The following is a 69,624-nucleotide window of genomic DNA, read 5'->3' on the forward strand; positions in this document are numbered from 1 at the left end:
CATAGAGAAAATAAACGAACAGATCAAAGAAAACAGCAAAGCCAACAAATTCTCAACACAAAACATTCAGAAAATATGGGACACAATAAAAAAACCAAACTTAAGAATAATAGGAATAGAAGAAGGAGAAGAGTCACAGCTCAAAGGCCCAGAAAATATTTTCAACAAAATTATGGAAGAAAACTTTCCCAACTTAAAGAAAGATATTCATTTAAATATTCAAGAAGCATACAGAACACCAAACAGACTGGATCAAAGAAAAACATCTCCTCGCCATATAATAATCAAAACACAAAATATACAGGTTAAAGAAAGAATATTAAGAGCTGCAAAGGAAAAAGGGCAAGTAACTTATAAAGGTAAACCGATCAGACTTACACCTGATTTCTCTATGGAAACTATGAAAGCCAGAAGGTCCTGGATAGATGTACTGCAGAAGCTAAGAGACCATGGATGCAAGCCCAAACTACTATACCCAGCCAAGCTATCGTTCATTATCAATGGAGAAAACAAGACATTCCAGGATAAGAATAAATTTAAACAATACGTAGCCACAAATCCAGCCCTACAGAAAGTAATAAAAGGAAAATCGCAACCCAAGGAATCCAACACTGCCAACACTGCCTACAATAACCCAGGCATCTAGTGACCCTTCACCAGCACATCTCAAAGAAGGGAGACACACAATCTCTACTACCAAAAGCAATAAGAATAACCGGAGTAAACCACTGGTCATTAATATAACTTAATATTAATGGGCTCAATTCACCTATAAAAAGGCACAGGCTAAAAGATTGGATACAAAAACAGGATCCAACATTCTGCTGTTTGCAAGAAACACATCTCAACCACAAAGACAGGCACCTACTCAGAGTAAAGGGTTGGGAAAAGGTGTTTCAAGCAAATGGTCCTAAGAAAAAAGCAGGTGTGGCCATACTAATTTCTAACAAAACTGACTTCAAACTAAAATCAATCAGAAGAGACCGAGATGGTCACTTTATACTCATAACAGGAACAATTCGTCAGGATGACGTCTCAATCCTGAATATCTACGCCCCCAATATAAAAGCACCTACTTATGTAAAAGAAATATTACTAGAACTCAAGGCAGACATCAAACCACACACACTAGTAGTAGGAGACTTCAACACACCTCTCTCTCCAAGAGACAGGTCAATCAGACAGAAACCTAATAGAGAATTAAGAGAATTATTGGAGGTAATGAAGCAAATGGACTTAACAGACATCTATAGAACATTCCACCCAAATAGGAAAGAATATACCTTCTTCTCTGCAGCTCATGGAACCTTCTCAAAAATTGACCACATACTTGGAAACAAAGGAAACCTACACAGATACAAAAAATATCAGTGTCCACCTGTGTCCTATCTGATCACCACGGATTGAAGTTAGAAGGCAACAACAATGCTACCCACAGAAAGCCGACAAACTCATGGAAACTGAACAGTCAACTACTGAACCACACCTCGGTCAAGGAAGAAATTAAGAAAGAAATTAAAGTCTTCCTTGAATTTAATGAAAATAAAGAGACAACATACTCAAACCTATGGAACACAATGAAAGCAGTGCTAAGAGGAAAGTTCATAGCACTAAGTGCCCACTTAAAGAAAACGGAGAATGCATACATTGGGGACTTAACAACACACCTGAAAGCTCTAGAAAAAAAAGAAGCAGACGCGCCCAGGAGAAGTAGAAGACTGGAAATAATAAAATTGAGGGCTGAAATCAACAAAATAGAATCACAGAAAACAGTCCAAAGAATCAATGAAACAAAAAGCTGGTTCTTGGAGAAAATCAACAAGATCGACAAACCCCTATCCAAACTAATTAAACGACAGAGAGAGAACACGCAAATAAATAAGATCAGAAATGAAAAGGGGGACATAACCACAGACACAGAGGAAATTCAGAGAATCATTAGATCTTACTACAAAAGCCTGTATAACACAAAATTGGAAAATATAAAAGAAATGGACACTTTTTTAGATAAATACCATATACCAAAGTTAAACCAGGACCAGGTGAACAATCTAAACAGACCTGTTGGTCGCGAAGAATTAGAAGAGGTTATCAAAAACCTCCCTACCAAAAAAAGCCCAGGGCCAGATGGTTTCAATGCGGAATTCTACCAGAACTTCCAAGAAGAGCTAATACCTATACTCCTTAATGTATTCCACAATATAGAAACAGAAGGGTCATTACCAAATTCCTTTTATGAAGCTACAGTTACTCTGATACCAAAACCACACAAAGACTCAACCAGGAAAGAGAATTACAGGCCAATCTCACTCATGAACATCGACGCAAAAATCCTCAACAAAATACTGGCAAACCGAATCCAAGAACACATTAGAAAAATTATCCATTATGATCAAGTAGGCTTCATCCCAGAGATGCAGGGCTGGTTCAACATACGCAAATCTATCAATGTAATCCACCATATAAATAAACTGAAAGAAAAAACCATATGATCATTTCATTAGATGCTGAAAAAGCATTCGACAAAATTCAACACCCCTTTATGATAAAGGTCTTGGAGAGAATAGGGATACAAGGATCCTACCTAAATATAATAAAAGCTATTTACAGCAAGCCAACAGCTAACATTAAATTGAACGGAGAAAAACTCAAAGCCATCCCACAAAAATCAGGAACAGGACAAGGATGTCCACTCTCTCCATACCTCTTCAATATAGTGCTTGAAGTTCTAGCAATAGCAATAAGACAACATAAGGAGATCAAGGGGATTCGTATTGGAAAGGAAGAAGTTAAGCTTTCGTTATTTGCAGACGATATGATAGTATACATAAGTGACCCCAAAATTTCTACCAAAGAACTCCTACAGCTGATAAACACCTTTAGTAATGTGGCAGGATACAAGATCAACTCCAAAAAATCAGTTGCCTTCCTTTACACTAAGGATAAGGAAGCAGAGAGGGAAATCAGAGAAGCATCACCTTTCACGATAGCCACAAATAGCATAAAATATCTTGGGGTAACCCTGACCAAGGAAGTGAAAGATCTATTTGACAAGAACTATAAGTCTTTGAAGAAAGAAATTGAAGAAGACACTAGAAAATGGAAGGACCTCCCTTGGCCTTGGATTGGGAGGATCAACATAGTAAAAATGGCAATTCTACCAAAAGCAATCTATACATTCAATGCAATCCCCATCAAAATCCCATCAAAATTCTTCACAGATCTGGAGAAGACAATAATCAACTTTATATGGAAGAACAAAAAACCCAGGATAGCCAGAACAATCTTATACAATAAAGGATTGTCTGGAGGCATTACCATCCCTGACTTCAAACTCTATTACAGAGCTACAGTATTGAAAACAGCTTGGTATTGGCATAAAAACAGAGAAGTCGACCAATGGAATCGAATAGAAGACCCTGACTTTAACCCACAAACCTATGAGCACCTGATTTTCGATAAAGGAGCTAAAAGTATACAATGGAAAAAAGACAGCATCTTCAACAAATTGTGCTGGCAAAACTGGATGTCAATCTGTAGAAGAATGAAAATAGATCCATATCTATCACCATGCACAAAACTCGAGTCCAAATGGATTAAAGACCTCAATATCAGTCCGAACACACTGAACCTGATAGAAGAGGAAGTGAGAAGTACTCTACAGCACATGGGCACAGGAGACCACTTCCTACGCATAACCCCAGCAGCACAGACACTAAGGACATCATTGAATAAATGGGACCTCCTGAGGCTGAGAAGCTTCTGTAAAGCAAAGGACACTAAGACAAAAAGGCAGCCCACTTACTGGGAGAAGATTTTCACCAACCCCGCAACTGACAAAGGTCTGATCTCCAAAATATATAAAGAAATCAAGAAACTAGACCGTAAAAGGCTAATCAATCCAATTATAAAATGGGGCACTGAGCTGAACAGAGAATTCTCAACAGAAGAACTTCAAATGGCCAAAAGACACTTAAGGTCATGCTCAACTTCCCTAGCAATCAGGGAAATGCAAATCAAGACAACTTTAAGATACCATCTTACACCTGTCAGAATGGCTAAAATAAAAAACACCAATGATAGCCTTTGCTGGAGAGGTTTTGGAGAAAGGGGTACACTCACCCATTGCTGGTGGGAATGCAAACTTGTGCAACCACTCTGGAAAGCAGTGTTTCGGTTTCTCAGGAAATTCGGAATCAACCTACCCCTGGATCCAGCAATACCACTCTTGGGAATATACCCAAGAGAGGCCCTATCATACAACAAAAGTATATGCTCAACTATGTTCATGGCAGCATTGTTTGTAATAGCCAGAACCTGGAAACAACCTAGATGCCCTTCAACGGAAGAATGGATGAAGAAAGTATGGAATATATACATATTAGAGTATTACTCAGCAGTAAAAAACAAGGACTTCTTGAATTTTGCATACAAATGGATGGAAATAGAAAACACTATCCTGAGTGAAGTAAGCCAGACCCAAAAAGAGGAACATGGGATGTACTCACTCATATTTGTTTTCTAGACATAAATAAAGGACATTGAGCTTATAATGCATGTTCCGAGAGAAGCTAAATAAGAAAGTGAACCCAAAGACAAACACATAGGCATCCTCATGAATATTAACCTTCATCAGGCGATGAAAGGAGACAGAGACAGAGGAGCACGGGACAGAAATCTCAAGGTCCAAATCAGGAGCAGAAGGAGACGGAGCACAAGCAAGGAACTCAGGACCGCGAGGGGTGCACCCACACACTGAGACAATGGGGATGTTCTATCGGGAATTCACCAAGGCCAGCTGGCCTGGGTCTGAAAAAGCATGGGATAAATCCGGACTAGCTGAACACAGCGGACAATGAGGAATACTGAGAACTCAAGAACAATTGCAGTGGGTTTTTGATCCTACTGCACGTACTGGCTTTGGGGGAGCCTAGGCAGTTTGGCTGCTCACCTTAGGAGACCTGGATAGAGGTGGGTGGTCCTTGGGCTTCCCACAGGTCAGGGATCTCTGATTGCTCTTTGAGCAGATGAGGGAGGGGGACTTAATGGGGGAGGGGGAGGGAAATGGGAGGCGGTTGCGGGGAGGAGGCAGAAATCCTTAATAAATAAATAAATTAAATAAAAAAAATAAGATCATTAATTCTTGAAGAAAGAAATAGAAGGAGACACCAGAAAATGGAAAGAACTCCCATGCTCTTGGGTAGGTAGAATTAACCTAGTAACAATGGCAATGTTATAAAAAGCAATCTATAGATTCAATGCAATTCACATCAATATCCCAGCAAAATTCTTCACAGACCTCAAAAGAACAAGGCTCAACTTCATACGGAAAAGCAAAAAATACAGGCTATCCAAAACAATCTTGTACAATAAAGGAACTTGTGAAGGCATTACAATCTCTGACTTCAAGCTCTACTGCAGAGCTACAGTACTGAAAACAGCCTGGTATTGGCATAAGAACAGGAGGACCATTGAAATGAATTGAAGACATGGATATTAATCCACACAGCAACAAACACCTTATTTTGACAAAGAAGTAAAAAAATATAAAATGAAAAAGGAAGCATATTCGACAAACGGTCCTGGCATAACTGAATATCAATATGTAGAAGAATGAAATGCACAAAACTCAAGTCCAAATAGATCAAAGACCTTAACATAAAGCTAACATTACTGAACCTCATAGAAAAAGAAAGTGGGAAGTACACTTAAATACATTGGCAAAGAAGACCACTTCCTAAATATAACCCCAAGCACAGACACTGAGAGCAACAATTAATAAATGGGACCTCCTGAAACAGAGAAGCTTCTATAAAGCAAAGGACACGGTCAACAAGACAAAATGACAGACTACAGAATGGAAAAAGGCCTTCACCAACTCCACATTGGACAGGGGGCTAATTTCCAAAGTAGACATAGAATCCAAGAAACATAACATCAAAACAAGAAACAATCCAATAATTAGTACAGACCTAAACAAAGCACTCTCAACAGACAAATCTCAAATGACTGAAAGATACCCAAGGAAATGCTTAGTATTCTTAGCCATCAGAGAAATACAAATCAAAACAACTCTGAGATTCCATTTATATATGTCAGAATTGCCAAGATAAAAACACTAATGACAGCTTCTGTTGGATAGGATGTGGGGTTAGTGGAACACTCTTCTGTTCCTGGTGGGAGTGCAAATTTGTAAGCCGCTTTAGAAATCAGTATGGCCCCTATCATACAAAAAAAGTATATGCTCAACTATGTTCATAGCAGCATTGTTTGTAATAGCCAGAACCTGGAAACAACTTAGATGCCCTTCCATGGAAGAATGGATGAAGAAAGTATGGAATATATACATATTAGAATATTACTCACCAGTAAAAACAAGGACTTCTTGAATTTTGCATACAAATGGATGGAAATAGAAAACACTATCCTGAGTGAGGTAATCCAGACCCAAAAAGAGGAACATGGGATGTACTCACTCATATTTGGTTTCTAGCCATAAATAAAGGACATTGAGCTTATAATTCGCGATCCTAGAGAAGCTAAATAAGAAGGTGAATCCAAAGACAAACACATAGGCATCCTCCTGAATATTAACCTTCATCGGGCGATGAAAGGAGACAGAGACAGAGACCCACATTGGAGCACCGGACATAAATCTCAAGGTCCAAATCAGGAGCAGAAGGAGAGGGAGCACGAGCAAGGAACTCAGGACCAGAGGGGTACACCCACACACTGAGACAATGGGGATGTTCTATCGGGAATTCACCAAGGCCAGCTGACCTGGGTCTGAAAAAGCATGGGATAAAATCGGACTTGCTGAACATAGCGGACAATGAGGACTACTGAGAACTCAAGAACAATGGCAATGGGTTTTTGATCCTACTGCACGTACTGGCTTTGGGGGAGCCTAGGCAGTTTGGATGCTCACCTTACTAAACCTGGATGGAGGTGGGCGGTCCTTGGACCTCCCACAGGTCGGGGAACCCTGTTTGCTCTTTGAGCTGATGAGGGAGAGGGACTTGATCAGGGGAGGGGGAGGTAAATGGAGGCGGTGGCGGGGAGGAGGCAGAAATCCTTAATAAATAAATAAATTTAAAAAAATAGAAATCAGTATGGGAAGTTCTCAGAAGGCAGTTCTAAGAGGCAAGTTCATAGAACTAAGTGCCTAAATAAAAACTTGGAGAGATATTAGCAGCACATCTCTGAGCTCTATAATAAAAAGAAGAAATCACATAACAAAACATCAAGAAATAATCAAGTTCAAAAACTTGGGTTCAAGTCCCAGCTCCCACATGTTGTCTCACAGCTCACAACCTTCTGGTAGCTCTAGGTCTAGGGGCCTGACTCACTCTTCTGACCTCCAGGGGAAAAAGGCACACAAGGGCTTCACGGACATCCCTCAGGAAACATGCAATGCACATTCTTTTTAAGTTATTAGGAGAAAAATATGGGATAATTATGAATTCTTTTAAACTATTTAATATCCTTACATATATAAAACATGAGTTAAACGTATTTACAAATTTGAATAAGCAAAATACCTAAAAAATATATAGAAAAAGTATTAGGAAATCAATTATTTCTGTGTTATATTTGTCTTACTTATGAATAGGCCTATTTTCTTGAAAGTAAGTACTTATAACACATGTGTCTGGTGCCTTCAGAGGTCAGAAGATGACATAACACTGGGACTGAGTTATGAATGGCTATGAATGGTTGTTTCCCACCACGTGGATGCTGGGGCATAAAGTCAGGTCCTCTACAGGAGCAGTAAGTGCCATTCATTGAGAGACATCTTTACAGATCCTAGAATAATATAACATATACAAACATACATATATATGACATATGATCATTTTCTACAAATGTACAAAAGACCAAACTTATATAAAATTGAAATAATTACTGAAGAAATCATAATATTTTTGAGACCAGCTATCAAATATAGGGATGCTAGGAAAACTGGGGGAAACAAGAAAGCAATAATAAAGCAATAATCCCAGCTGTGAACTTATTTTATTTTATTTTGACAGTGAGACAAATATGAGGCTGACTTTTCTTTGTTTGAAATGGGATCTAAAGGACAGCAGGCTATACTTCATAGTACTAATCCCTGAAAGTCACTGATGATCTTTCTGTTGCCATAAGACATGAGTTGGTTTCAGGTATCCCCATGGGAGAGAGGAGCAGCCAGGGAAGAGGGCTGTCAGCACATTCAGCAGGACCTGCAGACACATGGAGTCGGTGACTAACTGAGACACAGTGAATGAAGAACCGATTTACTGTACTCAGATGAAGTCAAAACGAGAGGCTGGAGCATTTTCCCTGACTAAAGGAAGCCAAAACTGCAAGCTCAATATTTCATAACATCTTTGAATGATTTAGGTGTTAGCTCCCTGCGGGTAAAGCCGTGCCCTTCCCACTATACAAGCTCACCTTCGGGACCGAGCCCAGCACATCCACACTATATATAAGCAGCTGCCCAGAGCCCATCACGCTCATTCGCTCAGCTCTGCCCTGTCCCTCTCCACTTCTCAGACTTCTAACTCCAGGAACCATGTCTACCAAAACCACCATCAGAAGTCAAACCAGCCACCGTGGCTTCAGTGCCGGCTCAGCCAGAGTGCCTGGGCTGAACCGCTCTGGCTTCAGCAGTGTGTCTGTGTGCCGCTCCCGGGGTAGCGGTGGCTCTGGGGCAGTGTGTGGAGGAGCTGGCTTTGGCAGCAGAAGCCTCTATGGTGTGGGGAGCTCTAAGAGGATCTCCATCGGAGGGGGCAGCTGTGGCATTGGTGGAGGCTATGGCAGCCGAGTTGGAGGAGGCTTTGGCTTTGGAGGAGGAGCCGGCAGTGGCTTTGGCTTTGCTGGTGGAGCTGGTAGTGGTTTTGGCTTCGGTGGTGGAGCTGGCTTTGGTGGTGGCTATGGGGGTTCTGGTTTCCCCGTGTGCCCCCCTGGAGGCATCCAAGAGGTCACCATCAACCAGAGCCTCCTCACCCCTCTCAACCTACAAGTCGACCCCACCATCCAGCGGGTGAGGACTGAGGAGCGCGAGCAGATCAAGACCCTCAACAACAAGTTTGCCTCCTTCATCGACAAGGTGAGACGTGGTTGTGTCCAGGGCAGATAAGTGGGTGTAAAATCCGGAGTGAATGCCAAGGATTGCGGTGGAGGGAAGAAGCTCTAGGCTTTGCTCAATCACTGCCATTGTCTCTAGGTGACTCTGTCCTGACGTAGTCCCCTCTGTAGTTGCAGCTGGCAATTATGGTCAGAGTTCCTCTCCTAAATGGTGGCCCCATCAGGGTATCTGATGCCAGTGCACTGAGATAAGCTCAGGCCTCACATCACAGAGGACTGAACTGAGGCAGGAGTCTCTACAGGGCAGTTTGGAGCCATCACAGCTGCACTAAACTTCGCCACACTCCAGCATGTCACTGCTAGGATGCCTGTGCCCTGTCTGAGAACCCTGCCTTCCTCATAGGGATGGTGTTGGGAGCTCTGCTCAGGATTGTGCCTGTAGGCCAAGGGCCAGGGACTAAACTGAATGGGGTGAGGCAGACAGCATGAGACAGGAGTCACATTGTGAAGGGATCACAGCAGAATGAAATTCAAACTTCTCTCATTTGATGCCTCCAGGTGCGCTTCCTGGAGCAGCAGAACAAGGTCCTGGACACCAAGTGGGCCCTGCTGCAGGAGCAGGGCACCAAGACCGTGCAGCAGAACTTGGAGCCTTTGTTTGAGGAGTACATTCGCAACCTCAGAAGGCGGCTGGACAGCATCGCTAGGGAGAGGGGCCGCATGAATGCAGAGCTGAGGAGCATGCAGGAGACAGTGGAGGACTACAAGAACAAGTGAGTTAAAAAAGGAACGTAGTTTGCCAAGTTCATGGTAATGAAGACCCAAAACTAGACATGGACTCCAGGAATTAAAATAGTGAAATGAGAAAGTTTAGTCAAACAGCCGTAGACAAACACCATGGATGGCAATAGAAACCTAGGGAGAAAAAAAACAGGAGTAAAACATTCAATCACACAAAATTTTCATCAGTGGTGTGATTTGGTTATATTGCCATTATAGAAACGGGGGCTGGGTCACAGATTACATTTGAGGCCATCTACCTGCTGACTACAATGTGCAGAACCCTCCCTCTTGTAGATATGAAGACGAAATCAACAAGCGCACAGCAGCAGAGAATGAATTTGTGACCCTGAAGAAGGTGAGCTGACTGAGTTTCTCTGCTGATGGAGAGGAATGGCTTTGCATGTCTGGTTTAGTGGAGAGCATGGTTGCCAGGGAGGCAGAGCAGACATTGCTGTGCAAGAGAAATAACCCAATTCCATGTTGTTGACTCTTTTGTCAGGATGTAGATGCTGCCTACATGAATAAGGTTGAACTGCAAGCTAAGACAGACAGTCTGACAGATGAGATCAACTTCCTGAGAGTTCTCTATGATGCAGTAAGTCACCTCTCTCTCTTTCTCAGTCTGTCTATCTCTTTGTCCTCCAGCTTCCAATCTGCCCCATTCACTTTATTTCCCCTGTGCACAGCGAGAGTGTGGTGTTGGTAACATCTGTAATCCTTATATCCAAAGCTGATGTTGCCTCTCTCTTCTGTAGGAACTGTCTCAGATGCAAACTCACATCTCAGACACATCTGTGGTCCTCTCCATGGACAACAACCGCAGCCTGGATCTGGACAGCATCATTGCTGAGGTCAAGGCCCAATATGAGGAGATTGCTCAGAGGAGCCGTGCTGAAGCAGAGTCTTGGTACCAGACCAAAGTGAGTATTTAGGGGAAGACTGATGAAGAAAAACCGGGACCCAATGAATTCCATAAAATGCTAATTTCCTTGGAGGTTAGAGGTCTATTAAGTAGAAACTGGGATCTCATAAGAGCAAAAGGACCTTGCACTTGCGTTGTACAGTGAAGCCGTAGTCTACCGTCCAAAAGAACCCAGAAGAAGAGGGAAAGTTGCCATAAATGGGGTCTATAGTCCCTGAGCTTGAGCTCTTCTGGGAATATAGGACCTCATGAGGTCTCACAGAACATTTTCAGTTCCCAAGAGAAGTATGTAGTCCATGCTCTCCCACAGCTTCTCCTGAGGAAAAGTCATTGCACTAAGGGTAGCACAGTCCAGTTAGAAGTGAAATACATTTTTCTTGTAAAAACTCACATAAATTTTCTATTTTCCATTGATCTTCAGTACGAGGAGCTGCAGGTCACAGCAGGCAGACACGGAGACGACCTGCGCAACACCAAGCAGGAGATCGCTGAGATCAACCGCATGATCCAGAGGCTGAGATCTGAGATCGACCACGTCAAGAAGCAGGTAGCACAGACCAAAAGCATCACAGGATGCTGTCTTCATTTTCTGTGCTCCAGCCTCCTGCTCACTGGGAGCGAAGATCTCGGGCTGGCCGGGTGGTGGTGACACATGCCTTTAATCCTAGCACTTGGGAAGTAGAGGAATGTAAATCTTTGTGATTTCAAGGCCAGCCTGGTCTACAAGATGTACTTCCTGAACACCTAGGGCTGTTACACAGAAAAACCCTGTCTTGAAAAACAAACGAACAAATGAACAAAACAAGAAGACCATGGGATCACCGGCTGGAAAGAACCACAATACAAGTTTGTTTTTCTTTCTTTCTCTGCCCAGTGTGCCAACCTTCAGGCTGCCATTGCTGAAGCTGAGCAGCGTGGGGAGAATGCCCTCAAGGATGCCAGGGGCAAGTTGGAAGGGCTGGAGGATGCCCTGCAGAAGGCCAAGAAGGACATGGCCAGGCTGCTGAAGGAGTACCAGGAGCTCATGAATGTCAAGCTGGCCCTTGATGTGGAGATCGCCACCTACAGGAAGCTGCTGGAAGGAGAGGAGTGCAGGTGAGTGCTCCCCCTCCTCCATGATGCCAGGCATGAGCACAGCATGAGGGACTCAATGCCTCCCTTCAGGGACCACTCTACCAGGGATTCTCTGTGACCTGTCACCACACTGAGGGATCACGGGGACTGAGGTCATGGCTCCCCAGGTCTCACCTTCTCATCTGCTCTGTTCCTATTCTAGGCTGAATGGTGAAGGCGTTGGACCTGTCAACATCTGTAAGTACACTGCTTGCCGCCTCCCCTTCCCCTGCCTTGTGCCTGACTCTCTGGACAGAGCCGGCTCACAGTGTCCGCTGTCCCCTCTTCCTCTTCCTCTTCACAGCTGTGGTGCAGTCCACCATGTCCAGCGGCTATGGCAGTGCAGGTGGTGCCAGCAGCAGCTTGGGTCTGGGAGGAGGCAGCAGCTACTCCTACAGCAGCAGCCATGGCCTTGGAGGTGGCTTCAGTTCTGGCAGTGGCAGAGGCCTCAGTGGTGGCCTGAGCTCCTCTGGTGGCAGCTCCTCCACCATCAAGTACACCACCACCTCCTCCTCCAGCAGGAAGAGCTACCGGCACTGAAGTCCCTGTCGCCTGAGCTTGTCTGCTCCCCAGAGGCTCTGGCAGAGCCCTGTGCTCGGGTGCTGTCCCTGCTGCCTTCCTCCCTCTGCTCCCCGGCTAGGGCTGAGAAGCTGAGTTCCTGTTGCTCCCCTCTGTCCTCTCCCTCAGGTCCCCATACTCATCCTCTCATTGTCATCCTCTGACCTCACATCACGCATCGCCCACGTTTGGTGCTGCAAGCTGTAGTTAGGTTCCAGACTCTGCCTCCTGACTCTGTCCCTGAGGCTGCCTGAGAAAGGGTCTCTCTGCCCCTTTCCTTCTGGAAATCGTTGTCTGGGTCCTACTCACCTAAACATGAGCTTCCAGTGGCCTGAGAAAACCCCAACTTCTATGTTGTGAACCTCCCTGGCAGTAACTGTGATCACACACGTCAATAGTCCTGTGATGGACAGAGTCTGTGCTCATGTGATGTTTCTCTGTTCTTTGCTTTCTTGTAATAAAGCTAAATAAAGCATGTTTATAACATAATTTCTTCTCCCATGTGTATTTTTGTAGCACATTGTTTTCTATAGAGACTCTGCAACTTTGTTAGATAAGACATGCCAGTCATTCTTATTGTTTGTGGATCTCATGTGAGCATAGAGTGTTATTTGTGAAAATCTACTCCTCATGTCTACCTCACCCATTCCTCCTTTATCTCTTCCCAGTTTTTCCTCTTCATCATCTTGTACTGCCTCTTGCTTTCTTTGTTTTCCCCAACGAGTTCATTCTGTGTTGCCTGGAAGTGCAGGGTAATTAGAGTCTAATGGACATGACACCTTTCAGGGTCCACATTTCAAAGAAATTTACCCTTTCTCATAGTAGTCATCAAAATCCAAAACCTCTCAGCAAGATGTCACCATTAATGAGCTCTTCCCTATCCTTCGAGTTTTCTGCATGTAGTAACAGCTCCTGTTATGTGTTGTGTACAAAGCTCCTGCCCATGTCCACCAAACACTCTTTCACTGCTAATATTCAGTACCCCTGGTTCCTACAATCTTCCCTTCCTGTTCTGCATTGATCCCTGAGCCGTGGCCTGTGTGGAAGTGTGATACACCTGTCCATTTTGAGCTGAACATTTCACAGTCTCCTATCTCTGTCTGATGATCAATTGTGGTGTCTCTGTTAATCATCTTCTAATGTAAAAAGACACTTTTCTGATTCGGATTAGTGAGATATACACAAATAATTTGTATAAAAATGTAAACTTAATGAATGGCATATTACTGTGTTTATTTAACAAAATAACTCTATTAGTTCCTCCCCTGGGGCCTAAGACTAAGGCACCTGGTTTGAGTTCATTTAAGCACCAGGAATGAGTTCTGACTTGTGGAGTGGGGTTTAGATGCAATCAGATCTTTGATGGTTATTCCCATAACATTAGTGCCACTATTGCCCCATTGGCCCACTCATCCTTACTGTATCTCACAGGGCTAACAGCAGGGTAAGGCTGTTGAATATTTTCCTTTGTGATAGAGTAGAACTTTCTAGCGCTATGAAACCTATCCAGTAGCGATAAAGTTTCTGGATCCATGCAAGCTCGATTCCCCAGTGCTTTAGGATTCTGTGTGGTTATCTTCACATAGTATTACCATAAAGTTCTGAAGGATAGCCAAGAGCAAAGTATTAGCCTAGAATATTTCACACTGACCAACAGTTTAAAAATAATAAGCCATTCCTTGCACTTGTACTTCTATCTGATAGCCTGTGGAGTCGGAGTGAGACATTGTCCTCCTGTTTTATGGAGTGTACTGTTTAAACTCCTTTTATTTGTGTGTATGGATGTATTTATGAGGCTTTAACAATGGAAGGCTTCTATATGGCATTTTCAAGATCTTTACTGATGGTTGTTTCTTCCCATAATACTCCTGTTTCCTACCCTCACATCCCTGCTTGTGGGATTTTTTAAATTAGTATTGCTATTGCAATATAATTTTAAGATACATGGGGTTATTGAAATTATTTTTGTATCTGTTGAGATATGCTTTGTTACCTTGTATGTTGTCAATTTTAGAAGGTTCCATGATGTGCTGAGAAGAAGGTATTTTCTTTTGTGGCAGGATGGAACATTTTATAGATGTCTGTTTAGTCCATTTGAGTCATGATATCTGTTAGTTCCCTTTTTTTTCTGTTAATTCTATCTGGTAGACCTGTCCAGTGGTTTGAGTGCAGTGTTGAAGTCTCCTATTATTAATGAGTAGGGTTTAATTGTGATTTAATCTTTAGCAGTGTTTCTTTTATATATGAAGGTACCCTTGTATTTGGGGAATAGATATTCAGTACTGAGCTTTCCTCTTGATGGATTTTTTTCCTGTGAATAATATGAAATCTCATTTTTTGTCTCTTTTGATTGATTTTAGTTTGAAGTCTATTTTCTTACATAGTAGGATAGCCAAACCTGCTTGATTCTTAGGTCTATTTGATTGGAAAATTTTTCCCAACCCTTTACACTGAGGCGATGTCTGTCTTTGAGGCTGAGGTGTGTTTCTTGTATGCAGAAGCAGGATGGATTCTGTTTTCATATCCAATTTGTTAGCCTGTGTCTTTTTATGAGTGAGTTGGGTCTAATTACATTAAGGGATATTAATGACCAGTGATTGCTATCTCCTGTTAATTTAGTTTTCATCGTTGTTGTTGTTCATTTGTGCATTTTTCCTTCTTTGGGATTTGCTGCTGTGACATCATCTATTGTTTGTGTTTTCCTTGATGTATCCAGCTTCCTTGTGTTGGAGTTTTCCTTCTAGAACTTTGTGTTGGGCTGGGGTTTTGGCTAGGCATTGATTAAGTCTTGTTCTGTCATGGAATATCTTGCTTTGTCTATCTATGGTGATTTAAAGTCTTGTTGGGTATAGTAGTCCGGGCTGGCATCCAAAGTCTATTAATGTCTGCATAATACTTGACCAGGACCTTCTTGTTTTCATTCTTTCGACTGAGAAGTCAGGTGTAATTCTGATAAGTCTGCCTTTAAATGTTACTTGGCCTTTTTCCTTGCAGTTCTTATATTCTTTCTTTATTCTGTATGTTTAGCATTTTGATTATTATGTGGAAGGGAACTTTTCTTTTTGGTCCAGTCCATTTTTGTGTTCTGTAAGCTTATTGTATCTTCCTAAGCTTTTTGTATCTTCATAGGGATATCTTTAGGTTGGGAAAGTTTTCTTCTATGATTTTGTTGATATAATTTCTGTGCTTTTGAGTTGGACTTCTCTTTCTTCTATCCCTATTATTCTTAAGTTTGGTCTTTTATGGTGTCCCATATTTCCTGGATATGTTGTGTTAAACTTTTGTTAGGTTTAACGTCTTCTCTGACTGATTAGTCTATTTCTTCTATCATATCTTTAACACTTGAGATTCTCTCTTCCATCTCTTGTATTCTGCTGTTTATGCTTGCAAATGTAGCTCCTGATTGTTTTCTCTTATTTTCTGTTTCAAGAATTCCCCCAGTTTGTGTTTTCTTTATTGTCTCTCTTTTGGTTTTCAAGTTTTGAATTATTCCTTTCACATGTTTGATTGCTTTTCCTTGGTTTTCTTTAAGGGATTTGTTGATTTCTTCTAATTTTTCGGGTTTTTTTCCTCCATTTCTTTGAGAGAATTTTTCATATCTTTTTTAAGTGCCTCAAACATTCTCCTAAATTAATTTTTAGGTCATTTTCTTCTGCTTCATCTGTATTGGGATGTTCAAAACTTACTGTTTTAGATCCACTAGTTTTTGTTGGTGTTGTGCTGCTCTTTGTGGTGTTGAGTGTGTTTTTACCTTGTCTTTCCATTCCTTCCTCTGACTGGTGTATTTGGGGCCGTGTTTCTCATGACCACACTTCCAGGTGCCAGTGAATCCAAGGTTCAGAGAGTTGTTTCTTGAGGCAAAGTCAGGGCCATGATTCCTGTAACCCCAGAGGTCACTTGGTATTCCCAGAGGTACTCAGTGCTACTGAAGGTTGCTCTGCAATCCCAGAGGTTGTTCAGGCCTGCTCCCATGGAGGTTGCTGGCTTGGGCCTGCTCCTACAGTTGTCCCTGGTTGATTGATGCCTGTTGCGGCAGAGGTTGATGGCTGGGGTCTGCTCCAGTGGAGGTCACTGGCTCATATGTGCTCTGGTAGAGGTTGCTGGCTTGAGCCTGGTCTTGTGGAGGTCACTTGTTGGAGCCTACTCCAGCAGAAGTCATCGGCTCAGGCCTGCTCCTCAGGAGGTCACTGACTTGGGCCTGATCCCATGGATGTGCCTGTTCTTGTAGAGGTTGCTGGCTCAGGCCTGTTCCCTCAGATGTTGCTCACTCTGTCCTGCTGCCACAGAGGTCACTGGCCCTGGCCCAGGACCACAGAGGTCACCAGCTGAAGCATGCTCTCTCGGGGGTTGCTCCATCTACTTGCTCCTGTGGAGCTTGCTAGCTTGGGCCTGTCCTGCAGAGGTCACTAGCTCTCTCGGGCCTGCTTTGGCAGAGGTTGGTGACTCAGGCTTGCTCTGGTGAAGGTCACTGGCTTGTATCTTGTCCTGCAGGTGTCCCTGTCTTGGACTTGCTCCTACAGAGGTCACTGGCCCGGGCCTGGTTCAGCAGAGGTTGCTGGCTCAGCCCTGTTCCCTTGGAGGTCGCTCCCTCTCTTAGTCATACCTGCTCCTGTGGAGGTCTCTGGCTCACACCTACTCTGATGAAGGTCACTGGCTTGGGCCTGTTCCCTTACAGGTGAAGGTCACTTGGTCAGGCATGTACTGGTAGAGAGTGCTCGCTCTGGTGTTTATTTTCTTGCTGACAACCTTTTTCCCCCATTAATCATTGGAGTTTTTATTCTTTTTAAAAACTAACAAAATAAAATATAGTAATTTAAAGCAAAAACTAATACATCAGTGTTGGACAAGACAAGCAAACAGTAGAAAAATTCCCTAGTGTAGGAGGTCCTACTGTCTATGTGTTGCTTTCATTGGTTTAATATAGAAACTGCCTTGGCCTTTTGATAAAGCAGAACTTAGGTGGAGCAGACCAAACTGGATGCAGGAAAGATGGGCAATGTGGTAGAAATCATGAGATGGATGTAGGTTAGAATCTTGCCAGTAAGTCACAATTACGTGATGATACACAGATTTAATAGAAATGGGTTAATCAAGATGTAAGAGTTAGCCAATAAGAGGTTAATAATAATGGGCAAGGCAGTGATTTAATTAATACAATTTCTGTGTGATTATTTTGGGTATAAGCTAGCCGGATGGACCGAACAAAGGGGCCCCGTGCTCCTACAACAGTTCCCAAGAGCAGGCACAAGAATCAGAGAACTACTTGTCCTCACACTCGGGAATCCCACACAACGACTAAACTGGAAGCCATAGTACAGACACAGAGGACCTAGAGCAGACCTGTGCCGGCTCTGTGCTTGTGCTTCAGTCTCTGTGAGTTCACATGAGCTGTGCTCCTGCTGTGTTAGAGGGCCTTGCTTTCCTGATGGCTTCTCTTGCCTCAGGCTCTTACATTCTTTTTGCCTTTTTTCCCCACAGGGTTCCTTGAGTCCTAAGGGAGACATTTGATGAAGACATCCCATTTAGGGCTGAGTGGTTCAAGGTCTCTCAGTCTGCATCATGTCCAGCTGTGGGTCTCTGTATCTTCTCCCATCTGCTGCAGGAAAAAGCTTCTCTGAGGATGGCTGAGCAAGGCGCTGATCTATGAGTTTAGCAGAATGCCATTGGAGTCATGTCTTTACTATGTTTGTTTCCATAACAGTAGTATTTGGTTTTATCATAGGTCCTTGGGCAATCTAGTCTGGTTCTTGGTCACCAAAGCAATGTTGGGTCTGGGTTCTATGTCTTGAAGTAGACCTTAAATTACATCAGACAAGGCTGGTTACTCCCAGAAACTTTGTGACACCAATGCCCTAGCATATCTTGTAGATCTAAGCATTTGTAGCTGGCTTAGTGCCTTTTGGTAGTTTGTGGAACCCTTCTGTCACAAAGATGCTAGAACGTTTGGGTGAAGGCTCTATGTAGGAATCAACTCGACTTTTCCTTGTCCTCTGAGTGGTACAGGTGTTGCTTTCAACGACGGAGCCTTGCTGGGTGACAACCATTCTTACAAGGGTGGGATGCAATTTTCCAAGGATGGCAGTACCTTGGCAGGACCCACCCCATCAATCAATAATTAACAATGTGCATCATAGCTGCATCTCATGGAAGCATTTTCTCAACTGAGGCTCATGGAGGTATTTTCTCAACTGAGGCTCATGAGGGATCTTCTCAACTGAGGCTCATGGAGGCATCTTCTCAACTGAGGCTCTTTCTTCTCTGATGACTCTAGCTTGTGTCAAGTTGACACACAGAACCAGCTAGTGCAGCTGGCAAAGTGGATTTCTTCAAAGCCAGCCTGGCATGCAGAGGAGTGACTCTTACACCGGATCCCTTGATGGGTTAAGGCTTGTGAGAACCATCGGCTTCTCCTTTGTTTAAATCTGCCAGTCAGTTTTTCCATGGCTACCTGGCTTCCTTTGTGCTTATGAGTTTGGCTGCTCCTGCCTGGAAAGCCAGGGTTGGAGCCCTGGGCTGTTTTCTACTTTTCTTGGATTGGATTTCCTGTTGGCCAAACTTGTCAGGATCCTGTCACCTTACTTGCAAGATCCCACGTTCTTCATCCTTGTATCCCTTGAGGATAAATCCTGTCCTTTAAGCCCTGACTCTTCCCACAGATGTTTCTAAGCTACTGTTGACCCCTCCTTTGAAGCATGTATCTTGGTGACTCTATTTCTTTCAGAGGGTCCCAGGGATCCTGAATATTGATGTTTTGTGATTTCTAGAATTTTGTACTTTAATATAAATAACACACTCAGACATTGAGGACTTTGTAGCAAAATTTTTGTGAGGTAACCCAGACCCAGAAAGACAACTGCAACCTGTCCCTCTCCTAGAGATGAATCCTTAGATGTGGATATTTAAATTAGAGTTAGCATAGAATGAAGAAAGACAGAGAGGAGACACGGAATGACTTCAAACAGGGCAGGGACAGAATGCAGGTCATATGGTGGATTGGAAAAGGAGAGTAACGGTACAGGAAGGGTTAAATGGGGCAGAGGATGAGAGGGTAAGAAAGAGGAGTCCTATAGGAAGAGACAGTCAACAGTAAAGATCTTAGAAATCATATGGAAGCCTTCTATTCTATTCTAAAGTCTCCTGAAATATATCCATACACACTTATAAAAGGAGTTAAACAGGACAATCTATAACAGGGGGACAAAGCCTCACTCGGACTCCACAGGCTATCAGACAGAAGACTAGTGCAAGGTATGGCTTATTTTTTTCAAGCTGTTGGTCACTGTGCCCTCTGAAATATTATAGGCTAATACATTGTTCTTGGCTATCCTTCAGAACCTGATGGTAATATTATGTGAAGATAACCACAAAGAATCCTAAAACACTGGGGAATCAAGCTCACATGGATCCAGAAACTTTATCTCTACTGGATAGCTTTCATAGCACTACAAAGTCTATCACAAGGGAAAATATTCACAGCCTTACCCTGCTGTTAGCCCTGTGAGTTACAGTAAGGACTGAGCTGGCCAATGGGGCAATAGTGGCACTAATATTATGGGAATAACAATCCACGATCTGATTGCATCTAAGGCCCAATCCACAAGTCAGAACTCAATGCTGGTGCTTAAATGGACTCAAACCAGGTGCTTTAGGGAAGCCTCAGGGGAGAAACTAATATAGTTATTCTGATAATTGCACATAGTAATAAGATATCCTTTAAGTTCACATCTTTATACCAATTACTAGTGTATATTTCAAGATGAATCAGAAAAACTCCTTTTTACAGTAGATGATGATTAACAGAGACACCACAACTGATCATCAGGCAGAGATAAGAGACCGTGAAATGTTCAGCTCTAAATGGACAGATGTATCACACCTCCACACAGGCCACGGCTCAGGGACATTGCAGAACAGGAAGGGAAGATTGTAGGAACCAGGGGTACTGAATATTAGCACTGGAAGAGTGTTTGGTGGACATGGAAGAACCTTTGTACACAACACATCACAGTAGCTGTGACTACATGCAGAAAACTCTCACGAAAGGGAGCCAGTGCAAAGCCTAGCATGGACCAGGGAAGAGCTTCCTCTTAGTGACATCTTGCTGAGAGGTTTTGGATTTTGATGACTACTATGAGAAAGGGTAATTTTCTTGGGAATGTGGACCCTGAAAGGTTTCATGTCCATTAGACTCTAATTACCCTGCACCTCCAGGCAACACCGAATGAACTCGTTGGGGAAAACAGAGAAAGCAAGAGGCAGCACAAGGAGATGAAGAGGAAAACTGGGAAGGGATAAAGGAGGAATGGATGAGGTAGACATGAGGAGTAGATTATCACAAATAACACTCTATGCTCACATGAGATCCTCAAACTCCAAGAAAAATTTGCATGTCTTAACCTAACAAAGTTGCAGAGTCTCTATAGAAAACAATGTGCTACAAAAATACACATGGGAGAAGAAATTATGTTATAAACATGCTTTATTTAGCTTTATTACAAGAAAGCAAAGAACAGAGAAACATCACATGAGCACAGACTTTGTACATCACAGGACTATTGACGTGTGTGATCACAGTTACTGCCAGGGAGGTTCACAACATAGAAGTTGGGGTTTTCTCAGGCCACTGGAAGCTCCTGTTTAGGTGAGTAGGACCCAGACAAAGATTTCCAGAAGGAAAGGGGCAGAGAGACCCTTTCTCAGGCAGCCTCAGGGACAGAGTCAGGAGGCAGAGTCTGGAAACCTAACTACAGCTTGCAGCACCAAACGTGGACGATGCGTCATGTGAGGTCAGAGGATGACAATGAGAAGATGAGTATGGGGACCTGAGGGAGAGGACAGAGGGGAGCAACAGGAACTCGGCTTCTCAGCCCTAGCCGGGGAGCAGAGGGAGGAAGGCAGCAGGGACAGCACCCGAGCACAGGGCTCTGCCAGAGCCTCTGGGGAGCAGACAAGCTCAGGCGACAGGGACTTCAGTGCCGGTAGCTCTTCCTGCTGGAGGAGGAGGTGGTGGTGTACTTGATGGTGGAAGAGCTGCCACCAGAGGAGCTCAGGCCACCACTGAGGCCTCTGCCACTGCCAGAACTGAAGCCACCTCCAAGGCCATGGCTGCTGCTGTAGGAGTAGCTGCTGCCTCCTCCCAGGCCCAAGCTGCTGCTGGCACCACCTGCACTGCCATAGCCGCTGGACATGGTGGACTGCACCACAGCTGTGAAGAGGAAGAGGGGACAGCGGACACTGTGAGCCCGCTCTGTCCAGAGAGTCAGGCACAAGGCAGGGGAAGGGGAGGAGGCAAGCAGTGTACTTACAGATGTTGACGGGTCCAACGCCTTCACCATTCAGCCTAGAATAGGAACAGAGCAGATGAGAAGGTGAGACCTGGGGAGCCATGACCTCAGTCCCCGTGATCCCTCAGTGTGGGGACAGGTCACAGAGAATCCCTGGTAGAGTGGTCCCTGAAGGGAGGCATTGTGTCCACAGCAAGTGCTCCCTCATGCTGTGCTCATGCCTGGTATCATGGAGGAGGGGGAGCACTCACCTGCACTCCTCTCCTTCCAGCAGCTTCCTGTAGGTGGCGATCTCCACATCAAGGGCCAGCTTGACATTCATGAGCTCCTGGTACTCCTTCAGCAGCCTGGCCATGTCCTGCTTGGCCTTCTGCAGGGCATCCTCCAGCCCTTCCAACTTGCCCCTGGCGTCCTTGAGGGCATTCTCCCCACGCTGCTCAGCTTCAGCAATGGCAGCCTGAAGGTTGGCACACTGGGCAGAGAAAGAAAGAAAAACAAACTTTTATTGTGGTTCTTTCCAGCGGGTGATCCCTTGTTCTTCTTGTTTTGTTCGTTTGGTCGTTTGTTTTTCAAGACAAGGTTTTTCTGTGTAACAGACCTAGGTGTTCTGAAAGTACGTCTTGTAGACCAGGCTGGCCTCGAACTCACAGAGATTTACATTCCTCTACTTCCCAAGTGCTAGGATTAAAGGCATGTGTCACCACCACCCGGCCAGCTCGAGATCTTCGCTCCCAGTGAGCAGGAGGCTGGAGCACAGAAAATGAAGACAGCATCCTGTGATGCTTTTGGTCTGTGCTACCTGCTTCTTGACGTGGTCGATCTCAGATCTCAGCCTCTGGATCATGCGGTTGATCTCAGCGATCTCCTGCTTGGTGTTGCGCAGGTCGTCTCCGTGTCTGCCTGCTGTGACCTGCAGCTCCTCGTACTGAAGATCAATGGACAATAGAAAATTTATGTGAGTTTTTACAAGAAAAATGCATTTCACTTCTAATTGGACTGCGCTATCCTTGGTGCGATGACTTTTCCCCAGGAGAAGCTGTGGGAGAGCATGGACTACATACTTCTCTTGGGAACTGAAAATGTTCTGTGTGACCTCATGAGGTCCTATATTCCCAGAAGAGCTCAAGCTCAGGGACTATAGACCCCATTTATGGCAACTTTCCCTCTTCTTCTGTGTTCTTTTGAACGGTAGACTACGGCTTCACTGTACAACGCAAGTGCAAGGTCCATTTGCTCTTATGAGATCCCAGTTTCTCCTTAATAGACCTCTAACCTCCAAGGAAATTAGCATTTTATGGAATTCATTTTGTCCCAGTTTTCTTTATCAGGCTCCCCCTAAATACTCACTTTGGTCTGGTACCAAGACTCTGCTTCAGCACGGCTCCTCTGAGCAATCTCCTCATATTGGGCCTTGACCTCAGCAATGATGCTGTCCAGATCCAGGCTGCGGTTGTTGTCCATGGAGAGGACCACAGATGTGTCTGAGATGTGAGTTTGCATCTGAGACAGTTCCTACAGAACAGAGAGGCAACATCAGCTTTGGATATAAGGATTACAGATGTTACCAACACCACACTCTCGCTGTGCACAGGGGAAATAAAGTGAATGGGGCAGATTGGAAGCTGGAGGACAAAGAGATAGACAGACTGAGAAAGAGAGAGAGGTGACTTACTGCATCATAGAGAACTCTCAGGAAGTTGATCTCATCTGTCAGACTGTCTGTCTTAGCTTGCAGTTCAACCTTATTCATGTAGGCAGCATCTACATCCTGACAAAAGAGTCAACAACATGGAATTGGGTTATTTCTCTTGCACAGCAATGTCTGCTCTGCCTCCCTGGCAACCATGCTCTCCAATAAACCAGACTTGCAAAGCCATTCCTCTCCATCAGCAGAGAAACTCAGTCAGCTCACCTTCTTCAGGGTCACAAATTCATTCTCTGCTGCTGTGCGCTTGTTGATTTCGTCTTCATATCTACAAGAGGAAGGGTTCTGCACATTGTAGTCAGCTGGTAGATGGCCTCAAATGTAATCTGTGACCCAGCCCCCGTTTCTATAATGGCAATATAACCAAATCACACCACTGATGAATATTTTGTATGATTGAATGTTTTACTCCATTTTTTTTCTTCCTAGATTCCTATTGCCCTCCATGGTGTTTGTCTACGGCTGTTTGACTAAACTTTCTCATTTCACTATTTTAATTCCTGGAGTCCATGTCTAGTTTTGGGTCTTCATTACCATGAACTTGGCAAACTGCGTTCCTTTTTTAACTCACTTGTTCTTGTAGTCCTCCACTGTCTCCTGCATGCTCCTCAGCTCTGCATCCAGGCGGCCCCTCTCTCCAGTGATGCTGTCCAGCTGCCTTCTGAGGTTGCTGATGTACTGCTCAAACAAAGGCTCCAAGTTCTGCCTCACGGTCTTGGTGCCCTGCTCCTGCAGCAGGGCCCACTTGGTGTCCAGGACCTTGTTCTGCTGCTCCAGGAAGCGCACCTGGAGGCACCGAGTATGAGAAGTTTGAATTTCATTCTGCTGTGATCCCTTCACAATGTGACTCCTGTCTCAGGCTGTCTGCCTCAACTTCTACAGGCACAATCCAGAGCAGAGCTCCCAACACCATCCCTCTGAGAAAGGCATGCCTCTCAGGAAGGGCACAGGCATCCTAGCAGTGACATGCTGGAGTGTGGCGAAGTTTTGTGTGACCGTGATGGCTCCAAACTGCCCTGTAGATACTCCTGCCTCAGTTCAGTCCTCTGTGATGTGAGGCCTGGGCTTATCTCAGTGCACTGGAATCAGACACCCTGATGGGGTCCCTTCTGGAGGAGAGGAAATCTGACCCTGATTATCAGCTGCTATCTAAACTGCAGAGTGGACAATGTCAGGATAGAGTCACCTAGAGACAGTAGAAATGAAAGCCATTGAGCATCTTCCCTCCACAGCTGTCCTTGGCATTCAGTCCAGATTTTATTCCCACTTATCTGCCCTGGACACAACCACGTCTCACCTTGTCGATGAAGGAGGCAAACTTGTTGTTGAGGGTCTTGATCTGCTCGCGCTCCTCAGTCCTCACCCGCTGGATGGTGGGGTCGACTTGTAGGTTGAGAGGGGTGAGGAGGCTTTGGTTGATGGTGACCTCTTGGATGCCTCCAGGGGGGCACACGGGGAAACCAGAACCCCCATAGCCACCACCAAAGCCAGCTCCACCACCGAAGCCAAAACCACTACCAGCTCCACCAGCAAAGCCAAAGCCACTGCCGGCTCCTCCTCCAAAGCCAAAGCCTCCTCCAACTCGGCTGCCATAGCCTCCACCAATGCCACAGCTGCCCCCTCCGATGGAGATCCTCTTGGAGCTCCCCACACCATAGAGGCTTCTGCTGCCAAAGCCAGCTCCTCCACACACTGCCCCAGAGCCACCGCTACCCCGGGAGCGGCACACAGACACACTGCTGAAGCCAGAGCGGTTCAGCCCAGGCACTCTGGCTGAGCCGGCACTGAAGCCACGGTGGCTGGTTTGACTTCTGATGGTGGTTTTGGTAGACATGGTTCCTGGAGTTAGAAGTCTGAGAAGTGGAGAGGGACAGGGCAAAGCTGAGCGGATGAGCGTGATGGGCTCTGGGCAGCTGCTTATATATAGTGTGGATGGGCTGGGCTTGGTCCCGAAGGTGAGCTTGTATAGTGGGAAGGGCAGGGCTTTACCCGCAGTGAGGTAACACCTAAATCATTCAAAGATGTTATGAAATATTGAGCTTGCAGTTTTGGCTTCCTTTAGTCAGGGAAAATGCTCCAGCCTCTCGTTTTGACTTCATCTGAGTACAGTAAATCGGTTCTTCATTCACTGTGTCTCAGTTAGTCACCGACTCCATGTGTCTGCAGGTCCTGCTGAATGTGCTGACAGCCCCCTTTCCTGGCTGCTCCTCTCTCCTACGGGGATACCTGAAACCAACTGATGTCTTATGGCAACAGAAAGATCATCAGTGACTTTCAGGGATTAGGACTATGAACCTGTTCTTTTTTAGATCCCATTTCAAACAAAGAAAAGTCTGCCACATATTTGTCCCACTGTCTAATAAAATAAAATAAGTTCATATCTGGGCTTTTTGCTTTATTATTGCTTTCTTATTTCCCTCAGTTTACCTGGCATCCCTATATTTGATAGCTGATCTCAAAAATATTATGATTTCCTCAGTATTAATTCAATTTTATATCTAAGTTCGGTCTTTTGTACATTTGTAGAAAATGATCATATGTCATATATATGTATGTACGTTTGTATATATTACAGTATTCAAGGATCTGTATAGATGTCTCCCGGTGAATGGCACTTGCTGCTCCTGTAGAGAGCCTGACTTTATGCCCCAACATCCACATGGTGGGACACAACCATTCATAACCTTCCATAACTCAGTCTCAGGGTTATGCCATCTTTTGACCTCTGAGGGCACCAGACACATGTGTTACACGTAGTTATATTCAAGATAATATTTCTATTCAAAAATAAAATAAATATCACATAGAAACGATTGATTTTACTAATACCTTCCTAGTATGATTTTTAGATATTTGATAATTCAAATTTGTAAATATATTGAAATCATGTTTTATATAGGTCAAGGATCTTAAATAGTTTAACAGAATTTGTAATTATCCCTTAATTTTTTCCTCCTATAACTTAAAAAAGAATATGTATTGGCTTTTTGACTGAAGGAATGTCTGTGAACCCCTTCTGTGCCTCTTTCCCCTTGAGGCCAAAAGAGTGAGTCAGTCCCCAGAAGATTGTGAGAGCCAGGACTTGAACCCAGGTCCTCCACAATTGCAGACAGTGAGGTCCTCCACAAAGCTGAGCCATCACTGTGGCCCCTCTCCTAATCACGTGTTTGTTAAAGAATCCAGACTAATGTCTTGCTTAGTGTTTCAGCTGCTGCTTTTCTCCTTGATTGCACCTGGCACTGCCTTTACCAGGCCACCGTGTCTGCCCCATCTTCTGTAAACTGGTATCACTCAAATCAGGAATCTCAACAAGATCTGCTCAAGTCTGCCAGTGATGCTCATTCCTCCTTTTCTCTCTCTCTCTTTTTCCTGGTTCCATATGAAGCTGAAAGTTTTTCTGATACAATCTTTGAAGAATTGTGTTGGGTTATTGGTCGAATTGCATCGAGTCTGTAGATTGCTTTTTGGGTAGGATGGCCTCTCTCACTTTATCAATGGTACCGTCCCATGAGCATGGGAGATCTCTCCACCGTCCTGTTATCTTCTTCAATAATTTAAACCTCTTACCATACAAGTCTTTTACTTGCTGGGTTAGAGCTTTATGTATTTTGTGCTACTTGAGGCTATTTTGAGGTGTGTTGTTTTCCTGATTTCTCTCTCTGTCAGTTTGTCATTTGTACCTGGGAATGTTATGATCTGTGAGTTAATCTTGTATCCAGCTGTCTGCTGACAGTGTGCGTCATCTGAAGGAGTTTCCCGGTGGACACTCATGGTCACTCATGTGTACTGTAATATATCTTCAAATGCAGATCCTTTAACTTCTTCCTTTCCAATTTATATCCCCTTGATCTCCTTCAGCTATTTGCTGTAGCTGAGGTTCTATATTGAATAGTCTGGAGAGGGTGGACACCCTTGTCGTGTTCCCGACCTTAGTAGAAATGCTTTGGTTTTCTCTCCGTTTAAGTAGATGTTGCCTATGAGCCTGATGTAAACTGCTTTTATTATGTTCAGGTGTGTTTCCTGTGTTCATTAAATCTCCAGGACTTTTATTTTGAAGGGGTGTCAGATTGTGTCAAATGTCTTCTCTGTCTCTAATTATGTGATCATGTAACTTTTGTATTTCAGTTTGTTTATCTGTTAGATTTAATTTTTCCATTTACATAAGTTGAACCAGCTCTGCTGTCTGTGATAAAGCCTACTTGATCATGATGGATGATGTTTTTGATGTACTTTTCAATTTGATTTACAAGTACTTCATGAGAACTTTTGCATCTATGTTCATCAGGGAAATTGGTCATTAGTTCTCTTTATTCTTGCGCGGTATTTTTTTTTTTTTTTTGTGCTTTGGGTATCAGGGTAACTGTGGCCTTGCCGTTTGTTGTGCAGTTTCTTCTTTTTCTCCTAGAATTTTCATACTCACTGTTATGATCCCTGTAATGTCTTATGTAGGCGCTTAGTGCTACGGACTTTCCTCTCTGAACTGCCCTTCCTTTGTCTCACGTATTTATTACGGTCTGTATTCAGTTTATTTCGGTTCTAGAAATCTTTATTTCCTTCCTTAACTCCTTTTTAGTTCATTTGTGAGTTTTTCAGTGTCCAATGAGTTTGTAAGCTTCCTGTTTTTATTTTATTTTATTTTTGTTTTGTTTTGGTGTTGTTGTTAACTAGTTTTAATCCATGGTTGTCAGATAGGATGCAGAGGGTTATTTCAGTTTTCTTGTATCTGTTGGGACTTGATTTGTCTGTCTAAGTCAGCTTTGGAAAAAATTCTATGAGGTGCTGAGGAAAAGGGTATTTTTTGTGTCTTGGTGAACTGAACTGTAAATATATTAGGCCCATTTGGTTTATAACTCTCTTAACTACCATTTCTCTAGTAGGTTTTGCCTGTGTTTTGGCCAGAGTAGAGTACTGAAGTCCCCTACTACCAATGTGTGAGGGTCAATATGAGATTTCAGCTATAGTAGTGTTTCTTTTACAAACCTGGGTACCCTGTATTTGGTACATAGATGTTAAGAAATGTCCTGTCCTTGACAGAAGCTATTTCTGTAAGAATTAAAGATTCGAAAAATAGGAAAGAAAAGAGGGGGATGCCTCTCACAAAGTGAGAAAGAACATGTAACGGGGAATGTCACACTCATCTGGCCTAACCTTAGCCAGTTAATGTTCTTAGTGTTTTGCCTCTCATTGGATCAGAGACCCGCACAGCCATGCTGAAAAGACAAACCCATTATTTGGGAAAGAAAACTGCCTGTGAGGCAACCCGAGTGGCTCCTCTCTGTCCATCATTCTTACCCACTGAGCCATCTCTCCAGCCCCTTGGATTCATTGTTCTTAGCAACAATCTTGATCTTTGTTCAAGATCAACAGGCAAACAGTTCACTGGGGCTAATTTTGAAATGAATACACAAGGTGCCATGACGGTTGTCCTTGCCCCAGCAGGAGCCCTCGAACTCAGCCAAGTGCGTGTGATTATTTAAGAGATTATGAGAATCTGATCCAGACAGTGGTGGCACATGCCCTTAATTCCGGCACTTGTGAGGCCGAGGCAGGTGAATCTCTGTTAGTTCGAGGCCAGCGTGGTCTAAAAATGAGGTCCAGGACAGCCAAGACGGTTACACTTAGAAACCTTGTCTCAAAATAACAACAACAAAAAAATAGAATTTAGAACGTTTCCAGATGGTGTCATAGATATTCATAGCAACCACCTCAGAATATCAAGCCTCATACTGAGGAATTATGATACTTACCATCCCTTCTTATGGGCTGGTATGGGCTGGCCGTGTCCAAATTGTCCAGATACACAAAACAATAGCAATGCCTGCAGGTTCTGTCTTGTCGTAACCTGAATCAAGCCCAGTCACCTACTTTACTTTAGGGGCTGCCCCAAATGGAAACAGGTAGGCTCAGACCAGCCCTTTCCTTATGTCTGTACTTAGTCATGTGCCCAGAGTTGAGTCACGACACCTCTGTGTTCACCAAGGAGATCTTTTCACAAATGGTGGTATGAGGTACTACAAACCATTGACATTTTACGACAACCGTTCCTCACTCACAACCTCACGAATTCAATATTCTGGTTATGACTCAGACTTTATATGAGGTTCTGAGGGTGAGCTTATCAGATGGTCTTGTCCTCTAGCTAGACATTTAGTGGCTTTTAGTAGCATAAATTAGTGTACACATAGAATAGAATTCTCCTCTGTAAAGAGTATAGGGTGTTGTTAAATGACAAACTTGTATCTAATCACAGGATATTTCTATGATTTCCAAAAAAAGCCTCAAACTGGTTAGAAGTTTCTCCTAGATGCCCTTTGTTTCCCATGCATGTAAACTACCCATTTTCCATCCTGTGAATTGTCCTAACCTGGGCATTCACACACAAGTGGAATAAAATGTGGTACTTTTGGAAAAAGAATTGCAACGTCCTCCGGTGGACTTTTCCTTTAATGAATATGTTGCAGCCTTCCTTATCTCTTCTGACTTGTCTTGGTTTAAAACCTGTTTTGCAATACATTAAAATGGCTACATTAGCTTGTTTTTTGTGTCCATTTAATAAGAATACTTTTTTCCATCTCTGTACCCTGAGGTGACGTCTGTCCTCCATATTAAAGTGTGTTTCTCTGATGCAGCCGAAGGATGGAGCCTGTTTCTGCATTTATTCAGTGTCCTTTATTGGGGATTTGATGTTGAGAGCTATCCATGGGTAGTGAGGTTTTGATTCATGTTATTTGGCTGTGTGTGTTACTTGTGGTGTGGGATGTGTGTGTGTGTGAGTGTGTGTGTGTGTGTTTGTGTGTCTCCCCTCTTTTGATTTGCCAGCTTAAGATTATTCCCTGTGATTTTTTGGGGATGTAGTTAAACTCTTTATATTGGAGTTTGCCTTCTAGTGCCTTCTGTAGGGCTTGATTTGTTGATAGGTATTGCTTCAATTTGGTTTTATCATGAAGTACCTTACTTTGTCCATTTGTTGTGATTGGAAGTCTTGCTGGGTATGTTAGCCTGGGCTGTGGTCTCTTAGGGGTGTAGAAATCTGTTCAGGCCCTTCTGCCTCTTACAGTCTCCATCGAGAAGTCGGGTGTGATTCTCGTAAATCTGCCCTTACATGTTGCTTGCTCTTATTCCCTCGCAGCTTTCAATATTCTTTCCTTGTTTTGTATGTTTAGTGTTTTGATTATTATATGCTGAGAGTAATTTCCTTTCTGATCTATTCTGTTTACTGTTTTGTATTCTTCTTGTGGTAGGCATCTCCTTCTTCAGGTTAGTGATATTTTTTTCTACAAATTTTTTTTATTAAATTTTTTTTAATTAAAAATTTCTGCCTCCTCCCCGCCTCCCTTTTTCCTCCCCCTCCCCCCACCCCGCACACCCCACTCCCCTCCCCCTCCCTCTCCAGTCCAAAGAGCAGTCAGGGTTCCCTGCCCTGTGGGCAATCCATGGTCTTCCCCCACCATCCAGGTCTAGGAAAGTGAGCATCCAAACAAGCTAGGATCCCACAAAGCCAGTATATGCAGTAGGGTCAAAACTCAGTGCCATTGTCCTTGGCTTCTCAGCAACCCTCATTGTCCACCATATTCAGTGAGTCCGGTTTTATCCCATGCATTTTTCAGTCCCAGTCCAGCTGGCCTTGGTGATATCCTAATAGATCAGTCCCACCGTCTCAGTGGGTGGGTGCCCCCCTTGTGGTCTTGACTTCCTTGCTCATGTTCTCCCTCCTTCTGCTCCTCATTTGGACCTTGGGAGCTCAGTCCATTGCTCCAATGTGTGTCTCTGTCTCTATCTCCATCCATCGCCAGATGAAGGTTCTATGGTGATATGCAAGATATTCGTTAGTATGGCTATAGGATCGGGCCATTTCAGGCTCTCTCTCCTCAGCTGCCCAAGGACCTAGCTGGGTACATCTCTTTAAACCCCTGGGAACCCCTCTAGAGTCAAGGCTCTTGCCAACCCTAAAATGGCTCCCTTAATTAAGATATATACTTCCCTGCTCCCGTATCCAACCTTCCATTATCCCAACCATCCCATTCCCCCAAGTTCTCCCTAAACTCCCCTTCTCACTTTTCTCTCCCCATCTCCCCTTTCCCCCATCCCACCCCACCCCCCAGTTCCCAAATTTTTGCCCAGCAATCTTGACTACTTCCAATATCCAGGGGGATAACTATATGTTTTTCTTTGGGTTCATCTTCTTATTTAGCTTCTCTAGGATAGCGAATTATAGGCTCACTGTCCTATATTTACAAATTTTTGAAATGATTTCTGTGCCTTTGACCTGACTTTCTTCTCCTTCCTCTGTTCCTACCTCTCATAGATTTGGTCTTTACATAGCGTCATATGTTTCCTGAACGAACCATACCAGGATTCTAAATATTTTCCATTTTTTCTCTCAAGTCTTCAATGCCTGAGATTCTCTCTTCCGTCTTTGTATTTTGTTGGTGAGGCTTGCCTCTGAGGTTACTGTCTGATTTCCAAAATTTTTTATTCTCAGGTTTCCTCAACTTGGGTTTCCTTTGCTGATTCTCTTTCCCCTTTCAGGTCTTGAGCTGTTTTATTGATCTCCTTCTCCTTGTGTTTGTATCTCCATAGGTTTCTTCAAGGGTTGAGTCATTCCCCCTTTGACTTCTGTCATATCCACAAAGGCTGTTTAAGGTCTCTGCCTTGTGCCTAAGCCATGTTTCAATTCTCAGGGCTTACTCTGGTAGGATTCCTGGGCTCTAGTGGAGACATATTGTCATGGCTGATGTTGACTGCATTTTGGGGCTGTCATTAGGCATCTTGGTTTGGGATGATGATAATGCTAGGTCTTGCCTTTGTTGAGTGGCTGTTTGCTCCTTGGTTTCTGCCTTCTCTGCCTCTTAGGAGGGTGTGGTGACTGTGTCTAACCTGTTAAGGAATTCTTCTGGGATCCTGCTAGGTGTGGCTCCCAGTGGCTTGAGGCAAAATGTGTTTCTAGGTATTGGGAACTGATATCTCTGTGTCTGTCTCATACACACACATGCATGCATGCTCACGTGCATTTATGGGCATGTATGAATGTATACATGTATTACACGTATGTAAGAAAGCATGGAATAATTGTCTTTCTGTGTCTGGTTTACTTCACTTCCCATAAAGCTCTCTAGTTCCATCTGTTCTCTTATCAAATGTTGTAATTTATTTCCTCGTGGTTAACTACACCCCAACACCCACAGTTCATCTGTTCATCAGCTGATGGACATCTAGACTGAGTCCATACCTTGCCTATATGTATAATTCAAAATATACATGAATGTGCAGGTGTCTCTGATATGCTGACTGTGTATGCCTGGATCATATGCTCGGCCCATTGTCAGGTTTCTGAGGAACAGCCACACTGAGGTCCACAGCAGAGGCGCTGCCAGCCAGACTGCAGGGCCCCTTTTCCCTGTTGTTCTCACTGGCACTGCTGGTGTTCACTTTCTAGATGACAGCCATTTTTGCTAGGGTGGGTTGCAACTCCCTGGAATATTCCTTTTAATGAAATACACGCACGCGGGAGGTCTGTGGATGTGAGTGCAGAGCTGGTAGGGTCAGGGGTCACTGAGTGCTGGGACCAGAACTTCCGGTCTGAAAGAGCAGAATACATTTTTAGTGACTGAGCCATCATTTCTCTAAACCCTGGTTTTCAAACCAATTACTCTTTTTAAAAATAAATGGAGCATTCGGACGATTTATAATCAGGGTCATTATTGATTCGTGGTTACTGATTCCAATATTTGCTGTTCCTTTGCTGACTGACTCAATCTTATTTTTTCTTCTTTGAAACTCTTTGTTCATTTTTAGGGTCTACTGACTTCCTGAACATGTTTGATCCTTTTCCTTTTTCTCATGTGCTCATGTTTCCTTTCATGATGTTCATTGTTTTCTGAGCTCTTGTGTTGGTGATTGTCTTATTCTCTTTGTGTTCAATTCCTTTACGTATCCTCCTGGATGTTGGCCTAAGGGCTCTGACCTGCTTCAGGATGTGTTTGTCTTAGAGTGCCTGTAATCCTCCACCAGTCGTGAAAGCTAACCTTTCTGGGAAGAAGGACTTCCGTTGGCAGCTGTTTATTTCTAGGGGTTTCAATGTGACATTCTAGACAGGCGCCATGCTACACAATCTGTAACTCCAGCACCCCGGAAGTGGAGGCAGGAGGATCAGAATCCTGTCAAAGACATTCTGTTACATATCAATTGCCAGCTCAGCCTGGGATACATTGAGAACATACTTCAAAAAACATATATATGCATATATTAAACAGCTTATACGTGCATACAAAATTTGAGTATGCACATATGTACATAAAGCACATGTGTGAGTCTGTATGGTGGTGGGTGTGCACATTATGGTTCCACGCTTTGTTGGATTTTAGACATCATTCTAATGAGTTTGCTAGTATGAGTTAGTGATTTTCCTCCACAGCTTTTAATATTGTTCCTTTGTTCTATAGCCATGACAATTAAACTAGAAAATGACTTGGAAATTTTCATTTCTGAGCATATTTATTTGGGATTCTAAATGTCTCCTGTGTTTGGATATCAATATTTTGTCTTATATTTAGGGTGTTTTGCTAAAATGTCATTGCATAGTTGTCTGTGCCTTCAGTTTTTAGCTCAGCTCCCTCCTGCTTTCCACGGATGTGTATGTTTGGTCTGTTGAATGTGTCTGAGCAGTGTGGTCATGCTCATTCATTTTTTCTTTCTTGCTATCTGCTTGTAGTATCGCCTTGACCTTCTCTTTGTTCCTGACGTTCTTGTGCAGGGTGTTGGCTTTGGGCTCTGCAAATCCTCAGGTGACAGGTCTGCTTTCTCACGGTGGGAAAGAAACCACTGACGACCACACCCTTCAAAACAAAAGTACCCAACACTTGCATTTCTCCTTGGGTCCCTGACTAAGTCTCCTCCTCTCCAAAAATGCCTCTCATTGCCCCCTCCTAGTGGAGACTGTTTCTAGGTCCCTTGCTTTCAGGTATCCACAGTAACTGAATTAATAACTGAGCTGCCATCTTAAAATGATGCCCAGCTCTGGCACTCTGAGATGTGGGAGTGGTTTCTATTGCTACAATGAAACACCATGACAAAAAGACAAGAGGGGAGGAAAAGGTTTATCCAGGTTACACTTCCAGATTGTTGTTCATCACTAAAGAAGTCTGAACAGAAACAAAACAGGGAAGGATCCTGGAGGCAGGAGCTGATGCAGAGTAGAGGAGGGGTCTGTACTGCCTTGCTGCTCATGACTTCTTCAATCTGTCTTTTATGCAAACCAGGACCAGTAGCCCAGGGATGGGCTGGGTCCTCTCCCATAAATCACTAAATAAGAAAATGCCTGACCGCTGATCTCATAGAGGCATCTTCTCAACTGAGGCTCATGGAGGCATTTTCTCAACTGAGGCTCTTTCTTCTCTGATGACTCTAGCTTGTGTCAAGTTGACACACAGAACCAGCTAGTACAGCTGGCAAAGTGGATTTCTTCAAAGCCAGCCGGGCATGCAGAGGAGTGACTCTTACACTGGATCCCTTGATGGGTTAAGGCTTGTGAGAACCATCGGCTTCTCCTTTGTTTAAATCTGCCAGTCAGTTTTTCCATGGCTACCTGGCTTCCTTTGTGCTTTTGAGTTTGGCTGCTCCTGCCTGGAAAGCCAGGGTTGGAGCCCTGGGCTGTTTTCTACTTTTCTTGGATTGGATTTCCTGTTGGCCAAACTTGTCAGGATCCTGTCACCTTACTTGCAAGATCCCACGTTCTTCATCCTTGTATCCCTTGAGGATAAATCCTGTCCTTTAAGCCCTGACTCTTCCCACAGATGTTTCTAAGTTGCAGTAGACTTCTCCTTTGAAGCATGTGTCTTGGTGACTCTATTTCTTTCAGAGTGTTTCAGTGATCCTGAATATTGATTTTTCCTTGTGTGAAACTTGGTGTTTTGTGATTTTTAAATTTTTTTGTAGTATAATCTAAATAAACATTTTGACACAGAGGACTTTCTAGAGATCCTTTTTATGAGGTAATCCAGACCCAAAAAGACAACTGCAACATATTCCTCTCCCAGAGATGAATCTTTAGATGTGGATATTTAAATTAGAGTTGGCATAAAATGCAGAAAGACAAAAAGGAGTCACAGAAGGGCTTCAAGCGAAGGAGGGACATAATAAAGGTCGAATGGATTGGGAAAGAAGAGTAATGGAAGAGGAAGGGTTAAAGGGGGCAGAGGATGTGAGGGTAAAACAGGAGTATTATGGGAAGAGACAACCAAGGGTAAAGATCTTGAATATGCCATATTGAAGCCTTCTATTGTTAAAGCCACCCGAAATACATCCATATGCACTTATAAAAGGAGTTAAACGGTGTACTCTATAACAGAGAGACAATGTATCACTCCAACTTTACAGGGTATCAAATAAAATTACTAGTGCAAGGTATGGCTTATTTCTTTTGAGCTGTAGGTCAGTGTGCCTTCTGAAATATTATAGGCAAATAACTTTGCTCTTGGCTATCCTGCAGAACTTGATGGTAATACTATGTGAAGATAACCACACAGAATCTAAAGCACTGGAGAATCGAGCTTGCATGGATCCAGAAACTTTGTCCCTACTGGATAGATTTCATAGCACTACAAAGTCTATCACAAGGGAAAGTATTCACAGCCTTAACCTGCTGTTAGCCCTGTGAGTTACAGTAAGGACTGAGCTGGCCAATGGGGCAATAGTGGCACTAATGTTATGAGAATAACCATCCACGATCTGATTGCATCTAAGGCCCAATCCACAAGTCAGAACTCATTCCTGGTGCTTAAATGAACTCAAACCAGGTGCCTTAGTCTTAGGCCCCAGGGGAAGAAATAATATAGTTATTCTGTTAATTGCACATAGTAATACGATATCCATTAAGTTCACATCTTTATACCAATTACTAGTGTATGTTTCAAGATGAATCAGAAAAACTTCTTTTTACAGTAGATGATGATTAACAGAGACACCACAACTGATCATCAGGCAGAGATAAGAGACCGTGAAATGTTCAGCTCTAAATGGACAGATGTATCACACCTCCACACAGGCCACGGCTCAGGGACATTGCAGAACAGGAAGGGAAGATTGTAGGAACCAGGGGTAGTGAACATTAGCAGTGAAAGTGGACATAGCAGGACCTTTGTACACAACACATCGCAGTAGCTGTGACTACATGCAGAAAACTCTCACGAGAGGAAGCCAGTGCAAAGCCTAGCATGGACCAGGGAAGAGCTTCCTCATAGTGACATCTTGCTGAGAGGTTTTGGATTTTGATGACAATCATTAGAAAGGGTAATCTTCATAGGAATGTGGCCCCTGAAAGGTGTCATGTCCATTAGACTCTACTATACCCTGCACCTCCAGGCAACACCGAGTGAACTCATTGGGGGAAAACAAAGAAAGCAAGAGGCAGCACAAGATGATGAAGAGGAAAAACTGGGAAGAGATAAAGGAGGAATGGATGAGGTAGACATGAGGAGTAGATTTTCTCAAATAACACTCTATGCTCACATGAGATCCACAAACAATAAGAATGACTGGCGTGTCTTATCTAACAAAGTTGCAGAGTCTCTATAGAAAACAATGTATTACAAAAATACACGTGGGAGAAGCCATTATTTTATAAACATGCTTTATTTAGCTTTATTACAAGAAAGCAAAGAACAGAGAAACATCACATGAGCACAGACTCAGTACATCACAGGACTATTGACGTGTGTGATCACAGTTACTGCCAGGGAGGTTCACAACATAGAAGTTGGGGTTTTCTCAGGCCACTGGAAGCTCCTGTTTAGGTGAGTAGGACCCAGACAACGATTTCCAGAAGGAAAGGGGCAGAGAGACCCTTTCTCAGGCAGCCTCAGGGACAGAGTCAGGAGGCAGAGTCTGGAAACCTAACTACAGCTTGCAGCACCAAACGTGGACGATGCGTGATGTGAGGTCAGAGGATGACAATGAGAAGATGAGTATGGGGACCTGAGGGAGAGGACAGAGGGGAGCAACAGGAACTCAGCTTCTCAGCCCTAGCCGGGGAGCAGAGGGAGGAAGGCAGCAGGGACAGCACCCGAGCACAGGGCTCTGCCAGAGCCTCTGGGGAGCAGACAAGCTCAGGCGACAGGGACTTCAGTGCCGGTAGCTCTTCCTGCTGGAGGAGGAGGTGGTGGTGTACTTGATGGTGGAAGAGCTGCCACCAGAGGAGCTCAGGCCACCACTGAGGCCTCTGCCACTGCCAGAACTGAAGCCACCTCCAAGGCCATGGCTGCTGCTGTAGGAGTAGCTGCTGCCTCCTCCCAGGCCCAAGCTGCTGCTGGCACCACCTGCACTGCCATAGCCGCTGGACATGGTGGACTGCACCACAGCTGTGAAGAGGAAGAGGGGACAGCGGACACTGTGAGCCCGCTCTGTCCAGAGAGTCAGGCACAAGGCAGGGGAAGGGGAGGCAGCAAGCAGTGTACTTACAGATGTTGACGGGTCCAACGCCTTCACCATTCAGCCTAGAATAGGAACAGAGCAGATGAGAAGGTGAGACATAGGGAGCCATGACCTCAGTCCCCGTGAACCCTCAGTGTGGTGACAGGTCACAGAGAATCCCTGGTAGAGTGGTCCCTGAAGGGAGGCATTGTGTCCACAGCAAGTGGTCCCTCATGCTGTGCTCATGCCTGGCATCATGGAGGAGGGGGAGCACTCACCTGCACTCCTCTCCTTCCAGCAGCTTCCTGTAGGTGGCGATCTCCACATCAAGGGCCAGCTTGACATTCATGAGCTCCTGGTACTCCTTCAGCAGCCTGGCCATGTCCTGCTTGGCCTTCTGCAGGGCATCTTCCAGCCCTTCCAACTTGCCCCTGGCATCCTTGAGGGCATTCTCCCCACGCTGCTCAGCTTCAGCAATGGCAGCCTGAAGGTTGGCACACTGGGCAGAGAAAGAAAGAAAAACAAACTTGTATTGTGGTTCTTTCCAGCGGATGATCCCATGGTCTTCTTGGTTTCTTCATTTGTTTGTTTGTTTTTTAAGACAAGGTTTTTCTGTGTAACAGCCCTAGGTGTTCTGGAAGTACGTCTTGTAAACCAGGCTGGCCTCGAACTCACAGTGAATTACATTCCTCTACTTCCCAAGTGCTGGATTAAAGGCATGTGTCACCACCACCCGGCCAGCCCGAGATCTTCGCTCCCAGTGAGCAGGAGGCTGGAGCACAGAAAATGAAGACAGCATCCTGTGATGCTTTTGGTCTGTGCTACCTGCTTCTTGACGTGGTCGATCTCAGATCTCAGCCTCTGGATCATGCGGTTGATCTCAGCGATCTCCTGCTTGGTGTTGCGCAGGTCGTCTCCGTGTCTGCCTGCTGTGACCTGCAGCTCCTCGTACTGAAGATCAATGGAAAATAGAAAATTTATGTGAGTTTTTACAAGAAAAATGTATTTCACTTCTAACTGGACTGTGCTACCCTTGGTGCAATGACTTTTCCTCAGGAGAAGCTGTGGGAGAGCATGGACTACATACTTCTCTTGGGAATGAAAATGTTCTGTGAGACCTCATGAGGTCCTATATTCCCAGAAGAGCTCAAGCTCAGGGACTATAGACCCCATTTATGGCAACTTTCCCTCTTCTTCTGGGTTCTTTTGGACGGTAGACTACGGCTTCACTGTACAACGCAAGTGCAAGGTCCTTTTGCTCTTATGAGATCCCAGTTTCTCCTTGGTAGACCTCTAACCTCTGAGGAAATTAGCATTTTACGGAATTCATTGGGTCCCGGTTTTTCTTCATCCGGCTCCCCCTAAATACTCACTTTGGTCTGGTACCAAGACTCTGCTTCAGCACGGCTCCTCTGAGCAATCTCCTCATATTGGGCCTTGACCTCAGCAATGATGCTGTCCAGATCCAGGCTGCGGTTGTTGTCCATGGAGAGGACCACAGATGTGTCTGAGATGTGAGTTTGCATCTGAGACAGTTCCTACAGAACAGAGAGGCAACATCAGCTTTGGATATAAGGATTACAGATGTTACCAACACCACACTCTCGCTGTGCACAGGGGAAATAAAGTGAATGGGGCAGATTGGAAGCTGGAGGACAAAGAGATAGACTGAGAAAGAGAGAGAGAGGTGACTTACTGCATCATAGAGAACTCTCAGGAAGTTGATCTCATCTGTCAGACTGTCTGTCTTAGCTTGCAGTTCAACCTTATTCATGTAGGCAGCATCTACATCCTGACGAAAGAGTCAACAACATGGAATTGGGTTATTTCTCTTGCACAGCAATGTCTGCTCTGCCTCCCTGGCAACCATGCTCTCCACTAAACCAGACATGCAAAGCCATTCCTCTCCATCAGCAGAGAAACTCAGTCAGCTCACCTTCTTCAGGGTCACAAATTCATTCTCTGCTGCTGTGCGCTTGTTGATTTCGTCTTCATATCTACAAGAGGAAGGGTTCCGCTCATTGTAGTCAGCAGGTAGATGGCCTCAAATGTAATCTGTGACCCCCCCCCCGTTTCTATAATGGCAATATAACCAAATCACACCACTGATGAATATTTTGTATGATTGAATGTTTTACTCCATTTTTTTTCTTCCTAGGTTCCTATTGCCCTCCATGGTGTTTGTCTACGGCTGTTTGACTAAACTTTCTCATTTCACTATTTTAATTCCTGGAGTCCATGTCTAGTTTTGGGTCGTCATTACCATGAACTTGGCAAACTGTGTTCCTTTTTTAACTCACTTGTTCTTGTAGTCCTCCACTGTCTCCTGCATGCTCCTCAGCTCTGCATCCAGGCGGCCCCTCTCTCCAGTGATGCTGTCCAGCTGCCTTCTGAGGTTGCTGATGTACTGCTCAAACAAAGGCTCCAAGTTCTGCCTCACGGTCTTGGTGCCCTGCTCCTGCAGCAGGGCCCACTTGGTGTCCAGGACCTTGTTCTGCTGCTCCAGGAAGCGCACCTGGAGGCACCAAACGAGAGAAGTTTGAATTTCATTCTGCTGTGATCCCTTCACAATGTGACTGCTGTCTCAGGCTGTCTGCCTCAACTTCTACAGGCACAATCCAGAGCAGAGCTCCCAACACCATCCCTCTGAGAAAGGCAGGGCTCTCAGGAAGGGCACAGGCAGCCTAGCAGTGACATGCTGGAGTGTGGCGAAGTTTAGTGTGACCATGATGGCTCCAAACTGCCCTGTAGAGACTCCTGCCTCAGTTCAGTCCTCTGTGATGTGAGGCCTGGGCTTATCTCAGTGCACTGGAATCAGACACCCTGATGGGGTCCCTTCTGGAGGAGAGGAAATCTGACCCTGATTATCAGCTGCTATCTAAACTGCAGAGTGGACAATGTCAGGATAGAGTCACCTAGAGACAATGGAAATGAAAGCCATTGAGCATCTTCCCTCCACCGCTGTCCTTGGCATTCACTCCGGATTTTACACCCACTTATCTGCCCTGGACACAACCACGTCTCACCTTGTCGATGAAGGAGGCAAACTTGTTGTTGAGGGTCTTGATCTGCTCGCGCTCCTCAGTCCTCACCCGCTGGATGGTGGGGTCGACTTGTAGGTTGAGAGGGGTGAGGAGGCTCTGGTTGATGGTGACCTCTTGGATGCCTCCAGGGGGGCACACGGGGAAACCAGAACCCCCATAGCCACCACCAAAGCCAGCTCCACCACCGAAGCCAAAACCACTACCAGCTCCACCAGCAAAGCCAAAGCCACTGCCGGCTCCTCCTCCAAAGCCAAAGCCTCCTCCAACTCGGCTGCCATAGCCTCCACCAATGCCACAGCTGCCCCCTCCGATGGAGATCCTCTTGGAGCTCCCCACACCATAGAGGCTTCTGCTGCCAAAGCCAGCTCCTCCACACACTGCCCCAGAGCCACCGCTACCCCGGGAGCGGCACACAGACACACTGCTGAAGCCAGAGCGGTTCAGCCCAGGCACTCTGGCTGAGCCGGCACTGAAGCCACGGTGGCTGGTTTGACTTCTGATGGTGGTTTTGGTAGACATGGTTCCTGGAGTTAGAAGTCTGAGAAGTGGAGAGGGACAGGGCAGAGCTGAGCGAATGAGCGTGATGGGCTCTGGGAAGCTGCTTATATATAGTGTGGATGTGCTGGGCTCGGTCCCGAAGGTGAGCTTGTATAGTGGGAAGGGCAGGGCTTTACCCGCAGTGAGGTAACACCTAAATCATTCAAAGATGTTATGAAATATTGAGCTTGCAGTTTTGGCTTCCTTTAGTCAGGGAAAATGCTCCAGCCTCTCGTTTTGACTTCATCTGAGTACAGTAAATCGGTTCTTCATTCACTGTGTCTCAGTTAGTCACTGATTCCTTGTGTCTGCAGGTCCTGCTGAATGTGCTGACAGCCCTCTTCCCTGGCTGCTCCTCTCTCCCATGGGGATACCTGAAACCAACTCATGTCTTATGGCAACAGAAAGATCATCAGTGACTTTCAGGGATTAGGACTATGAACCTGTTCTTTTTTAGATCCCATTTCAAACAAAGAAAAGTCTGCCACATATTTGTCCCACTGTCTAATAAAATAAAATAAGTTCATATCTGGGCTTTTTGCTTTATTATTGCTTTCTTGTTTCCCTCAGTTTACCTAGCATCCCTATATTTGATAGCTGATCTCAAAAATATTATGATTTCCTCAGTATTAATTCAATTTTATATCTAAGTCGGTCTTTTGTACATTTGTAGAAAATGATCATATGTCATATATATGTATGTTTGTATATGTTATATTATTCTAGGATCTGTAAAGATGTCTCTCAATGAATGGCACTTACTGCTCCTGTAGAGGACCTGACTTTATGCCCCAGCATCCACGTGGTGGGAAACAACCATTCATAACCTTCCATAACTCAGTCCCAGTGTTATGCCATCTTTTGACCTCTGAGGGCACCAGACACATGTGTTACACGTGGTTATATTCAAGATAATATTTCTATTCAAAAATAAGATAAATATCACACAGAAACGATTGATTTTACTAATAACTTCCTAGTATGATTTTTAGATATTTGGTAATTCAAATTTGTAAATACATTGAAATCATTTTTATATAGGTCAAGGATCTTAAATAGTTTAAAAGAATTTATAATTATCCCATAATTTTTTCCTCCTATAACTTAAAAAAGAATATGTATTGGCTTTTTGACTGAAGGAATGTCTGTGAACCCCTTCTGTGCCTCTTTCCCCTTGAGGCCAAAAGAGTGAGTCAGTCCCCAGAAGATTGTGAGAGCCAGGACTTGAACCCAGGTCCTCCACAAGAGCAGACAGTGAGGTCCTCCACAAAGCTGAGCCATCACTGTGGCCCCTCTCCTAATCACGTGTTTGTTAAAGAATCCAGACTAATGTCTTGCTTAGTGTTTCAGCTGCTGCTTTTCTCCTTGATTGCACCTGGCACTGCCTTTACCAGGCCACCGTGTCTGCCCCATCTTCTGTAAACTGGTATCACTCAAATCAGGAATCTCAACAAGATCTGCTCAAGTCTGCCAGTGATGCTCATTCCTCCTTTTCTCTCTCTCTCTTTTTCCTGGTTCCATATGAAGCTGAAAGTTTTTCTGATACAATCTTTGAAGAATTGTGTTGGGTTATTGGTCGAATTGCATCGAGTCTGTAGATTGCTTTTTGGGTAGGATGGCCTCTCTCACTTTATCAATGGTACCGTCCCATGAGCATGGGAGATCTCTCCACCGTCCTGTTATCTTCTTCAATAATTTAAACCTCTTACCATACAAGTCTTTTACTTGCTGGGTTAGAGCTTTATGTATTTTGTGCTACTTGAGGCTATTTTGAGGTGTGTTGTTTTCCTGATTTCTCTCTCTGTCAGTTTGTCATTTGTACCTGGGAATGTTATGATCTGTGAGTTAATCTTGTATCCAGCTGTCTGCTGACAGTGTGCGTCATCTGAAGGAGTTTCCCGGTGGACACTCATGGTCACTCATGTGTACTGTAATATATCTTCAAATGCAGATCCTTTAACTTCTTCCTTTCCAATTTATATCCCCTTGATCTCCTTCAGCTATTTGCTGTAGCTGAGGTTCTATATTGAATAGTCTGGAGAGGGTGGACACCCTTGTCGTGTTCCCGACCTTAGTAGAAATGCTTTGGTTTTCTCTCCGTTTAAGTAGATGTTGCCTATGAGCCTGATGTAAACTGCTTTTATTATGTTCAGGTGTGTTTCCTGTGTTCATTAAATCTCCAGGACTTTTATTTTGAAGGGGTGTCAGATTGTGTCAAATGTCTTCTCTGCCTCTAATGATGTGATCATGTAACTTTTGTATTTCAGTTTGTTTATCTGTTAGATTTAATTTTTCCATTTACATAAGTTGAACCAGCTCTGCTGTCTGTGATAAAGCCTACTTGATCATGATGGATGATGTTTTTGATGTACTTTTCAATTTGATTTACAAGTACTTCATGAGAACTTTTGCATCTATGTTCATCAGGGAAATTGGTCATTAGTTCTCTTTATTCTTGCGCGGTATTTTTTTTTGTGTGTGTGCTTTGGGTATCAGGGTAACTGTGGCCTTGCCGTTTGTTGTGCAGTTTCTTCTTTTTCTCCTAGAATTTTCATACTCACTGTTATGATCCCTGTAATGTCTTATGTAGGCGCTTAGTGCTACGGACTTTCCTCTCTGAACTGCCCTTCCTTTGTCTCACGTATTTATTACGGTCTGTATTCAGTTTCTTTCGGTTCTAGAAATCTTTAATTCCTTCCTTAACTCCTTTTTAGTTCATTTGTGAGTTTTTCAGTGTCCAATGAGTTTGTAAGCTTCCTGTTTTTATTTTATTTTATTTTTGTTTTGTTTTGGTGTTGTTGTTAACTAGTTTTAATCCATGGTTGTCAGATAGGATGCAGAGGGTTATTTCAGTTTTCTTGTATCTGTTGGGACTTGATTTGTCTGTCTAAGTCAGCTTTGGAAAAAATTCTATGAGGTGCTGAGGAAAAGGGTATTTTTTGTGTCTTGGTGAACTGAACTGTAAATATATTAGGCCCATTTGGTTTATAACTCTCTTAACTACCATTTCTCTAGTAGGTTTTGCCTGTGTTTTGGCCAGAGTAGAGTACTGAAGTCCCCTACTACCAATGTGTGAGGGTCAATATGAGATTTCAGCTATAGTAGTGTTTCTTTTACAAACCTGGGTACCCTGTATTTGGTACATAGATGTTAAGAAATGTCCTGTCCTTGACAGAAGCTATTTCTGTAAGAATTAAAGATTCGAAAAATAGGAAAGAAAAGAGGGGGATGCCTCTCACAAAGTGAGAAAGAACATGTAACGGGGAATGTCACACTCATCTGGCCTAACCTTAGCCAGTTAATGTTCTTAGTGTTTTGCCTCTCGTTGGATCAGAGACCCGCACAGCCATTATTTGGGAAAGAAAACTGCCTGTGAGGCAACCCGAGTGGCTCCTCTCTGTCCATCATTCTTACCCACTGAGCCATCTCTCCAGCCCCTTGGATTCATCGTTCTTAGCAACAATCTTGATCTTTGTTCAAGATCAACAGGCAAACAGTTCACTGGGGCTAATTTTGAAATGAATACACAAGGTGCCATGACGTTTGTCCTTGCCCCAGCAGGGACCCTCGAACTCAGCCAAGTGCGTGTGATTATTTAAGAGATTATGAGAATCTGATCCAGACAGTGGTGGCACATGCCCTTAATTCCGGCACTTGTGAGGCCGAGGCAGGTGAATCTCTGTTAGTTCGAGGCCAGCGTGGTCTAAAAATGAGATCCAGGACAGCCAAGACGGTTACACTTAGAAACCTTGTCTCAAAATAACAACAACAAAAAAATAGAATTTAGAACGTTTCCAGATGGTGTCATAGATATTCATAGCAACCACCTCAGAATATCAAGCCTCATACTGAGGAATTATGATACTTACCATCCCTTCTTATGGGCTGGTATGGGCTGGCCATGTCCAAATTGTCCAGATACACAAAACAATAGCAATGCCTGCAGGTTCTGTCTTGTTGTAACCTGAATCAAGCCCAGTCACCTACTTTACTTTAGGGGCTGCCCCAAATGGAAACAGGTAGGCTCAGACCAGCCCTTTCCTTATGTCTGTACTTAGTCATGTGCCCAGAGTTGAGTCACGACACCTCTGTGTTCACCAAGGAGATCTTTTCACAAATGGTGGTATGAGGTACTACAAACCATTGACATTTTACGACAACCGTTCCTCACTCACAACCTCACGAATTCAATATTCTGGTTATGACTCAGACTTTATATGAGGTTCTGAGGGTGAGCTTATCAGATGGTCTTGTCCTCTAGCTAGACATTTAGTGGCTTTTAGTAGCATAAATTAGTGTACACATAGAATAGAATTCTCCTCTGTAAAGAGTATAGGGTGTTGTTAAATGACAAACTTGTATCTAATCACAGGATATTTCTATGATTTCCAAAAAAAGCCTCAAACTGGTTAGAAGTTTCTCCTAGATGCCCTTTGTTTCCCATGCATGTAAACTACCCATTTTCCATCCTGTGAATTGTCCTAACCTGGGCATTCACACACAAGTGGAATAAAATGTGGTACTTTTGGGAAAAGAATTGCAACGTCCTCCGGTGGACTTTTCCTTTAATGAATATGTTGCAGCCTTCCTTATCTCTTCTGACTTGTCTTGGTTTAAAACCTGTTTTGCAATACATTAAAATGGCTACATTAGCTTGTTTTTTGTGTCCATTTAATAAGAATACTTTTTTCCACCTCTGTACCCTGAGGTGACGTCTGTCCTCCATGTTAAAGTGTGTTTCTCTGATGCAGCCGAAGGATGGAGCCTGTTTCTGCATTTATTCAGTGTCCTTTATTGGGGATTTGATGTTGAGAGCTATCCATGGGTAGTGAGGTTTTGATTCATGTTATTTGGCTGTGTGTGTTACTTGTGGTGTGGGATGTGTGTGTGTGTGAGTGTGTGTGTGTGTGTTTGTGTGTCTCCCCTCTTTTGATTTGCCGGCTTAAGATTATTCCCTGTGATTTTTTGGGGATGTAGTTAAACTCTTTATATTGGAGTTTGCCTTCTAGTGCCTTCTGTAGGGCTTGATTTGTTGATAGGTATTGCTTCAATTTGGTTTTATCATGAAGTACCTTACTTTGTCCATTTGTTGTGATTGGAAGTCTTGCTGGGTATGTTAGCCTGGGCTGTGGTCTCTTAGGGGTGTAGAAATCTGTTCAGGCCCTTCTGCCTCTTACAGTCTCCATCGAGAAGTCGGGTGTGATTCTCGTAAATCTGCCCTTACATGTTGCTTGCTCTTATTCCCTCGCAGCTTTCAATATTCTTTCCTTGTTTTGTATGTTTAGTGTTTTGATTATTATATGCTGAGAGTAATTTCCTTTCTGATCTATTCTGTTTACTGTTTTGTATTCTTCTTGTGGTAGGCATCTCCTTCTTCAGGTTAGTGATATTTTTTTCTACAAATTTTTTTTATTAAATTTTTTTTAATTAAAAATTTCTGCCTCCTCCCCGCCTCCCTTTTTCCTCCCCCTCCCCCCACCCCGCACACCCCACTCCCCTCCCCCTCCCTCTCCAGTCCAAAGAGCAGTCAGGGTTCCCTGCCCTGTGGGCAATCCATGGTCTTCCCCCACCATCCAGGTCTAGGAAAGTGAGCATCCAAACAAGCTAGGATCCCACAAAGCCAGTATATGCAGTAGGGTCAAAACTCAGTGCCATTGTCCTTGGCTTCTCAGCAACCCTCATTGTCCACCATATTCAGTGAGTCCGGTTTTATCCCATGCATTTTTCAGTCCCAGTCCAGCTGGCCTTGGTGATATCCTAATAGATCAGTCCCACCGTCTCAGTGGGTGGGTGCCCCCCTTGTGGTCTTGACTTCCTTGCTCATGTTCTCCCTCCTTCTGCTCCTCATTTGGACCTTGGGAGCTCAGTCCATTGCTCCAATGTGTGTCTCTGTCTCTATCTCCATCCATCGCCAGATGAAGGTTCTATGGTGATATGCAAGATATTCGTTAGTATGGCTATAGGATCGGGCCATTTCAGGCTCTCTCTCCTCAGCTGCCCAAGGACCTAGCTGGGTACATCTCTTTAAACCCCTGGGAACCCCTCTAGAGTCAAGGCTCTTGCCAACCCTAAAATGGCTCCCTTAATTAAGATATATACTTCCCTGCTCCCGTATCCAACCTTCCATTATCCCAACCATCCCATTCCCCCAAGTTCTCCCTAAACTCCCCTTCTCACTTTTCTCTCCCCATCTCCCCTTTCCCCCATCCCACCCCACCCCCCAGTTCCCAAATTTTTGCCCAGCAATCTTGACTACTTCCAATATCCAGGGGGATAACTATATGTTTTTCTTTGGGTTCATCTTCTTATTTAGCTTCTCTAGGATAGCGAATTATAGGCTCACTGTCCTATATTTACAAATTTTTGAAATGATTTCTGTGCCTTTGACCTGACTTTCTTCTCCTTCCTCTGTTCCTACCTCTCATAGATTTGGTCTTTACATAGCGTCATATGTTTCCTGAACGAACCATACCAGGATTCTAAATATTTTCCATTTTTTCTCTCAAGTCTTCAATGCCTGAGATTCTCTCTTCCGTCTTTGTATTTTGTTGGTGAGGCTTGCCTCTGAGGTTACTGTCTGATTTCCAAAATTTTTTATTCTCAGGTTTCCTCAACTTGGGTTTCCTTTGTTGATTCTCTTTCCCCTTTCAGGTCTTGAGCTGTTTTATTGATCTCCTTCTCCTTGTGTTTGTATCTCCATAGGTTTCTTCAAGGGTTGAGTCATTCCCCCTTTGACTTCTGTCATATCCACAAAGGCTGTTTAAGGTCTCTGCCTTGTGCCTAAGCCATGTTTCAATTCTCAGGGCTTACTCTGGTAGGATTCCTGGGCTCTAGTGGAGACATATTGTCATGGCTGATGTTGACTGCATTTTGGGGCTGTCATTAGGCATCTTGGTTTGGGATGATGATAATGCTAGGTCTTGCCTTTGTTGAGTGGCTGTTTGCTCCTTGGTTTCTGCCTTCTCTGCCTCTTAGGAGGGTGTGGTGACTGTGTCTAACCTGTTAAGGAATTCTTCTGGGATCCTGCTAGGTGTGGCTCCCAGTGGCTTGAGGCAAAATGTGTTTCTAGGTATTGGGAACTGATATCTCTGTGTCTGTCTCATACACACACATGCATGCATGCTCACGTGCATTTATGGGCATGTATGAATGTATACATGTATTACACGTATGTAAGAAAGCATGGAATAATTGTCTTTCTGTGTCTGGTTTACTTCACTTCCCATAAAGCTCTCTAGTTCCATCTGTTCTCTTATCAAATGTTGTAATTTATTTCCTCGTGGTTAACTACACCCCAACACCCACAGTTCATCTGTTCATCAGCTGATGGACATCTAGACTGAGTCCATACCTTGCCTATATGTATAATTCAAAATATACATGAATGTGCAGGTGTCTCTGATATGCTGACTGTGTATGCCTGGATCATATGCTCGGCCCATTGTCAGGTTTCTGAGGAACAGCCACACTGAGGTCCACAGCAGAGGCGCTGCCAGCCAGACTGCAGGGCCCCTCTTCCCTGTTGTTCTCACTGGCACTGCTGGTGTTCACTTTCTAGATGACAGCATTTTTGCTAGGGTGGGTTGCAACTCCCTGGAATATTCCTTTTAATGAAATACACGCACGCGGGAGGTCTGTGGATGTGAGTGCAGAGCTGGTAGGGTCAGGGGTCACTGAGTGCTGGGACCAGAACTTCCGGTCTGAAAGAGCAGAATACATTTTTAGTGACTGAGCCATCATTTCTCTAAACCCTGGTTTTCAAACCAATTACTCTTTTTAAAAATAAATGGAGCATTCGGACGATTTATAATCAGGGTCATTATTGATTCGCGGTTACTGATTCCAATATTTGCTGTTCCTTTGCTGACTGACTCAATCTTATTTTTTCTTCTTTGAAACTCTTTGTTCATTTTTAGGGTCTACTGACTTCCTGAACATGTTTGATCCTTTTCCTTTTTCTCATGTGCTCATGTTTCCTTTCATGATGTTCATTGTTTTCTGAGCTCTTGTGTTGGTGATTGTCTTATTCTCTTTGTGTTCAATTCCTTTACGTATCCTCCTGGATGTTGGCCTAAGGGCTCTGACCTGCTTCAGGATGTGTTTGTCTTAGAGTGCCTGTAATCCTCCACCAGTCGTGAAAGCTAACCTTTCTGGGAAGAAGGACTTCCGTTGGCAGCTGTTTATTTCTAGGGGTTTCAATGTGACATTCTAGACAGGCGCCATGCTACACAATCTGTAACTCCAGCACCCCGGAAGTGGAGGCAGGAGGATCAGAATCCTGTCAAAGACATTCTGTTACATATCAATTGCCAGCTCAGCCTGGGATACATTGAGAACATACTTCAAAAAACATATATATGCATATATTAAACAGCTTATACGTGCATACAAAATTTGAGTATGCACATATGTACATAAAGCACATGTGTGAGTCTGTATGGTGGTGGGTGTGCACATTATGATTCCACGCTTTGTTGGATTTTAGACATCATTCTAATGAGTTTGCTAGTATGAGTTAGTGATTTTCCTCCACAGCTTTTAATATTGTTCCTTTGTTCTATAGCCATGACAATTAAACTAGAAAATGACTTGGAAATTTTCATTTCTGAGCATATTTATTTGGGATTCTAAATGTCTCCTGTGTTTGGATATCAATATTTTGTCTTATATTTAGGGTGTTTTGCTAAAATGTCATTGCATAGTTGTCTGTGCCTTCAGTTTTTAGCTCAGCTCCCTCCTGCTTTCCACGGATGTGTATGTTTGGTCTGTTGAATGTGTCTGAGCAGTGTGGTCATGCTCATTCATTTTTTCTTTCTTGCTATCTGCTTGTAGTATCGCCTTGACCTTCTCTTTGTTCCTGACGTTCTTGTGCAGGGTGTTGGCTTTGGGCTCTGCAAATCCTCAGGTGACAGGTCTGCTTTCTCACGGTGGGAAAGAAACCACTGACGACCACACCCTTCAAAACAAAAGTACCCAACACTTGCATTTCTCCTTGGGTCCCTGACTAAGTCTCCTCCTCTCCAAAAATGCCTCTCATTGCCCCCTCCTAGTGGAGACTGTTTCTAGGTCCCTTGCTTTCAGGTATCCACAGTAACTGAATTAATAACTGAGCTGCCATCTTAAAATGATGCCCAGCTCTGGCACTCTGAGATGTGGGAGTGGTTTCTATTGCTACAATGAAACACCATGACAAAAAGACAAGAGGGGAGGAAAAGGTTTATCCAGGTTACACTTCCAGATTGTTGTTCATCACTAAAGAAGTCTGAACAGAAACAAAACAGGGAAGGATCCTGGAGGCAGGAGCTGATGCAGAGTAGAGGAGGGGTCTGTACTGCCTTGCTGCTCATGACTTCTTCAATCTGTCTTTTATGCAAACCAGGACCAGTAGCCCAGGGATGGGCTGGGTCCTCTCCCATAAATCACTAAATAAGAAAATGCCTGACCGCTGATCTCATAGAGGCATCTTCTCAACTGAGGCTCATGGAGGCATTTTCTCAACTGAGGCTCTTTCTTCTCTGATGACTCTAGCTTGTGTCAAGTTGACACACAGAACCAGCTAGTACAGCTGGCAAAGTGGATTTCTTCAAAGCCAGCCGGGCATGCAGAGGAGTGACTCTTACACTGGATCCCTTGATGGGTTAAGGCTTGTGAGAACCATCGGCTTCTCCTTTGTTTAAATCTGCCAGTCAGTTTTTCCATGGCTACCTGGCTTCCTTTGTGCTTTTGAGTTTGGCTGCTCCTGCCTGGAAAGCCAGGGTTGGAGCCCTGGGCTGTTTTCTACTTTTCTTGGATTGGATTTCCTGTTGGCCAAACTTGTCAGGATCCTGTCACCTTACTTGCAAGATCCCACGTTCTTCATCCTTGTATCCCTTGAGGATAAATCCTGTCCTTTAAGCCCTGACTCTTCCCACAGATGTTTCTAAGTTGCAGTAGACTTCTCCTTTGAAGCATGTGTCTTGGTGACTCTATTTCTTTCAGAGTGTTTCAGGGATCCTGAATATTGATTTTTCCTTGTGTGAAACTTGGTGTTTTGTGATTTTTAAATTTTTTTGTAGTATAATCTAAATAAACATTTTGACACAGAGGACTTTCTAGAGATCCTTTTTATGAGGTAATCCAGACCCAAAAAGACAACTGCAACATATTCCTCTCCCAGAGATGAATCTTTAGATGTGGATATTTAAATTAGAGTTGGCATAAAATGCAGAAAGACAAAAAGGAGTCACAGAAGGGCTTCAAGCGAAGGAGGGACATAATAAAGGTCGAATGGATTGGGAAAGAAGAGTAATGGAAGAGGAAGGGTTAAAGGGGGCAGAGGATGTGAGGGTAAAACAGGAGTATTATGGGAAGAGACAACCAAGGGTAAAGATCTTGAATATGCCATATTGAAGCCTTCTATTGTTAAAGCCACCCGAAATACATCCATATGCACTTATAAAAGGAGTTAAACGGTGTACTCTATAACAGAGAGACAATGTATCACTCCAACTTTACAGGGTATCAAATAAAATTACTAGTGCAAGGTATGGCTTATTTCTTTTGAGCTGTAGGTCAGTGTGCCTTCTGAAATATTATAGGCAAATAACTTTGCTCTTGGCTATCCTGCAGAACTTGATGGTAATACTATGTGAAGATAACCACACAGAATCTAAAGCACTGGAGAATCGAGCTTGCATGGATCCAGAAACTTTGTCCCTACTGGATAGATTTCATAGCACTACAAAGTCTATCACAAGGGAAAGTATTCACAGCCTTAACCTGCTGTTAGCCCTGTGAGTTACAGTAAGGACTGAGCTGGCCAATGGGGCAATAGTGGCACTAATGTTATGAGAATAACCATCCACGATCTGATTGCATCTAAGGCCCAATCCACAAGTCAGAACTCATTCCTGGTGCTTAAATGAACTCAAACCAGGTGCCTTAGTCTTAGGCCCCAGGGGAAGAAATAATATAGTTATTCTGTTAATTGCACATAGTAATACGATATCCATTAAGTTCACATCTTTATACCAATTACTAGTGTATGTTTCAAGATGAATCAGAAAAACTTCTTTTTACAGTAGATGATGATTAACAGAGACACCACAACTGATCATCAGGCAGAGATAAGAGACCGTGAAATGTTCAGCTCTAAATGGACAGATGTATCACACCTCCACACAGGCCACGGCTCAGGGACATTGCAGAACAGGAAGGGAAGATTGTAGGAACCAGGGGTAGTGAACATTAGCAGTGAAAGTGGACATAGCAGGACCTTTGTACACAACACATCGCAGTAGCTGTGACTACATGCAGAAAACTCTCACGAGAGGGAGCCAGTGCAAAGCCTAGCATGGACCAGGGAAGAGCTTCCTCATAGTGACATCTTGCTGAGAGGTTTTGGATTTTGATGACAATCATTAGAAAGGGTAATCTTCATAGGAATGTGGCCCCTGAAAGGTGTCATGTCCATTAGACTCTACTATACCCTGCACCTCCAGGCAACACCGAGTGAACTCATTGGGGGAAAACAAAGAAAGCAAGAGGCAGCACAAGATGATGAAGAGGAAAAACTGGGAAGAGATAAAGGAGGAATGGATGAGGTAGACATGAGGAGTAGATTTTCTCAAATAACACTCTATGCTCACATGAGATCCACAAACAATAAGAATGACTGGCGTGTCTTATCTAACAAAGTTGCAGAGTCTCTATAGAAAACAATGTATTACAAAAATACACGTGGGAGAAGCCATTATTTTATAAACATGCTTTATTTAGCTTTATTACAAGAAAGCAAAGAACAGAGAAACATCACATGAGCACAGACTCAGTACATCACAGGACTATTGACGTGTGTGATCACAGTTACTGCCAGGGAGGTTCACAACATAGAAGTTGGGGTTTTCTCAGGCCACTGGAAGCTCCTGTTTAGGTGAGTAGGACCCAGACAACGATTTCCAGAAGGAAAGGGGCAGAGAGACCCTTTCTCAGGCAGCCTCAGGGACAGAGTCAGGAGGCAGAGTCTGGAAACCTAACTACAGCTTGCAGCACCAAACGTGGACGATGCGTGATGTGAGGTCAGAGGATGACAATGAGAAGATGAGTATGGGGACCTGAGGGAGAGGACAGAGGGGAGCAACAGGAACTCAGCTTCTCAGCCCTAGCCGGGGAGCAGAGGGAGGAAGGCAGCAGGGACAGCACCCGAGCACAGGGCTCTGCCAGAGCCTCTGGGGAGCAGACAAGCTCAGGCGACAGGGACTTCAGTGCCGGTAGCTCTTCCTGCTGGAGGAGGAGGTGGTGGTGTACTTGATGGTGGAAGAGCTGCCACCAGAGGAGCTCAGGCCACCACTGAGGCCTCTGCCACTGCCAGAACTGAAGCCACCTCCAAGGCCATGGCTGCTGCTGTAGGAGTAGCTGCTGCCTCCTCCCAGGCCCAAGCTGCTGCTGGCACCACCTGCACTGCCATAGCCGCTGGACATGGTGGACTGCACCACAGCTGTGAAGAGGAAGAGGGGACAGCGGACACTGTGAGCCCGCTCTGTCCAGAGAGTCAGGCACAAGGCAGGGGAAGGGGAGGCAGCAAGCAGTGTACTTACAGATGTTGACGGGTCCAACGCCTTCACCATTCAGCCTAGAATAGGAACAGAGCAGATGAGAAGGTGAGACATAGGGAGCCATGACCTCAGTCCCCGTGAACCCTCAGTGTGGTGACAGGTCACAGAGAATCCCTGGTAGAGTGGTCCCTGAAGGGAGGCATTGTGTCCACAGCAAGTGGTCCCTCATGCTGTGCTCATGCCTGGCATCATGGAGGAGGGGGAGCACTCACCTGCACTCCTCTCCTTCCAGCAGCTTCCTGTAGGTGGCGATCTCCACATCAAGGGCCAGCTTGACATTCATGAGCTCCTGGTACTCCTTCAGCAGCCTGGCCATGTCCTGCTTGGCCTTCTGCAGGGCATCTTCCAGCCCTTCCAACTTGCCCCTGGCATCCTTGAGGGCATTCTCCCCACGCTGCTCAGCTTCAGCAATGGCAGCCTGAAGGTTGGCACACTGGGCAGAGAAAGAAAGAAAAACAAACTTGTATTGTGGTTCTTTCCAGCGGATGATCCCATGGTCTTCTTGGTTTCTTCATTTGTTTGTTTGTTTTTTAAGACAAGGTTTTTCTGTGTAACAGCCCTAGGTGTTCTGGAAGTACGTCTTGTAAACCAGGCTGGCCTCGAACTCACAGTGAATTACATTCCTCTACTTCCCAAGTGCTGGATTAAAGGCATGTGTCACCACCACCCGGCCAGCCCGAGATCTTCGCTCCCAGTGAGCAGGAGGCTGGAGCACAGAAAATGAAGACAGCATCCTGTGATGCTTTTGGTCTGTGCTACCTGCTTCTTGACGTGGTCGATCTCAGATCTCAGCCTCTGGATCATGCGGTTGATCTCAGCGATCTCCTGCTTGGTGTTGCGCAGGTCGTCTCCGTGTCTGCCTGCTGTGACCTGCAGCTCCTCGTACTGAAGATCAATGGAAAATAGAAAATTTATGTGAGTTTTTACAAGAAAAATGTATTTCACTTCTAACTGGACTGTGCTACCCTTGGTGCAATGACTTTTCCTCAGGAGAAGCTGTGGGAGAGCATGGACTACATACTTCTCTTGGGAATGAAAATGTTCTGTGAGACCTCATGAGGTCCTATATTCCCAGAAGAGCTCAAGCTCAGGGACTATAGACCCCATTTATGGCAACTTTCCCTCTTCTTCTGGGTTCTTTTGGACGGTAGACTACGGCTTCACTGTACAACGCAAGTGCAAGGTCCTTTTGCTCTTATGAGATCCCAGTTTCTCCTTGGTAGACCTCTAACCTCTGAGGAAATTAGCATTTTACGGAATTCATTGGGTCCCGGTTTTTCTTCATCCGGCTCCCCCTAAATACTCACTTTGGTCTGGTACCAAGACTCTGCTTCAGCACGGCTCCTCTGAGCAATCTCCTCATATTGGGCCTTGACCTCAGCAATGATGCTGTCCAGATCCAGGCTGCGGTTGTTGTCCATGGAGAGGACCACAGATGTGTCTGAGATGTGAGTTTGCATCTGAGACAGTTCCTACAGAACAGAGAGGCAACATCAGCTTTGGATATAAGGATTACAGATGTTACCAACACCACACTCTCGCTGTGCACAGGGGAAATAAAGTGAATGGGGCAGATTGGAAGCTGGAGGACAAAGAGATAGACTGAGAAAGAGAGAGAGAGGTGACTTACTGCATCATAGAGAACTCTCAGGAAGTTGATCTCATCTGTCAGACTGTCTGTCTTAGCTTGCAGTTCAACCTTATTCATGTAGGCAGCATCTACATCCTGACGAAAGAGTCAACAACATGGAATTGGGTTATTTCTCTTGCACAGCAATGTCTGCTCTGCCTCCCTGGCAACCATGCTCTCCACTAAACCAGACATGCAAAGCCATTCTTCTCCATCAGCAGAGAAACTCAGTCAGCTCACCTTCTTTAGGGTCACAAATTCATTCTCTGCTGCTGTGCGCTTGTTGATTTCGTCTTCATATCTACAAGAGGAAGGGTTCCGCTCATTGTAGTCAGCAGGTAGATGGCCTCAAATGTAATCTGTGACCCCCCCCCCCCGTTTCTATAATGGCAATATAACCAAATCACACCACTGATGAATATTTTGTATGATTGAATGTTTTACTCCATTTTTTTTCTTCCTAGGTTCCTATTGCCCTCCATGGTGTTTGTCTACGGCTGTTTGACTAAACTTTCTCATTTCACTATTTTAATTCCTGGAGTCCATGTCTAGTTTTGGGTCGTCATTACCATGAACTTGGCAAACTGTGTTCCTTTTTTAACTCACTTGTTCTTGTAGTCCTCCACTGTCTCCTGCATGCTCCTCAGCTCTGCATCCAGGCGGCCCCTCTCCCCAGTGATGCTGTCCAACTGCCTCCTGAGGTTGCTGATGTACTGCTCAAACAAAGGCTCCAGGTTCTGCCTCACGGTCTTGGTGCCCTGCTCCTGCAGCAGGGCCCACTTGGTGTCCAGGACTTTGTTCTGCTGCTCCAGGAAGCGCACCTGGAGGCACCGAGTATGAGAAGTTTGAATTTCATTCTGCTGTGATCCCTTCACAAGTGTGACTCCTGCCTTATACTGTCTACCTCCACCCGTTCAGTGTAGTCCCTGGCCCTGGGCCTACAGGCACAATCCTGAGCAGAGCTCCCAACACCATCCCTCTGAGGAAGGCAGGGTTCTCAGGCAGGGTACAGGCAGCCTATCTGGAGTGTGGCACAGTTTAGTGTGGCCGTGATGGCTCCAAACTGCCCTGTAGAGACATGATGTGATGACTGAGCTTATCTCAGTGCACTGGAATCAGACACCCTGATGCGGTCCCTTCTGGAGGAGAGGAACTCTAACCCTGATTGCCAGCTGCTAGTCTAAATACAGAGGGGACAACGTCAGGACAGAGTCACCTAGAGACAATGGCAGTGTTTGAGCAAAGCCTTGAGCATCTTCCCTCCACCGCTGTCCTTGGCATTCACTCCGGATTTTACACCCACTTATCTGCCCTGGACACAACCACGTCTCACCTTGTCGATGAAGGAGGCAAACTTGTTGTTGAGGGTCTTGATCTGCTCACGCTCTTCAGTCCTCACCCGCTGGATGGTGGGGTCGATTTGTAGGTTCAGAGGGGTAAGGAGGCTCTGGTTGATGGTGACCTCTTGGATGCCTCCAGGGGGGCACACGGGGAAACCAGAACCCCCATAGCCACCACCAAAGCCAGCTCCACTACCGAAACCAAAGCCACTGCCGGCTCCACCGCCGAAGCCAAAGCCACTGCCGGCTCCTCCTCCAAAGCCAAAGCCTCCTCCAACTCGGCTGCCATAGCCTCCACCAATGCCACAGCTGCCCCCTCCGATGGAGATCCTCTTGGAGCTCCCCACACCATAGAGGCTTCTGCTGCCAAAGCCAGCTCCTCCACACACTGCCCCAGAGCCACCGCTACCCCGGGAGCGGCACACAGACACACTGCTGAAGCCAGAGCGGTTCAGCCCAGGCAATCTGGCTGAGCCGGCACTGAAGCCACGGTGGCTGGTTTGACTTCTGATGGTGGTTTTGGTAGACATGGTTCCTGGAGTTAGAAGTCTGAGAAGTGGAGAGGGACAGGGCAGAGCTGAGCAGATGAGCGTGATGTGCTCTGGGCAGCTGCTTATATATAGTGTGGATGGGCTGGGCTCAGTCCCGAAGGTGAGCTTGTATAGTGGGATGGGCAGGGCTTTACAAATAATGAGATCACCTCAAGTTCTAGAAATGTCTGATACTTGAAGATTGCTTTTGGCTTCCTTTAGTCATGGAGCAAATTCTCCTGCCTTCCAGCCTTGACTTGAATACAATGAGCCTGGACGTAAGTTCTCTGAAGTCATGAGTTAGTCATCTTCTTAAACAAAAGAGACAAGGAGCTGATCTGTGATAATTGTCCCTTCCTTCTGCTTATTTAGACACTCCCTGTGTGCCCCCTCACCACACAGGTTTTCCCTCCACCTGCCCCTCCCTCCCTTGCTCTGTCAGACTCTCCCTACAGTTGTAAAGCATTTGCCCAATATCCCACTGTAGAAATTGCCAGCTACATGGAACTAATTCTTCTGTAGCTCCTGGCTGCTCTTCCTTATGATCTGGCATGGCCAGCAGAGGCTCTTTGCCCACACAACCCTCTTTTCTAAGGCCGGAGAGTAGATAAGTTGATTCTTCCCTTGGAGAGCCTAACCACGATGGTGTCCTACATGTTAAGCTTTACTTGGCTTTTCCCTGCGCACAGGGGCAGACACCCCCTGACCTCTGCAGTTGCTCCATCCTAGCTGCTGCCTCTCTCCGCACTCTTTCCTCTCTTCAGTCTTTCCCCCTTCCCAGGCACTGTCCTCTACTGCGCTGTGATGCTTTCTTAGATCTCAGACTGAAGAACTCCAAATGAAAAGTCTCCCGGGCACTGTCAGGATTTTCCTAACCACCTCTTTGGACACTTCTAGGGATCAGGAATCAGAATTGTTATACATAGGGTGTGTCCAGAAAGTCGAGGGGGCATGCAGATTAATCACTGAAATGGGCATTGACAAGTTTGGCGATTTCACAAGTCTATTCTCGATTTATTTTTCTAGTCACGTTTCTTGAAAAAGTCAAATTTCAAAGGAAATCTATGTTTGCTTTGCAGGGGAGTGAGGTTCACTTCTTCCTGCTCATGCAGTAGAAACCATGCGCGAGGAACCCTGAGCAATTCCAGGTGTGCTGTCTCTGAGAGCTAGTAGCTCAAGAAGCAGCCGTGGGAGGAGGTGCCAACTCCCGCCCTGACCGGAGCCCGCGTAAGGTCCTGTTACTGTTTTGAATTCAGTCACTGCTCTCTGGAACGTTGGGGACCCAGCATCCAGGAGGGTGGGAAGCTCCCGACTCCTCAAAGGTGCTAAGTCAGCGTCTGGCAGGATAGAGACCTTCCCCAGACAACGGAAGCCGTTGTCGTCCCTCCGCCCTATTGCACAATGCTTCCCCAAGAATGTGCTTCCACCCAGTTCTGGGAAACAAGTGCATCTCATGGTTCGGAGTGCTGATTCTCGCTACCCACCGAGGTAGGGGCGCTGGGTGTGGTCACTCTGCAAGGTGGGGAAGTCAGTGATGCAACAGGTGTATCTTCTCACTTCCTTATTCTGTGTATGTCAAAGTCTGCAACTGCTTCACACTGTGACAACCAAGACTGCAATTTGCAAAGCCGGAAGAATTCGCTTTTCATTTCTTTAAGGAAATCCTTTGCCAACCCCTGGCGCAGAGCATGAGCCCTGGGGTCGGACAGAGCAGGTTCCTGTGTGCTCATATGCAAACCACTGCACCCTTCACATGTACTTTTCTACCCATAGAGAAGGTGTAAATTGTGACTGCGCCTCCTCACGGAATTGTAAAGCAGAGATGAGAAAATTCCCATGGAAGTCTTGGTGCAGTATATGACACGTAAGCTCTCAATGAGGAGGAGCTAATTATTGTTATTAGACAGAAGCGTGATGAAGTTTAATGTGTAGGGATCCATGAGAAGATTTGGAAAGTGGAACACAGGTTTAGTATATATGTGTGTGGGGAGGGTATCTGGAGGACAGCAGGAGAAACAAAGCCATTGTCGCCAAGTTTGTGCCCTATCTAGCAAGGGCCTGAAAGCCATGCGTAGGAGATTGCCTTGCATCCTCCAGAGCCTCAAGTGATGGCAACAGGACAGGAAGAATGACTTGCCAGCAGGATTGGCAGAGCCTACCCTACTGCCTGCAGGAGCTGTGTCTCATGATCAGAGAGCATGAGTCTTGCTCACGTCCAGTAGGCTCCGTTTCCTCTGTTGGGGTCAGACTACCTGCTCACCCTCTGTTGGGTCCCTGTGTCTGGCTGTGCAGGGACATTCTGCCATTGTCCAGCACAGGTGACTGTACCATTTTAAAGGTGGTACCCTCAGATGAAGTGTGTTCTTTAGTTGCAGCAGGAACCTCACGTTTAGTCATTGAGCCCATCAGAGTTTGGTTAACCTCAGCCTTCTCTCTGACCCCAGGCTTGGCATATGCTCCGGATACCACTGGTGTGTAAAGAGTCTTTGGACTTTCTGACACAAGTTTGCCCACTGGTAGATTGGTAATGCAGATTCTAATACAGTGGCTCTCAACCTTCCTAATGTTTCCACCCTTTAATACAGTTCTAGTGCTGTGGTGACCTCAATCATAAAATTATTTTTGTTGCTACATCATAACTGTATTCTGCTACTGTTATAAATCATGTTGTAAATATCTGATATACAGGATACAGAATATCTGATATGCAGCCCCCGTGAAAGGGTCTTTCAGCCTCCACAGGGGTCGAGACCCACAGGTTGAGAACTGATGTTCTAATATAAAATCCTCTCAGCTGGGCAGGTGTTTGAGTAGTTACCAAAATTAACTGTATAATGTCTTTATTTATGAGATAATTAAAACAAAGTAATTTTATTTTAAAATTTTAAATCAAATCTCCTTAGTCACCTGCTAGGGAGCACTCCGAGAACCTGTTCCTGTGACCTGGAGGAGTCAGCACACACACACACACACACACACACACACACACACACACACAATTTTCATTTTCTTTCATTTCTTTTCTTTTTTTAAAAATAGGAACTCAATATGTAACCTTGAGCTCTGTAGACCAGGCTGGCCTTAAACTCACAGAAATCCACCTACCCCTGCCTCTGCCTTCTCGGTGCTGGGATTGAAGGCAAGTGTCTTCACACCTTACTTCAGTATCCATGGGAGCTCTAGGCCAGAGTAGCCCTAAAGGGTTTGAGACTTACCTGAGTTCTCCCTGGTGGCTGCGAGTCACGCCCCACAGTCTCACCCCAGGCAGCTCTGTTTCCCAGAGGAGCCCGTGAGGAAGGGCCACCTTTCATAATAAGATGAGAACAAAGGGTGATCGTTTAGACAAACATGTGGGGGAAGAAGCAAGCTGGGTGAGTAACTCAATGGCCGCTGACCTCCTCCCTAGCCAACTGCTGAAGCCAGCCTCTCCTCTGTGCTGGAAGAATCCTATTCAGTCCAGCCTGCAGCTGCCTTGGGTGGCCATGGAATGTAGAATGTCCTGTTCTTGGCCAGAGGGTAGCCTGAACTGCTCACTCTGTTCCCAGCATGGAGGTGGGTCAGAGGGAAGTGTTGAAGATGGGGCCCAGGGAAAGTCTCCTCAAGATGACTTGCCTTGCCTTTCAGCCTCCCTGGGTGGAGCTGTTGACGATCGTGGAAGGCTTAGGACTAAGCACATAATCCCGCAAAGCACAGGGCAGGATGATGCTGTTCCCAGGGAATCCCAGAGCCAATCCTTCAGGAGTATCCCAGGAGAAAGAAACACACGTGCAGCTAGGCACACGTGTTAGAACAGATTCTGCCGCTCCAGGGGTGGGACGAGCAGACGGCTATTACATAGCCAGTGTTGGGTAATCACTACACCTGATATGCTCAAAACTTCAGTCTCCTTGTAGTTGCAATTGCACCCTCATACCCCCCTTTTTGCAGAGAACACACCCCAGGTCACATATCAGAAAACCTGAGTGGCTTCCACTATAGCTAAAGTCTCTGGAAACCAATTTTCAGTGGGATGGGGTCTCTGCATTAGGTCAACTGTGGAACCCAGATGTCACTACAAGGGCATTATTCACAGTGCTTCATAAGATGCTTGGTTCCAAGCACTGAACTGCCATCCCTAATCCCCAGATGTTACCCACTGGAACTTTGAAACTGAGCTGTGTCCTGGATCTCTTCTTTACAGAGAAGAGAAACATTGTAACTTCCATTTCCACTACCCAAAGTACCACTGGGCCAGAGGGTTCTGGGATGCACCTGCAGGACTGATAATTGCCCTGTGCCACAAGGGACACGCATGTATGTAGATCTATCTTGCTTGTCTTATCAATTGATTTTGGTATCTGTTTGTATAGATCCTTGTTACAGGAGAAACATTTTGAAAATGTTCGGTTCCTTTTTATCTACTTTGCCCTTGTTACACTGAATGTTTAGGGCACTGAGAAGAGCAGAGCTGGGCTTGGGATTGAAAGCATATTTACAAGGAAGGGACAGCTTGTGGCCTGGCTGGTCAGAATTGAGAAACTAGTTGGAGGAACACTACCTTGATCTGAAGCAAAAAGAGATGCTGAAGATTCCAGAATGGCTGGGAAGGTGGAAAGGGGCAGCGAGTGGCACGACCAGGCCAGGGCTGGCCTGGATGAGCAGGACAGGGGTCCTAGCAGAGGTGCCAAGCAGTTTCTGCTTTTCTCATATGCCCAAGATGAAAAAGAGCCAAGTCAGGGCTCAAAGGGGCCAGGACAGTCTCCAAGTGGAATGCTTCCTACCCTCTAATCCCCGCCTCGTTGGTGCTCTGGTTTCCTCACCACCACTACAGGATCCACCTTACTGGACTGTGTGACTGTCACAAATGTAGTGGGCAGGAGAGACAGGGAACTCTGACAAGCTGCCAGTGAAACACAAAGGCAGCTGGCTTGCATAATGCAAGTGGCCAGGTGAAGATGCCCTAGCGAATCTCACCATAATAATACACTTGGCTCCTGGGGGAACTGGGGAAAACAAGACCTTCTGAATGTGATGAGCAGTTTCTCCACAATGGGACAAACTTGCAGTACGTCTACTTGAAAATCCCATAGCCACGTTATCTGGCTCCTGAAACACAGACGCCCTGGACAGCAGCACCCTTACTGTCAGCGCTGGTGTTTCTTGGCATCCAGAGGCTCCTTCTGCCCTTATGATCTCACCTGAAGCCTGAGGTTGGGATTAATGACAGATCATTGATAACTCTGGCACAAGTCTGTGGCACTTATGTTGCAACTTAAGCCTCTAAGGGTTCTGCCTACTTCCTCCTCCTTGGTCCTTGCCCTCCCTCAGACACTGGAAAGAAATAGCCTGGATTGTTCTAAGCTGGCAAGAGGAACACTGGCTGTGATGAGGAAAGTCTGCGCCCTAGAGTCTCTCGAGGACTGGTGAACCTGGATTCTATATCCAGCAACTACTTTCTGTCCACCTACACTGTGGAAACAAGAAAAGGGAAATATTTTTCCTTTCTTTTAAAACTACATTTTGCTGAGGTATAAATTAGGTGTAAAAAAAATCATGGATCTTAAGTGTGTAGAACTCAAATTATTCTGATAAAATCATGTGTCTCTATAATCTATAAATCAGAAAAATAGAATATTTATTCACATTACTCCAGAAAATTCCTTTGGGCTCATCCTTGTGAATTCCACTGCTCCAAGAAAACATTTGATTTTTCCATCAAATAGCCATACAGTATATATTTATATCATGTTACACATGAATTTATAATTTATTATATTATATTAGTTTGTTTGTGTATCTGGGCTCTTTCACTCAACAATGTGTTTTGAGTGTGCTTCGTAGCTGAGTGGTACTTGAATATGTCATGTTTGGTTAACACATTCCTTGTTGCCGGAGGCGGCTTGTTCGTTCCCGGCCACCCAGACTCCCAAAATAATCACACAGAAATCTGTGTTAATTGCAATACTGTTTGGCCAATAGCTTAAGTGTATTTTTAGCTAGCTCTTACATCTTAATCCATTTCTATTATTTTACATTTTATTATGAGGCTTGTGGCCTACGAGCAAGGTTCTGACTGGCGGTTTGCATCTTTCTCCTCTGGCTGCTACATGGCATCTTACTGACTCCACCTTCTTTCTCCCAGCATTCAGTTTAGTTTTTCCACCTTCCTCTACTCTCCTCTATCACAGGCCAAAACAGTTTCTTTATCCATTAACCAATAAAAGCAACACATATATAGAAAGACTTCCCATATCAATTCCTGTTCAAAAATTCCTGAGATATTTCCAGCTAGGGGTTCTACTGAATAAATGAGAGTTGAACACACTAGAATTTCTAGGAACATAAATATCACTTTGCATAAATAGATACCTTAAAATGGAATTCATGCACTGACAGCAAATGTATGTGAGTTTTCAAAAGCTATTGCACTGTTTTTGAAAGTAAACTTCCCTTCTTGAAGCAACACTTTGTTCATAACACAACTAAGCAGTGTGCCCCACTGTGGCCACCCTCCAGCCAGGTGCTATGAGGGTTACAGTGCATGAACCTGCCTGACACGTTGTTACCCCTCAAGTGCATGGTTAATGTGAGGGTCATCCAGCTCTTGTCTCTTCTGTGAGACTTGAAGAACATGCAATGATGGAATTTCATTGATCTAGAAAAATCCTATGATTAAAACCTTAATCCCGTGATTCACTTATCCTTTCTGCTTCCTGTCATTGTCGGCTTCTTGTCTTTTATCTTTCTGAGTCTTTTTCTAGAATGTGATTATAGATAATAGACAGATGATAGAAGATGGATGGTAGATAGATGATAAAAAAATAGATGATAGATAGATATAGATGGACTGATTGATAAGTGATTGAACAATGGGTAGGTAGATGGGATAGATAGATAGATAGATAGATAGATAGATAGATAGATAGATAGATAGACAGACTGATTTTTAGATGATAGGCTGATTGATAATAACAGATGATAGATGATAGATAGATATAGATAGACAGGTAGAGATAGATAGATAGATGATAGAAAGATAGATAGATAGATAGATAGATAGATAGATAGATAGATAGATAGACTGATTGACAGATGATAGACTGATAGATAACAGATGATAGATAGATATAGATAGACAGGTAGAGATAGATAGATAGATGATAGATAGATATGTCCAAAGTTCAGATCTCCAAATTACAACCACAAGACTGTATCCAACACAAGAGCAAAGAGCCTTTGTTGCAAGTTAACTTGGGTCCCTCCATCTGTCCAGAATGGCAGTGGCAGCAACAGCAGCAACAGAAACAGGCCAAAAGAGACCCTGAGAGGTATGTGAGGGGGGGGATTTATAGATGGGAAGGCTTGGGGAATTCCAAGTCTACAAGGCTTGGGATTGGCTGCTGGCATGGGGTGAGGAGAATTCCAAGAGTCTACAGGCTTAGGATCGGCTGCCCTCTCTGGGCTAAGGTCAGAAAAAGGCATGGTACATCTCTAGGCTAGGGGTTACTACTTCTCTAGACTCCTATGCGAAGTCATGCCTCCAGACTAGAGGTTACTCAGAGATTGGTCTGTTTTTCCTGCTCAGGGATTGGTTGGTTTTATATGTGTGTTTGGGGGGCGGGGATGGCTTTGATTTTAGGGCCAAACTGTGTTATTTTCCTTTGGTTCTTTTTAGCTTTTTGGTTCCAATTTTTTTTTAACAGGCTAATATTCTAGAGGCAAAGTTTGTTCTAGGGGCTCTGGTTTCAGATTCGGAGTGTTTTTCTCTGCCTCTGGGTTTAGGGACAAAGTGTTTCTTTCACTGACTCAGGTTTCAAATTCAAGGTATGTTTCTTTCATTGGATGCTCATGGATTGTACTAGGGCTATGGATCACAGATCTGCTGGAGCCTGGGTAGATAGACAAACTGATTGATACAGGATAGATAGATAAATAGACAGTGATAGATTGATTGTTTGATAGGTGGTAGGTAGGTAGGTAGGTAGGTAGGTAGGTAGGTAGATAAATAGGCAGACAGAAAGATTGATTAATTGATGATAGATAAATAGATGATAGATAAATTGATAGATGATAGACAGAAAGATTGATTGATTGATTGATAATAGATGAATAGATGATAAATAGATATTAGATGCTTCCAACCATAACCTTTTCAGATCAGTTATTTGCATTTAGTAATGTACATTTAAGTTGTCTTTGTGCATTTTCATGAATTAATAGCTCTTTTTAAATCCAGAATAATATTTATTTTCTTGATACACCACAGTCTGTCTGTCGGCCTTCTGAAGGACAGCAGGTAGTTTGGTATTCAAGAATATGGCTGATTCTTGAACTTTCTGAACATGGCGGACAATGAAGGCTGATGAGAAGCCAAGGACAATGGCACTAGGTTTCGATCCTAATACATGAACTGGCTTTGTGGGAGCCTAGCCTGTTTGGATGCTCACCCTCCTGGACCTAGATAGAAGTGGAAGGACCTTGGACTTCCCGAAGGGCAGGGAATCTGGACTGCTCTTCATTCTCGAGAGGGAGGGGAATGGAGTGGGGGGAAGGGGAGAGGGGGAGGGGATTAAGGGGAGGGGCAATGTGTGGGAGGAGGGGGAGGGAAATGGGAAATGGGGAGGAGGCAGAAATTTTTTTTTCAACAACTAAAAAAAAAGTAAAAAAAAAATAAAGAAAAAAAAAAGAATATGGCTGGTTTAAAAGTCCATGTGGAGGTTCCTGGATTGTCAGGTACTTTCAGCTCATTTGTGCAAATGCCAGGGACTATGATTGCTATATTTGATGCAAGTATGTTTAACTTTGTAAGAAACTACCAAAGTCTGTCCCAAAGTGACTGGCTGATTTTGTATCTCACTGCCTTCAACCAGGACTTCCTTTTGTTCACAGCACTGCCAGAACTGGGTGGTGTCCGGGGTCTGGGTTTGGACACCGTTCGCCTAGCCCTAGTGATGTCCCATTTGTGCTTCTCCGACATAATGTGATAATGAACAGCTCACCTGTGGCTATGTGCCATCGGACTATGCATTATCAATTGAGTGATGTGCCTTCTCTGCTCACTAACACACTGATATCCAAGTGACTTGTTCTCTTATCACTGAGCGTTCTTGTGGAGATCTTTGTACACTTTATGCAACTGTCTGAATCCCTTTTCTTCCAATCTGCAGCTTGACTACTCATCCTCTTGGTGTTCTTTATGGAACAGAGTTTAATTTTAGTGAGGACTAGCTTACCAGCTACTTCTTCAATGGTTCTCTTACTATATCTACCAACACATTGCCTGAGGTTGTCTGGGTTCTCTCCTTTGCTACCTGTAGGGATTCTATACTTTTCCCCTTTACATGTTGTGCTATGAACAATTTGAGTTAAATTTGTGGAAAATTAAAGGTACCTAGGTTGTCGTTTTTGTGAATGAGTATACAGTTGTTGCAGAACTCTCTGTTTAGAAAGACTTCCTGCCCTACTGGAGTGCCTTTGCGTCTTTGCCAAGGACCAGCTGATCTGCCTTTGGGCCATTTCCCAACGTTTCAGTTCCTCCATGTGCTGCATGGCCTCGATGACTGTGGATTTGCAGTAAGAGTCATTCTTCTGCCTCAGTTCTTCTTTGACATTGGGCTGTTCTAGGCTCTTTACGTCTGTGTAAAAACTTTTGAAAGCACTTTGACAGTCTAAGCATAACATCCCACTGCGAGTTTGATTGCCTTGCATCTGTAAAGCTATTTGAGGGAGGGGCTGGAAGGGCCTCGCTGAAGCACAGGAGCGCACCAGCACATTTTTTTCAATAAATACTACTTTCAAAGGACACAGTCTCAGTTCAGAACCATGGCGAGTTCTTTGTAGTAGCCACGTACCCCATGTCCTTCTCCCGTCTTCTACATCATGGCCGTCATCGTTTCACGAGAACATTACAAACACATCGAAGATACAGTTGCCATTATAATTTTGAGCAGACTGTGTTGGATCAACGAAAAAGAGAAACACAAAAGCTTTTCCTTTGTTTATTCCTTCTCCATGTTCATTCTTCCTTTAATGAAGGTCTGTTTCTGACCTCTGCAGTGTTCCTACTCAATGAAGAATTCTGAAAAGCTTCTTCCAGGGCAGGACTGCTTGTTTGTCTAAGGAAAACTATTTCTCTCTTTCACTTTTTTCCAGTGCTGGGGATGAAGCCCAGGACTTGTATATGAGGGGCAAGTACTGACCACTGACTGAGCCATATTCCCAGCGTTTTGAAAGCATTCTCCTATTTTGAGACAGGATCTTACCAAGTTTCCCAAGCTGGCTCTGAACTTGCTGTGTAGCCCAGGCTGACTTCAAATTAGCAACCCTCCTCCCTTGGGCTTATTAGTGATGGAATTACATATGTGGGCCACCATACCTGACTGTCTTTCACTTTTGTAGAGAAGGTTTAAGAAATGCTGAATTTCTGTGTTAATGGGGTTTGTTTCCTTAGTGTTGACTGTCTTGAGCCACTCTCCTCCTGACCCATGAGGAAGGAATTCTCTGCAGAAGCCACATGTCTGATTATTGTTTTCACTCCTTGGTAGGTCATCTGCTTTTTCTCTCTGGCTTCTTCCAAAGCTTTCCTCTTTATCACTGATGTTCTGAAGTGTGAAGTGAGTGTATTGTGTTCCTGTGTCTGTGATTTCGTGGCTGACATTAATGTTAGGAGAGGCTTGTCATTATTGACTCGGGGAGGGGTCTTATTTGTTTGTTTGTTTTTGGTTCTTCTGTCCAGTCCTTTAACCCTGTTTTCTAGTATTTCCACTCACATGGGCTGCACCTCTGCAGCCTATCCTCACAAGCAAGGTTTATCATCTTCAGACCCATTTCTCCTGGACCTCTCCTCTGTGTGTGTGCCTTTCAGTTTCATTGGGTTTTATCATTATAGTCTCATTCCAGAGAGCCCTAATTGAAGAATTTGTAAACATGCCCTGCCTGGAGCCCCCCATTTCATTACAGTAGAACATTGTTTCTTAGCCTTTCCTGTTTCCCTTCTTTCAGATCAATTAGGCTTGCCTGGACCCTCAACAAAATCAGTTGTGATTTAATCCCTTGTCCAAAGAGAGGCAGGCGGTTAAGAATAAAACTCTGATAGTTTCTAAAACAGTTCTTTTCTGCTCCCCCTGCTGGAGACATGAGGGGATTTTTTTTCTCCAGCCTTCCGTACACAGACTTGGTAGAGCCCCTAGAGGCAAAACTCACTAAAGCAAGGCTGTTTCCCCAGCCTGAGTTGCCTCATGGTACTGAGCTCTCTGTCTGTCAAGTGCCCTTTTGATCTTCCTCCTGGTGGCGCTCTCTACCCCAGCAAACTAAAAATCTATTATTTTCTGCCTGTCTCTCCCTTCTGGGAGGGAGACAGCAGTTTGCTCCGTGGGCTCAGATCTCTGCTGAGTGAGGAGGGATTGCTGTCTTCCATGTGTTCGGCTTTGTGTAAATACCTACAGGTGTGCTGGGGGGACACGGCTCTCACAGCTGAAAGGTCATCAGAAACTAGGGCTTGGGACAGTCTTTGGAATGGGGGCAGTGACTGTCCCCCAGCTTCGCCACCACAGAGTCATCTGTCTCTTGCTGTGGTTTGTCATCTAGCTTGCAGCATGTACTTCAAGCTGCTACGCTGCCTGAGCGAACTTTGTTAGCATGCTGTGTGTAGCACAGATCTCCGTTGCTTCGGGTTACCTTTGTAAGATCCACTTTATAGGTTTCATTGGTCTGAATCAGAAGTCACAGTTAATTGTCACTTAGGAGGAGTGTAGGGTTGGGTCTCTCATTAAAATACCCTTGGATGCTGTGTCTCAGTCCAGGGCTCTCTCCATGCTCCGTGTTAAGTTCTGTTTGCCAGTTCTGCTGTAAAGCAGGACTGATGTTAAGCTCAGCGGGGCGTACCTTTCATGTCTCAGGCTCACACAGCCCTCTTTTGATGGAGTGTGCAAGGAAGACAGATAAACCTGCAGTAAATGGTCCCATTGACAGTGGAAGAGAGTTACCATGTGGCATGCTGATGCCACACGCCAACAGGCCCTACCACATTCATTGACTGCTAGTGATACTTCCCAGGCCTCTGGGGGAGCAGCTCCACCCCGGTAATGATGATATGGGACTCTCCAGAGAGAGACAAGTATCAACCAAGT

At 44.6% G+C, this 69,624-nt stretch overlaps 4 protein-coding genes across 7 annotated transcripts; 1 reads left to right on the forward strand and 3 right to left on the reverse strand.

Annotated features, from left to right (window-relative positions):
* The first annotated feature begins 8,557 nt into the window (after nt 1-8,557).
* On the forward strand, nt 8,558-12,430 carry LOC142843420 (keratin, type II cytoskeletal 6A-like). 2 transcript variants are annotated; one of them, XM_075960729.1, is made up of 10 exons: nt 8,558-8,783; nt 8,820-9,094; nt 9,631-9,845; nt 10,150-10,210; nt 10,355-10,450; nt 10,611-10,775; nt 11,199-11,324; nt 11,652-11,872; nt 12,054-12,088; nt 12,195-12,430. In XM_075960729.1, the coding sequence occupies exons 1-10, from the start codon at nt 8,558-8,560 to the stop codon at nt 12,428-12,430; spliced, it is 1,656 nt and encodes a 551-aa protein (XP_075816844.1). The 2 variants fall into 2 exon arrangements, with proteins under 2 accessions (XP_075816844.1, XP_075816842.1); XM_075960727.1 differs by having other exon boundaries at nt 8,558-9,094.
* An 8,987-nt stretch (nt 12,431-21,417) lies between these two features.
* LOC142844771 (keratin, type II cytoskeletal 6A) lies at nt 21,418-25,271 on the reverse strand. 2 transcript variants are annotated; one of them, XM_075963577.1, is made up of 10 exons: nt 25,046-25,271; nt 24,735-25,009; nt 24,009-24,223; nt 23,645-23,705; nt 23,405-23,500; nt 23,080-23,244; nt 22,532-22,657; nt 21,984-22,204; nt 21,754-21,788; nt 21,418-21,653 (listed from the first exon to the last, which is right to left on the reverse strand). In XM_075963577.1, the coding sequence occupies exons 1-10, from the start codon at nt 25,269-25,271 to the stop codon at nt 21,418-21,420; spliced, it is 1,656 nt and encodes a 551-aa protein (XP_075819692.1). The 2 variants fall into 2 exon arrangements, with proteins under 2 accessions (XP_075819692.1, XP_075819691.1); XM_075963576.1 differs by having other exon boundaries at nt 24,735-25,271.
* Nucleotides 25,272-37,555: 12,284 nt separating this feature from the next.
* Nucleotides 37,556-41,406, reverse strand: LOC142844772 (keratin, type II cytoskeletal 6A). 2 transcript variants are annotated; one of them, XM_075963579.1, is made up of 10 exons: nt 41,181-41,406; nt 40,870-41,144; nt 40,144-40,358; nt 39,780-39,840; nt 39,540-39,635; nt 39,217-39,381; nt 38,669-38,794; nt 38,122-38,342; nt 37,892-37,926; nt 37,556-37,791 (listed from the first exon to the last, which is right to left on the reverse strand). In XM_075963579.1, exons 1-10 carry the CDS (start codon nt 41,404-41,406, stop codon nt 37,556-37,558), a joined length of 1,656 nt encoding a protein of 551 aa, XP_075819694.1. The 2 variants fall into 2 exon arrangements, with proteins under 2 accessions (XP_075819694.1, XP_075819693.1); XM_075963578.1 differs by having other exon boundaries at nt 40,870-41,406.
* Nucleotides 41,407-53,663: 12,257 nt separating this feature from the next.
* Nucleotides 53,664-57,517, reverse strand: Krt6a (keratin 6A). The gene is made up of 9 exons (XM_075963580.1): nt 56,981-57,517; nt 56,254-56,468; nt 55,888-55,948; nt 55,648-55,743; nt 55,325-55,489; nt 54,777-54,902; nt 54,230-54,450; nt 54,000-54,034; nt 53,664-53,899 (listed from the first exon to the last, which is right to left on the reverse strand). Exons 1-9 carry the CDS (start codon nt 57,515-57,517, stop codon nt 53,664-53,666), a joined length of 1,692 nt encoding a protein of 563 aa, XP_075819695.1.
* Between the last annotated feature and the right edge of the window lie 12,107 nt (nt 57,518-69,624).

The sequence above is a fragment of the Microtus pennsylvanicus genome, chromosome 2, assembly GCF_037038515.1.
Source record: "Microtus pennsylvanicus isolate mMicPen1 chromosome 2, mMicPen1.hap1, whole genome shotgun sequence".
In the NCBI taxonomy this organism is placed as follows: Eukaryota; Metazoa; Chordata; class Mammalia; order Rodentia; family Cricetidae; genus Microtus; species Microtus pennsylvanicus.

Coding starts and splice junctions, on each gene's coding strand:
- LOC142843420 (XM_075960727.1), top strand. CDS start 8,558: ATGTCTACCAAAACCACCATCAGAAGTCAAACCAGCCACCGTGGCTTC. Junction 9,095..9,630: donor TTGCCTCCTTCATCGACAAG/GTGAGACGTGGT, acceptor TGATGCCTCCAG/GTGCGCTTCCTGGAGCAGCA. Junction 12,089..12,194: donor CGTTGGACCTGTCAACATCT/GTAAGTACACTG, acceptor TCCTCTTCACAG/CTGTGGTGCAGTCCACCATG.
- LOC142844771 (XM_075963576.1), bottom strand. CDS start 25,271: ATGTCTACCAAAACCACCATCAGAAGTCAAACCAGCCACCGTGGCTTC. Junction 22,658..23,079: donor AGTCTTGGTACCAGACCAAA/GTGAGTATTTAG, acceptor ATTGATCTTCAG/TACGAGGAGCTGCAGGTCAC. Junction 21,654..21,753: donor CGTTGGACCCGTCAACATCT/GTAAGTACACTG, acceptor TCCTCTTCACAG/CTGTGGTGCAGTCCACCATG.
- LOC142844772 (XM_075963578.1), bottom strand. CDS start 41,406: ATGTCTACCAAAACCACCATCAGAAGTCAAACCAGCCACCGTGGCTTC. Junction 39,636..39,779: donor AATTTGTGACCCTGAAGAAG/GTGAGCTGACTG, acceptor CTCTTTCGTCAG/GATGTAGATGCTGCCTACAT. Junction 37,927..38,121: donor CTGGAAGGAGAGGAGTGCAG/GTGAGTGCTCCC, acceptor TTCCTATTCTAG/GCTGAATGGTGAAGGCGTTG.
- Krt6a (XM_075963580.1), bottom strand. CDS start 57,517: ATGTCTACCAAAACCACCATCAGAAGTCAAACCAGCCACCGTGGCTTC. Junction 56,469..56,980: donor TTGCCTCCTTCATCGACAAG/GTGAGACGTGGT, acceptor CGGTGCCTCCAG/GTGCGCTTCCTGGAGCAGCA. Junction 54,451..54,776: donor TCGACCACGTCAAGAAGCAG/GTAGCACAGACC, acceptor TTCTCTGCCCAG/TGTGCCAACCTTCAGGCTGC.